Source organism: Gossypium hirsutum, chromosome A04 (assembly GCF_007990345.1).
Source record: "Gossypium hirsutum isolate 1008001.06 chromosome A04, Gossypium_hirsutum_v2.1, whole genome shotgun sequence".
In the NCBI taxonomy this organism is placed as follows: Eukaryota; Viridiplantae; Streptophyta; class Magnoliopsida; order Malvales; family Malvaceae; genus Gossypium; species Gossypium hirsutum.
The window spans coordinates 1,714,738-1,786,826 of record NC_053427.1 but is presented as its reverse complement, the minus strand read 5'-3'; the positions used below and the strand labels follow the sequence as shown (position 1 = coordinate 1,786,826).

General features: G+C 30.1%; 6 protein-coding genes and 1 non-coding gene across 8 annotated transcripts; 4 read left to right on the top strand and 3 right to left on the bottom strand.

Annotated features, from left to right (window-relative positions):
* The first annotated feature begins 3,130 nt into the window (after window positions 1-3,130).
* LOC107932772 (probable beta-1,3-galactosyltransferase 4) lies at window positions 3,131-7,901 on the top strand. Of its 2 annotated transcripts, XM_016864867.2 has the most exons (11): window positions 3,146-3,306; window positions 3,426-3,571; window positions 4,259-4,361; window positions 4,445-4,509; window positions 4,598-4,873; window positions 5,001-5,073; window positions 5,174-5,294; window positions 6,140-6,227; window positions 6,316-6,441; window positions 6,536-6,642; window positions 7,496-7,901. In XM_016864867.2, the coding sequence occupies exons 2-11, from the start codon at window positions 3,459-3,461 to the stop codon at window positions 7,639-7,641; spliced, it is 1,218 nt and encodes a 405-aa protein (XP_016720356.2). In that variant the 5' UTR covers window positions 3,146-3,306; window positions 3,426-3,458; the 3' UTR covers window positions 7,642-7,901. The 2 variants fall into 2 exon arrangements, with proteins under 2 accessions (XP_016720355.2, XP_016720356.2); XM_016864866.2 differs by having other exon boundaries at window positions 3,131-3,571.
* A 2,753-nt stretch (window positions 7,902-10,654) lies between these two features.
* On the top strand, window positions 10,655-12,290 carry LOC107932715 (CASP-like protein 2D1). Its single transcript, XM_016864802.2, is given in 4 exon segments — window positions 10,655-10,982; window positions 11,361-11,472; window positions 11,846-11,920; window positions 11,922-12,290. Coding segments are annotated over 4 exon segments (555 nt in total). The 5' UTR covers window positions 10,655-10,800; the 3' UTR covers window positions 12,108-12,290.
* An 824-nt stretch (window positions 12,291-13,114) lies between these two features.
* Window positions 13,115-18,001, bottom strand: LOC121227846 (bromodomain-containing protein 9). The gene is made up of 9 exons (XM_041110710.1): window positions 17,292-18,001; window positions 16,743-16,788; window positions 16,520-16,598; window positions 16,382-16,427; window positions 16,175-16,273; window positions 14,992-15,060; window positions 14,559-14,892; window positions 14,292-14,437; window positions 13,115-14,215 (listed from the first exon to the last, which is right to left on the bottom strand). The coding sequence occupies exons 1-9, from the start codon at window positions 17,829-17,831 to the stop codon at window positions 13,238-13,240; spliced, it is 2,337 nt and encodes a 778-aa protein (XP_040966644.1). The 5' UTR covers window positions 17,832-18,001; the 3' UTR covers window positions 13,115-13,237.
* A 19,262-nt stretch (window positions 18,002-37,263) lies between these two features.
* LOC121227845 (GDSL esterase/lipase At5g55050) lies at window positions 37,264-42,084 on the top strand. The gene is made up of 5 exons (XM_041110709.1): window positions 37,264-37,770; window positions 39,207-39,337; window positions 40,113-40,343; window positions 40,637-40,886; window positions 41,769-42,084. Exons 1-5 carry the CDS (start codon window positions 37,518-37,520, stop codon window positions 41,987-41,989), a joined length of 1,086 nt encoding a protein of 361 aa, XP_040966643.1. The 5' UTR covers window positions 37,264-37,517; the 3' UTR covers window positions 41,990-42,084.
* TRNAF-GAA (transfer RNA phenylalanine (anticodon GAA)) lies at window positions 40,001-40,073 on the bottom strand. The gene has a single exon. It is a non-coding gene; the product is annotated as a tRNA-Phe (tRNA).
* On the bottom strand, window positions 41,804-55,195 carry LOC107932733 (DNA mismatch repair protein MSH5). The gene is made up of 35 exons (XM_016864819.2): window positions 55,157-55,195; window positions 54,498-54,529; window positions 54,187-54,281; window positions 53,922-54,002; window positions 53,771-53,843; window positions 53,107-53,170; window positions 52,387-52,541; window positions 52,140-52,241; window positions 52,014-52,041; window positions 51,904-51,935; window positions 51,750-51,807; window positions 51,478-51,564; window positions 51,219-51,275; window positions 50,636-50,737; window positions 50,511-50,555; window positions 50,106-50,183; window positions 49,943-49,993; window positions 49,769-49,850; window positions 49,568-49,641; window positions 49,308-49,407; window positions 48,834-48,930; window positions 48,625-48,720; window positions 48,434-48,498; window positions 48,235-48,293; window positions 47,739-47,815; window positions 47,551-47,637; window positions 46,983-47,044; window positions 46,821-46,882; window positions 45,740-45,793; window positions 45,532-45,617; window positions 44,844-44,875; window positions 44,719-44,742; window positions 43,147-43,262; window positions 42,937-43,033; window positions 41,804-41,991 (listed from the first exon to the last, which is right to left on the bottom strand). The coding sequence occupies exons 1-34, from the start codon at window positions 55,193-55,195 to the stop codon at window positions 42,962-42,964; spliced, it is 2,424 nt and encodes an 807-aa protein (XP_016720308.1). The 3' UTR covers window positions 41,804-41,991; window positions 42,937-42,961.
* An 8,381-nt stretch (window positions 55,196-63,576) lies between these two features.
* LOC107932713 (uncharacterized) lies at window positions 63,577-69,344 on the top strand. Its single transcript, XM_016864800.2, has 14 exons — window positions 63,577-63,826; window positions 64,015-64,079; window positions 64,503-64,703; window positions 64,835-64,932; window positions 65,186-65,379; window positions 65,505-65,686; window positions 66,038-66,382; window positions 66,466-66,530; window positions 66,854-66,902; window positions 67,051-67,180; window positions 67,452-67,536; window positions 67,634-67,703; window positions 68,293-68,433; window positions 68,692-69,344. Exons 1-14 carry the CDS (start codon window positions 63,730-63,732, stop codon window positions 69,040-69,042), a joined length of 2,073 nt encoding a protein of 690 aa, XP_016720289.2. The 5' UTR covers window positions 63,577-63,729; the 3' UTR covers window positions 69,043-69,344.
* Window positions 69,345-72,089: the final 2,745 nt, after the last annotated feature.

Sequence of the window (72,089 nt, the reverse complement as noted above, 5' to 3'; positions counted from 1 at the left end):
AAACTATGTCATAGGTTTTACTTTTATTTTATTTTGACAGCCTAATATTCTCCTCTAAGGTACTTTGTTTCTTAGAACATGTCATTTTGTTACACATTCAGTTTTTGTCTTGTCTGATGCTTTCCTCATCTCCTCTCTTAATTTTTAACTTAATTTGGTATTATATTTAATTTAAAGATTAATTTATTTATATTTATATTAACTCATCGACAGAGTAGATGTCACGAGTCACAGAAGCATCGTCTTAATTGAAAAATTACTAAGAAACCCTTATATGTACAAAGTCAATAATATTATTTTAAGGGTGTTTACCTTTTTTTATATTTTATAAATAAATAGAAAAACTAAATCATAATAAGATTTGAACTTATGTCGCAATGAATTTTAAACATTTAACTTTACCATTTCAACCGCAATATTATTTAATTTTTGTATGAACTTTTATTAAATATATTGTTACACTTTTTTCTCTCACGTCGTGAGTGTATCATAATTTAATATACATTCATTTCAAATTTTAACTTTCAAAATTACCATGGTTAAATTTAGGCATAATGGCAGTTTTTCATTTAATTTTCCATCTTTTTTAATTTTTGAACTTGTATTTTTTGTCAAATCACCTTAAAATAGATGGAAAAGTTCACCTTTGTTAACTTTGTTGATGTGGAATATATGTGGAAAGCCCCGTGGATGACATGTCAACATTTAATTAATTTTTAAAAATTTTAAAAATATTTTTTAATGATTTTATTTTTTAAAAATTGCTTTTATATTTTTTTGAATTTTTAAATTTTTTAAAAATTAATTAGATGCTGACATATCATCCACGTGACAATTTATATATATACAACGTCAGCAAAGTTAAAAAACATTAACTTTTTTTTATTCATTTTGGGTTGATTTGACAAAGAAGCAAATTTAAAAGGAAAATACAAAAATTAAATAGATGACTAAAATGATTATTTTTTTACATAATTTCAAGTAAAAAAAATAAAGAGAGAGAGTTTATTTACAATTATTTAATGGTTAAAATATCCCTACATTATGTGTAAGTTGTTCATATATTGCTTGTACTCTAATTTTGTATTTTTATTTTTTATATTTTAAAATTTTAATCTTAATTAAATTATCGTTAAATTCATTAAATTAAAATTTTTATTTTCAAATGTTATATGATAAATATAGTATTATACGTGTAATGTTAATTCACAAAAAAGTCATATCATTTTAGTTAATGAATTTAACCGTTACTATTCTAGTCAAGAATGAAATTTCAAAATTCAAAAATATAGGGACTAATAACAAAATTAAACCTTACTGATTTAACCATTTTTAATTTAAGTGATTAATGTGGAAATATTACTTTATCATACGTGTAAACTTTCTTTGTTAATAAAGAACTTAAAAAATAGCCGATTGAGCCTTAGCTCGATTAGTATTAATATTGTTGCTAATCCAAGAGGACTTAGGTTCAAGTACGTTAAAATACATTATCTTCCAATTTTAGGGCTTAGGAAGGACTATAAATAGTTTTACACATTAAATAAAAAAGAGCAGATATAATAAAAACGATTAATAGTGAAATTAAAAAAAACAATTAATGTGCCCAAAAAAACTTAACAATTTCCTATAATAAATCAAATCAAACATGAAATCAACTTTGTTTCTTTGTCCAAAAATAGAAAAAAAATCATTTATATTTTAGAGTGCATTATTGAAGAATCAACTAGCACCAGCACCAGCACCAGCACCAGCACCAGCACCAGCACCAGCACCAGCACCAGCAGCACCAACACTAGGGGAATCGTTAAAATGTCAAATGAATTTACAACCAGGATTCAAATATTGTACTACCAACCCTTATTTAGACTCTGGACTGGACCAAATCAAACAAATAAAATACTTTAAAAGTGCTAATGCATTTTTTATCCGGATTAATCTCTAAACATGATAATTATTATCACGTTTGAGTACGATTTTATTTTCAATTTAGTCATTGAATTTGACAACTATACTCACGTTAAGATCTAAACTGTTTTTAATTCAACTTTTTTTCAAGACTGACTTGGACCAAAAAAAGTGGCTAAAATATGTCATAAGTCTTAGCGCTGTTCACAGATTTGGAGTTAGTTCGTGTACTTTTATTTCTAGGAATTTAGTTTATTTATTTTTAATTGTTTATACTATTAAATTGTCTTTATTTGATGTATTGGTGTGACATTTTGAAATAAAAAAAATACTCACCTGATAGAAATGTAATTAAAAATATGACACGTTGTAATGAATTTGAATTTAACAAACTGATTTGTAATGAATTTGAATTTAACAAACTGATTTTAACAGTGTTAACAGTTGGATTTGAAGTTTGAAATTTGAAATTTGAAAAGTAAACGAAATAAATTCCTAGAAATAAAAGTACAAAGACTAAATCCAAATTTATGAAGAGTGTAGGGACTTATGGCATTTTTTAACCAAAAAAATTCATACCCAAGTAGGAACAATTGCCGAGTTTAAGGATTAACTTATACCAACAAAAATTTAAGCCTCGAACAATTGCCGGATTCAAGGACTAATTTGAAAAAATGTTTCATTTAGGGATAAAATGTGGATTAATCCAATTTAAAATTCAAAACACTATTTTTCTTGGAATGTCAGCTATATTATTTTAAATATATGTAAGAAACTCAAAAAGGTTTAATACACTTTTCGAGACTTCAACTTAACAATTATTTCCATATTAGGACCTTAAATTGCTGGGTCATCTCCACATACTTCCCAAAAAGGTTTAATACACTTTTCGAGACTTCAACTTAACAATTATTTCCATATTAGGACCTTAAGTTAGCAATTTTTCTCATATTGAGGTTTAAATTTTTTTTTTCCAAATTTTTCAAAGTATAAAGAAAAAGGATCAAAACCTAATGTGGGAACAATTACCAAGTTCAAGGATTAATTTGGAATGGGAAAATTTAATAAGTTTAGGGACTAACTTGAAAAAAAACTCAGATTCTAATGTGCAAAAAGTTCAGGCCCCAAGAGTAAATTAACCCACCTTAAAATTCAAAACACTAAATTTCTTGGAATGTCGGCTATATTATATATATTATATTTTTTAATGTATATAATAATTATATGTAAGAAACTCAACAGTTGAAGTTGCTGGTTCATCTCCAAAAAAACTTCCCAAAACAGCATCATTTTTTTTCCTCTTCTCTGCAAATTTTTTCAGCTGAAACAAATCTAGAAAAACCCAATTTGAAGATTACAAATTCAAAGTATTGAGTCACACTTTCATTTTGTAAAAAGGTCTTTTCCTTTTATTCGTTTCATTTTTCTAGAAAGTTGAAAGCTTTGGATCTGAAATTTTGGGTCATTTTGACTTTTTTTCATTTGAGATAAGAATTGGGTTTTTGCTTTTGATTTAGATTTTTCAGTACTTTCAGAAGAAGAACAAAAAAATGAGTTGGAAAAGCAAAGGATTTGATCCAAATCCTAAATCTATGGTAACAAAAAAGTTGACTCTTTTGCTTTGCATTGGCTGTTTTTGTGCTGGAATGCTCTTTTCTGATAGGTAAATTTCTTTTTATTTTCATTTCTTGATTTGGTTCTAGCTTGTATTTGCAGTTTGATGAATTAGGTGATTGTAAATATTATATATATATAACACTTAGTGAAAGCAATAGCTGTTTTTCTTTGTTTTAATTAGTTCCATGGACCATATTTTAAATCACTTTTTTACTAGGTTTATTGCTATATATTTGTGTATATTATTTTAGTGGCAATGATTATGAAAACTTTTGATAAATAATCATTAATTTTTAGGGATTTTCTTTTTGTTTTTACATTTAGATTGATATGTGCTAGGTAATTAATGAACCCACTTTGTTTAATGGTGTGTAATGCTAAGATCTGCACTTCATATAGCCTTGTGAAGGTTTTCATGCTTCTTTCATGGTGGATTCAAAGTTTTAGCCAGCATCAAGATCTTTCCGTATTCACTTTCACGGCAAGGATTGGTTAATGTCCTCTGAAATGGTGTTTAGTTAATGATATTCATTTGACATTTCATTTTGTTTACTGTCCTTATATCGAAACTTGTTGTCGGGATCTTCCGTTATTATCGTTTTCTCGAATTTGTTCAAGAATCAATGGATGTTCTCTGTCCCGAATCGAGAAGCTACCTTTATATCTTCAGTCATAGTTTGTTATATTCTTACCAATGTGAATGCCTAACTAACTAGATCTTTGGGGGTATCAGAATGTGGACAGTGCCGGAGGCAGAGGATAAAACCATATCACGAGCAATGGGTGTTAAAGATGAAAGACTAAAGTTAATTTCAGAGGGTTGTGATCCGATACGAGTGAGTTTTCTATTCAAATACTCGATAATTTTGTCGCCTTTTTTAAGTTCTTGTTAGCTTACACGATGGATTTATATTAACAGAAGGATGCGAAGCATGAATCAAAGGATATACTCAGTGAAGTTTCGAGGACTCATAATGCTATACAGTAAGTTCATATCCGTGCTTTGCTTTTTTACTTACCCCTTCGATTTCGGTGTGGAAGGTGTTTTTTTTTATGGATTATAAAAATGCAGAACGTTGGACAAAACAATATCGAATTTGGAGATGGAGTTAGCCGCTACAAGGGCAGTGCAAGAATCAATAATTAACGGTTCTCCCATTTCCGACGACCTGAAAATCCCCGAAACAAATGGGAAACGGAAATACTTAATGGTTGTAGGCATCAATACCGCTTTTAGTAGCAGAAAACGAAGAGATTCAGTCCGTGCTACTTGGATGCCTCAAGGAGAAGAAAGAAAGAAGCTTGAAGAGGAGAAGGGAATCGTAATGCGATTCGTAATCGGCCATAGGTATGTACTTTATCGAGTTCAAAGCCAAGTTTCGTGGACAGAAGCTTTATGAATCCTTTTGTTGTATAGTCAACTATTTTGATTGAATTGGATTCTCTTTAAACTTTTTTATCTGTCCAATCGATAGTGCTACCTCCGGGGGTATCCTCGATAGAGCTATTGAAGCAGAAGACCGAAAGCATGGGGACTTTCTGCGGCTGGTACTACCCTCAATCTTGCTCGTTTTCAGTTTTATGTATATATCTCGGGAACAACTATGTAGCCTTATTTTTTATTGTAAAATTTTTTTGTTCCGAACAGGAGCACGTTGAGGGTTATCTCGAATTATCAGCCAAGACAAAGACATACTTCGCCACTGCTGCTGCTTTGTGGGATGCTGATTTCTATGTCAAAGTCGATGATGATGTGCATGTAAATATAGGTACATATACACCATTTTCTTCCCCATTCTCTTTTTTTTTTCTTTCATAAGAACAGTCTTTTAAACCGGTAAACATTAAACCTAAAATTCTTTAATATATTTTCCGTTTTCGTGTGGCTGCCAAAATGTATGTTGCACTTGAAACTGAGTATTTTGTGATGACAACGATTTGTAGATGTAACTCATTTATCTTGATATGTTTTTGTGTTTCTAGATTTGATATGATAGAAATTGGATACGGTAAAAAGACCTCTCCAATCTCTGTCAATTTTGAAAGTGAGCAACTAAGGATAACTAAGCACGGCGTTAATGTTTTCCGTCAATTGTACATATAGTAACAAATTTAGCATTTAATGTTTACATATTTTGTCATTTTGACCTTGATTCTAATATTCAACAAATTCAGCCTCGACATTTAAGCATTTACACAAACATTGTAGGATAAATTAGAACCAAATTGACAGAATGTGTAAACTTTGTAGGCTAAATTTATTATTCTACCAATTAAAATCATGTACAATTGATAGAAAACATTATCGTCGAGATCAATTGTCCTTAGTTGCTCACTTTCGAAATTGACATGATTAAATTGTTTTAATTTTTGGAGAGGTCTTTTTACCAATTGGATACTCATTTTTGTTTTTTTTTTCTTGGATAATGAAAAACATTAAGAAAATGTGTTTGGTTAAAAATTTTAAAAATTGATTTTGAAAAATTAAAATAGGTGAAAATTAGAAAACAATAAAAAGTTGTTTTCACTAAAAATGTTTGGTAAAACTAAAAAAATTAACTTGAAATGAATTGACTTTGGTTCAAACATATATAAACAAAATTTGCTTTTGCAGCAACACTTGGAGCAACCTTGGCTCGACATCGAACCAAGCCCCGGGTTTATATCGGTTGTATGAAATCCGGTCCCGTTCTTGCCCAAAAGTAAGTCCTAGGTCATGTTTCTAACAAAGAAGTTCGGAGTTATAACCTAAATTTATGTTTTCTCACTTCTATTCTTGTCCATGGATAGGGGAGTAAGATATCACGAACCCGAATATTGGAAATTCGGTGAGGAAGGAAACAAGTATTTCCGGCACGCAACGGGGCAACTATATGCCATCTCTAAAGATTTAGCTTCCTATATATCAATTAACCAGTAAGCTTTGCATCTTCTAAACAAAATGTTGTATCTTTGTGTTTGAAGTTCATTTGTGCTTATTACTCGTCTTTCTTTAACGATAATTTTCCAGGCATGTGCTGCATAAGTATGCCAATGAAGATGTTACGTTGGGATCGTGGTTTATAGGGTTGGATGTCGAGCATATAGATGACCGAAGCCTATGCTGTGGCACCACAGGTAACATCCTAAACTAAATGCAGTACTTGTTTCCATCTGGTATTTGGAATCATCTTATCAAGGAACTTGTTATCGATTAGTGGTTCTCACCAGTCATATGGAGGCCCTTGTGTTAAGAGTTGAATTACATTTATCCCCTCTACTCAAAATTTGTGCAAATTGGTCCTTTCACGGTACATCAAAGAGCAAACAAATTCTTCTGTTAAAAAATTCATTTATTTCTACTATTAAAAGCTGGTCTTTATGCATCAGCATAAGATACATGTGGCTATCTGGTTATTTTATAAGCTACGCCATTTTTTAACAGTAGAAATGAATGAAGTTTTTAACAGATCGACCAGTTTTTGCTTATGTTTTGAGTAAATAGGGCAAAATGCATATGTTTCGAGTAGATAGGGCAAAATGCAATCTAACTTCTAATACAGAGGTTTCCATGGTACTTTTACTTGATATTTTCCATCACCGACAATATTTTTAAACCTATGTTGCTCAGACGTTAATTTTTTCCCTTGAAATACTCGTGTTCAGCACATGGATATAAGGATATGACCTGAAAGGATCATCCATAAACAAGGAAAAACTTAGAAACATTCAACCATACCTCTGTAAAATCTCTCACTCCCAAATCTGAGCAGCATAGCTTTAAAAAGGCACCTAACATTAAAGCAATGCTTGGAGGTTCTATGATCCCAATTGTTCGGTAACATCCCCGGACTTCCTCCGGGGACTGTATGTGTATATGTGTGTGTGTGAAAAGACAAGAATAGATAATAAATACCATATGTTCAAGGAGTATGTTACAAAACCAGGATTTGGAAACAAAAAGATTGATGATGAAAAACATTTGCTGCAGATTGCGAGTGGAAGGCTCAAGCGGGCAACGTTTGTGTTGCTTCGTTCGATTGGACCTGCAGTGGGATATGCAAGTCTGTTGAGAGGATGAAAGACGTTCACCGACGGTGTGGAGAAGGCAAGAATGCTTTGTGGAGTGAAGCTTAGTCAGTTTTCCTCCGAACTCCGGAGGAAGCAAAGTAAACAAAATAGCCATAGGAGCTTGTTTTTTTGGCCTTCATGAGAATACATTGTAGAAAACAGTGAGGTGTGTAATTAAAAAATTCAATTCTTTAGGGGGGGGGGTGGGGCGTTTTGTAAGTGTGAAAGGCAAACTCCACAATAAGTGCCATTAGTTAAGCCATAAAGCTTTTGCTTCTTTTATATATATATATATATATATTCACAAAATTAGTGGCTTTTTTTCATTACACTTTTTGACTGATATTTCTCCCTTTTTCATGATTGTGGGTGAAATTGATGATGAAATGCTTCCATTTTGATGTCTTCATTTCTTCATCTTTAAGCATCACCATCTAAGAATATATATAAAGGGTTAGGTTAAATTATGAAAGTTAAATTCTACTCATAGCTCGGATTTATTCTTATATTTTAATTTGATCAATTTTAGTCCTTGTAGTTTTCGAATTTTAAAGTTTTAGTGGTTTGTTTGGTTAAATTCAATTACTATTCTTGTGTACTATACATACATTTGTAAATTTAATCCATATTATTCAATTGGATAATCCTAAGTTTTTATATGTCATTACACGTATGGTAATATATTTGTCACATTAAATTTTGGGAATAGCATAACTTAATATATTTAACAACTATTATTTGGTGAAGGTTGGAATCTTAAATTTTGAAAAAGTGCGTGAATTAAAATTGATCGAATTAAAATACAGAGACTAAATTCATAACTTTTACAATATACAGTTAGGGGTGTTCATAGTTCGATTAAAACTGGATTAACCGACCGAACCAATCTAATTCAGTTAATCGGTCAACGGCCGAATTTAGTTCGGTTGGAGGTCAGTTAATGATTTTTTAAAATTGCAGTTATTGATTAATTTGAATTGAAATCGGGTAATTAATTGAAATAAATAATATAATATATATAATATATTTTTTACATTAGCAATGTATTTTTTGAACTATTATTTTTTTTATATAAATCGAAATAAATAATATATTATATATAATAAATTTTTTTGAACTATTAAAAAAAGAAATGAGCATTAACAATATATTTTTTTATATGTTTTATACTCTTTTTTGTATTTCTTAAGGTATCTACTGAAGTAAGCTCAGTAACTTGTTTTATACTTATTTTAATCAAAAGACAAACTAAATATCGGTTTATTCAATTAACCAAACGAATTAACCGAAATATTTCAGTTTGGTTAATGTATTTGAAAAAATTTCAACTTGGTTAATAATTAAAATTTTTTACATTTCTAATAATTCGATTAATAGTAATTCGATCAATTAATAATTAAAGTTTTATATATATATACACTGTGACTAATAGCAAAATTTAACCTTATTTTCAATATACTTTATTTAATGCTTCAATTGTCAACTAAACATTTTAAAGTTGATAAATCAATTTAAAATTTAGGTACTAAGAAGAAGACCCACAAAAACCCTAAAGCCAAGTTTGCTGTATTGTTTTGATTCCCATTTGAAGTGTAGACAAAAAATTGGTTCAAAATTGAGCTCTATCAATCACTACAAATTATTTTATTATTGGTATAATGTTAAATTTAGTCTTTAACATTTATATTTTCATCAATTTGGTCCTTTTTTAGTCAAATTTAACCCTTAACCTTTTAAAACAGTCAAATTTGACAATTATCTTTTTTTATAAAAAAAAAAGGTCAAAATGGTTTTCCTTTAATGAGATTACTAACTAAAATGTTAAAATTTTAAACATAGCAACATGCATGACAATTCACTTGTACTCCGTGTTAATTATTTTTTGAATTTTATGAACTTTTTATATATTTTTAATTTTATTTTTATAATTTTTGAAAGATTTGTTTATGTAAAATATAAGACAAATTATGTTATATTAGCATGACGTGCACATAAGTTATCATATAAGTTATCAAGCCAACAACGTTAAAAATTAATATTTTAATCATCATTTATGTTAAAAAGAAGAAATATAACTCTTTTTTCAAAAAAATTAAGTTTAAATTTAACTTTTAAAAAATAATGACCAAATCGATAAAAAATATAAAGATTGAAAATTAAAATTGTTATTATACCTATAATATTTAATAAATACAGTTGTACAAACCAGAATCAAGTTCACTCTACCTTATCTCATTCAAAGAGTTAAAAAAAAAAAAAACAGTAGTGGAATCAAACAAGGTCATTTTGCATCATCCATTAAAGTGAAAACAAACACCTACCAAACAATCATTACTTCCAAAAAGAAAGCACAGCCCCACTGGTTCTCACTCATCCCACTAACATATCAAACCTAACATCATTCATCCCACTATTTCATACTTCATTTTATCTTTCGGAATTCGATTTATGAATTTCAATGTCTATTATTAATAATAAAAAATATATAAGTAAATTTGAGTGCGTTAAAATGCATTATCCTCTTATTTACGAGTTGAGGAAGAGTTATTAATAGTTTTAGATATTGTGTCAAAAAAAATAAATACGACCAAAACCTATAATAAAATTGCTCAAAAAAAATGAGTTCAAATGTCTTTAAGCGCATATTATACTCCGATTTATGAATTTCGAAAGTTATAAGTAGTAGTAAGAAATGTATAGAAAAAGAAAATTGTTTAAAGCCTATAAAAACGATTTTTACATTACACTTTAGGAAGAAAGGATATCAACACCAATACTCGAATCTTAAACTTGAAGTTACCAAGACAAAATTTTAACCACTCCTTTGTCTTAATTATTTTTTCGATATTATTGAATCACCCTATAAATTGAACCGAAAATAATAAAAAATTCAATCGATCTGCTTCTGATTAGATTATTTTAACCATAACTACTTACCACTCAATTCAACAAGCATTAATACAGATCTTGAACCTTGAAGTGCTGACATAAAATTTTAACCCTTGAATTTAACCAATTATATAAACTAACCTAAAAATCAAAATATTCAATCCTCCTACTTTTTTTTTCCTACTTGATTCAACAAACAATCCAAAAGCTCCCCTTTCACACCATAATACAGTCTATAAACCCCATATCTATCCCCCACCACTTGTTCACTTTACCATTCAACAAAACCATTCCATTTTCTTCTCTATCTTAAACCTTGTTGTTTTGTTGCAAAAGATGAGTAACAACAACATTGCAGAAAGCTCAAACACCCAAAACCCAATCCTCAAATTGCTAGATTGTTCCCTTAGGGTTTCAGTGATTCCACTAAGTGTTGCAACCATTTGGTTAACTGTAACTAACAAGCAAGACAACAGCATCTACGGAGATGTCAAATTCAACAATCTTTTGGGTCTCAAGTAAGTCATCTTACCAACTTCTTTATAGTGTCGATTGAGTCTTGACTCGGTATTAACTTCTTTACAATATTGATAAAAATCAACTTCTTTACTAAGTTGACACAGTAACGAAGATGACGTGAGTTTAAACACGTTTTTTCTCTTATTTAAATATTGAAAAAGAGTTATGAGTCGAGAAATAGACAAAAATCAACTTCTATACAATGTTGATTGAGCCTTAGCTCATTTGACACCCTTGCTATTAAATGAATTTTTCCTCTGATTTAAAGATTAGAAAGGGATTATAAATAAGATTATAAATAATGAAGTGTTAAGATTTTTATATATTTATTTATTTATATTTTAGATAAATAAAAAGTACTGAAATTTGATTCGCAGATACATGGTTTGCACCAGCGCCATATGTGCTGCTTATGCTTTATTTGCTGCCATTGCCTCTTGGATCAGATATTTTGTCACTAAAGCTTGGCTCTTCTTTGTCTCTGATCAGGTATTTCAATCCTTAAAAACATCAAACTTTACCTTAATTTTCATGTATGATTCTTTCGATATTACTTTTTTTGATTTAAAAATTCTAACCCAATCATTAACTTTGTTAGTATTTTCTGTCAAAATATGTCAATTTGTCATATTTATTAAACTACTTTCGTATGCCGATACGAATGAATTAAGTTGATAAATTCTGACAGAAATTATAAACAACGATAATGATTGGGCTAGAATTTTTAAATCGAAAAAAGTAAGAGGATTGAATTACTAAACTATTAGTAAGTTTAAGTTTTAGTCACTTACTTTCAAAAAAATTCATTTAAGAACCGAGACTGATAACATATTTTAACCTCTTTCTTGTTTTGGTACTACAGATTGTAGCATATTTAATGGTGACATCAGGGGCAGCAGTGATGGAAATATTGTACTTAGCATATAATGGGGACATAAAAAGTCACGTGGAGTGAAGCCGGCGATAGTTATGGCAAATTCTGCAATAAAATGAAAGTAGCTTTGATCCTCCATGCCTTGGCTGTTTGCTGCTTCATGGTTTTGGCTCTCATCTCTGCTTATAGGGTTTTTAGCAAATTTGACCCTCCTTTTTTTTCTAAACAAGATAATGAAGAAAGGACTTAATTGCAAAATGGCACAAACATTTGGCTTTGTTTTGCATTAATATATATACTCTTTATAGATGCTTTGGGGTTTAAACTAATAAGTGGATTATATTCCATAGAGAGGTATGTATTATATGGGAAATTACCTGATCTGGGCGTTGAATACGAATGTTTTTATATGAATATTGTCAATTATTTTAAATTTTTTATTTATTTATTTATATGTTTGAACGATAATATCTCATTTGTGTTTATATACGGGTTAAAAGAAGATAGTTTAGCAAAATGAATAGAAGAAACTAAACTTTGCTAATGAGATTTTGGCTCAATGGGGTAAAAGTATCACGGAGGACCTTGTATTAGGAGTTAGATTACAATTTGTCCATCTTCGTTCAAAAAATGTGCAAATTAATTCTTGTACATTGGATCAAGGAGTAAACCAATCCTTTCGATTAAAAATTTCATTCGTTTTTACAATTAAAAAATGGTTTAACTGGCGAAATAACCAAATAGTTACATGTTGCATGCTATGTGTACCTCATGCTGACATAGAGGGGCTAGTTTTTAACTGTAAAAACAAATGGAATTTTTAACAAAAGGACCGAATTGCTCTTTGATCTAATGTACAAGAACTAATTTCCCCATTTTTTGAGTACAAGTGGCAAAATACAATCTAACTTCTAGTACAAAAGCCTCATGGTACTTTCACTGGCTCAATGGTAAGTTTTTAGAACCGAATCAGTGTTTAAATTGGTCAGGTCACCGGTTCAATTGGTCCATACTGATTCTCGAGTCAATGGGTCTAATTATCTTTCTTCAAACTGATACCTCAATCGATTTCAAGTCTTTATCAATTGATTGAAAAAAAACTATTAGTAATTTTAAACATTGTGTCAAAAAAATAGATATGATCAGAATTTATAAAAGACGGTTAAAATTTTCTTTTAAAATCAAAGGGATGTGGTATTATTCTTGTCTGGAATATGCTAATTGAACTCTAATCTGTTAAAATAAAATGGCAGCAGCTTAAAATTAAAGCAACAGCTAATCAATTTCAAATTTCAATTGAAAACAAAATTAAAACTTTCTTAAACTTGTAATAAATACATAGCTACAAAAAAGAAAAAATAGATAAATCCGTCACAGCACTCAAAGCTGCAAAGCCAGATCTGGCTGCTGGGAATCAACCAAAACACCTGACGATTGTTTCACCGGTGACCCTGGAGATTGGAACCCGATATTAAGATCGGGAGGAAGTGAATCCTGCTTCTGCCTCGGCTGTGCTCGAGGGCTAAGACCTTGCCAATGAGGCTGAACTTGGAACCGAGACAAGTCGGTCGCCACGAATTGAGGGAAAACCATGGGTCGGTTTTGGAACTGAGCTTCATTCATCATGCGAACATGTTGCGGTGGGAAACCATGGAGGGGAAAATTATTCTTCTCTGGCTGAGGTTGAAAATGCATCCCCGCAGAAAGAGGGAATTGCCCTCGAACTTGTGGAGCTTGTGGATGAAGTTCCCTAGCCGGGTTGTATAACGAATCTGCGGATATTTTTCCTTTCGAAGTGCCAAAGTTTTCATTTGCTTCCTTAAAGGCTCCAGCTCCTATAGACATCCATGCACGAGCAGCGACAGCGGCAGCATTGCTGGACTCATCTCTTCTAATAGGTGGAACAGATGGCATAGCTGGTGGAGTAAACAAAGATGGCCTCCCTTCTGATGTTGACCCATTTGCGGAACAAAATGAAGAGGATTTCGATTCAGAAACGGGGACATCAAGAGGATGTGGCTTAGCAGGAACTGGGGTCCTATAAGTTCCAACATCCTTTCGAACATCAGTTGCAGGAACCGGGGTCGTCCTATGAGTAGCATCATCCTTTCGAGGATGAACATCAGCAGCATGCTGCAACTTTGTGAAAAGGGCTGATTCCTTAGGAGCACGAGTCTCGAAGGTTAATACCGGTGTTGGAAGTGGTTCATACTCTCCGACCCACCCACAACCAAACTTACAGCCAACAGGCAGTGCTTGCTCAATCCTGCGGGATGCAACTTTCCATGCAACAGGTCCAAGCGTTGCAGCAAAGCGAGCAAGACTCCTAGCATACGAAAGTTCTGCTTGAAGCCCAACCTGAATCAGAAAAGAAAAATAACTAAGAAGGCTAATAATAATTGAAGATGATAAAATCAGTTTGCTTGTTACATACAGCAACCAGCTGCTTGATTTCAGCCTCAAAGGTCGTAAATATCGAATCCGATCTAACCACCGGTTGATTAGATATGTTATATGTTGCACGACGATTATCATCAAGTGCAGTTGTCCTCCTCCCAAATTTAGAAAGAAGACCCTTCCCTAAGACACGAAAGAATAATTTAAGAGCTAAAACAACACTGCCACATGTATAAGGCCCTTATCAACAATTAAAAAGCCACTATTGAAAGTGGAAATATGGGTCCGAAAGGGAACTCAATACCTGACGATAGTTCTTCAGTTTTCTCTCGATTATAATCAGGCACAGATGAGTTACCATCTACGAGTACATCAGTATGGCTAGGCCTCCCACAAGCATTAGCTTGGATAGCGATGGAAGTGTTCAGGATATCTCCAGAAGTGGCAAGAATGGCCCCTGAAGAGAAATCAGAACCAACAGGTTCCTGTGTTGTAAGGTATAAAGGTTTTCTGGTTTGCTTCTTTGCTAAGAAGTTTGATTTTGTTTTCTGTTCAATCTTGCTATCTTTCTCAGACCGGTCTACATCAATCCTTAACTTCTCAAACTTTTTCATGGCCAGCTCTTGAATGGACCTTGCCTTCGCATAATAACTTATAGTCAGAACTCAGAAAACCAAAAGATAATCAAAAGTAAACTATAATTCGGAAGGAACGAAGAGGCGAAAAAAACATTATACCTGTTTATGGTATACTGTATCTGGCGCATTGTATTGCATTGCGTTTGAGCATATTAAGAAGACATCACTCTGCATCCAAGAAAAAACAAGCATAAAAATCCAAGAGAAGGCAAATGTGAAAGCGGGGATCACTGTGGACCAAAATGCTACATTTTAGTTCATTCGGTGATATTGTTCACACTACTCAATGTAAACACAAAGCAGAGGCATCTCCATTTACAAGCACCAAAAACCGAAATCTATTTACCTAACCAAAAAATTCAGCTAATTGCAAAATGCTAAAAAAATAAAAGCCTATGACAACAAGATGATGAAGTAGAAACCCAGCCAAGAACTAGGAAACATATTGTCCAAAGACTGAACATATCCCTCAGTTCCACAATGTCGAAAACCAATTAACCAAACAAGATCAAATGAAAGATGAAGCTCTGAATCAGAGGCAATCTATCTCAATTAACATGGTGGGGTACTTCTTGGTTTTTGCAAGCTCATTTAGAAAGTTTCACCTTCACCAAAGTGTTCTAATCTGAAAATTTGCAACCTCAGCAGCCATCAAAAGGAGTTACTTTTATGCTTTCAAGATACCTTAAACAAATCTGTTATCTTAGTGAGGAAAGAAAATGCAATAGGACCACCATAAAAACTCTAGCCACCACTATTTGCCAATTGAAAACAATGTTGGTAAAATTATGATGAATATTAGCAACTCTCCAATAGAATAGACCAAAAATGCAACATTCAACACTTGAGCCATGCCAACCAAACCTTTTATCTTTATCACAAAGATTTTCAAGTTCCATATGTCAGATCTTGTATTGCATTACAGCAATCCACAACACTCTTGCCCAAAACCCATAAAACATACCCGATGCCAAAACAGTTACAGGATAATGCACAAGCATCTATGAAGATTGAAAAAATTCCACACCAGTTCTATGCAATTTCCACTTTCTCAAATTTGATGAACACCATGTGGCATCTTTAGAACAAGAATACACTTTGGGGGCTGCAATGCAGATCGATTTCTCCAATAAATACTAGAGCTGAACTTAAGGAGGCCTCTTCTTTTCCCAAATCAATTAATTTCATACCATGTTCAAAGGGGTAGAAAATTAGGAGAACTTCAACTAAGAAGAGAACTTCAGCTACATAAACCAAGCCTAAGAACACCATGAACACATACCTCAAATTGTTCCAGTGTCGAATAAGATCCATTTGCCAACTTCTTCCTCACCGTGGCAAAGTCCATCGGATGCTCAATCACATCATGGTAATCAGGAAGCTGCAAAATCAATAAAAACTTACTAAGACGAAAGAAATTAAACTCAAAACAAACCAGAATTCCAAATAGGAACGTGCTGCCAACACTTTCGAAGTAAATTCTGCTTACCTCCTCAGGATCAACGGGTTCCGCATATACACCATACGTGTCTTTCCTGCCATGATTCACAGCCAATCCGGCATAAGCAACACCAAGTAGAGAGAAGAAAGAAGAAAAAGAACAGAAAAAAAGGAGTCCAATACTCACTTCTGAAGTTTATCAAGAATCAATTCCAATATCTTCTTATCAGGTAATGGAACCGCTGATGGAGGATCGGATGGCGTCCCTAATAAAAACCAACCAAAATCCATATCAAAATTCCACATTCTTAAACCGAGACACTGAATTCTCAAAACCCAGCACTCACATTACAACAAAGCTCCATAAACAGAGCAAAAATCGAAGACCTAACAATAAATCAAAAACAAACCTGGAACCGAGTTCTGCCCTTTGGATTCCCCTTTTCTCCCTCTCATCTGTCAAACCAAAAAAAAACTCCTAAACTTCAGAACACCCAAAACCTTAAAAGAACACAAATCATCAAAATATAAAAGCTTACACTCAAACCAGAACCCATCTACAAAGTCTCCCACAAGCTACATATAATATATAGATGAAGAGAGAAATGAGAATGAGACAGAGACAGTGACAGTGACAGGAGACAGTGACAGCTAAAGGGGACAATATAGGTACACTCGAACATTACAGACAGAGAGTAGAACACAAAGATTTAGAGAGAGAAACAGATGGTTTAGAGGGAGAGAGAGATAGATAAATAGAGAGAGAAAGGTGGGAGCGTGATCAGATTCCGTTAGAAGATTTTTTTGGGGGGGGGGTTTGACAGTTGACCCTTAAAACCGTTAATTTTCTCCTAAATTCTCTCGTTCCCTCCAAAGTCCCAAACAATAAATAGTTGCTTGCTTTCAGCTTGTACTTCTCCTTTGATAGATCAGTAGAGTACAAATGATTTGATACAAACCTCGGCATCCACATCAACACGGCCATCGTCATCATCATCTTCATCATCATCAACTTGTCGGTCTTCTTCTTCTTCTTCGTCTTCATCATCAACTCCATCACTGACGTTGATTCTTCTCTTTTTAATCTTTCTCTTCCTTCTCTCACTTTCCTCTTCTTCCTCTTCCTCATCTTCATCTTCTTCTTCCTCCTCCACTTCCTCCTTCGCCGTTCGCCTCCCACGCGCGGCTGACGACGAAACAACACCTCGGCCACGGCTCGGCGGTAAAGAAACAGGAGGAGAAGGCGGTTCAGCTTCTAGACCTTGATTAAGTTTAAGAATAAGCTTAAGCTTCTTCTCTCTCCTCCTCTCTTCTTCCTCGTCTTCTTCCTCGAAGTCTTCGTCCAGGTAATCATCATAATCGATGTTATACCTCACATTTCTCCGCCGGTGACTCCGCCGCAGCTCCAATTCCGTCGCTGCTGCCGGCGAGCTTCCCCTTTTAGCCAGATCCGCCTTCGATGGCCTCCCTTTCTTCTTCCTCTTCACGATCTGCCCCATCTCTTTACACCTTTTCTCTCTCAAAAAAAAAACCCTCACACACCCTCCCCTCTCTCTCTTCTGTTGTTTTTATTTTTTATTTTTATTTTTATTTCCACTTTCTCTCTCTTAAATTTTTTTTTATTCCATTTATTTTTTTTCCAGATAGTGTCTTGGCCTTTTTCCCGAGATTTCCGACCCTATATCCGAGGCTGTAGGTTCGTATATAAATAAAAAATGAGTGTGATGTTTGTTTTTTCTTTTTCAACTTTCTGGCTGTCTAAATGACATATCGGGAGTGTATAAAACGACACCCAAATACGCCGTTTTGGAAACTCCCTGATTAGGGTTCGGCGTGTCCCGTTCTGTGCGGCTCATTTTCTTTGATCCTAAGACTTTTTTTTTCTTTAGCGCGTGTGTAACACGCTCGTTATATGTAATGACATTTTTACTCGTTCTGATAAAAATTACTATGAAATTCTAAAATTTTCCTTTTATGGTAAAAAATGTAACATCAATAGTTCCGGGTCAGTTCATCGATTTAATCGATTTATCGTCAAATTTTTTATCTAATCATAATTTTTATAATCGTGTTTTTCGAATTATATTCTAATTTTTTTTATACTTTATATTAATTTAATTATAATTTTTAATTTCTCGAGTTATAATTGATTTTAGTTCAATTATTAACAATGATAAAAGCATAATTGTTAATATTAAATATATAATTAACTAATGGGAAAAGTTAATAACAAATTATTAGAATTTAAAATCAAAGAAAATTAACAATATCCTTATAAAAATAATTTAAAAATATCATCAAAGCATTAATTAAAAATATAAAAAAAGTTTAAATAATATAAAATAAAAAATACATTAATGTGCTTATAATAAGAATGCAACCTCAGACTCGATGATGTAATTGCAATTATCTAATCATCTAACGAAATGAGCTAATATGTTAAAAATATTAATTAAAAAAAAACTTGAAGCAACATGGAAATAAAAAATTATAAACATGAGTAAAAGAAGAATCGAACTCGAGACTCAAGAATATAATTACAACTACCTAACAATCTATTGAAAAAACTAATATACTAAAAACCATTAATTAAAAATTTAAAAAGCTTGAAGCAACATGAAATGAAAAATACAAATGTGAGTTAGAGAGGAATCGAACCGAGATTCAAAGATAAAAGCACTAACATTTAGCCATTTGGCCAAAGCTAAAAACATATCTAAGTTGGAAGCATTTTCCTGCCGTATCTACTGAAAATGCGTCCAACTTCCACTGTAAAGGCGTCCAACTGGACGCATTTTCCCTTTCTCTATCCAAAATCAACCTAATCTGATGAATTTCAAAAAATTGGCCTAATCCGATAATTATAGTTAAAAAAAGAATTTTTGGGTAATTTACCCTATTTATTATTTGACATTTAAAAAAAATTACTAGATTAGACCAATTTTTTTTTAAAATGATTTGTTTTTTTAGGTTTTTATTTTTTAAAAATAGTGCTAGGGTTTTGTAAGGTTTTGAGTTTTTTATTATAAATATTTTAATTTTATTATATATTCTTTAGTTTTTAATAAATTTTTGAGATGTAAAATTAATAATTATTTAATTCGATATTTACTAGCATCGTATTGACACTAATTGTATATTCGAATTGTAAAATTCAATTCGATTCATAATTGAAACTCCAACTACTCAATTTGATTAAATCTTAATTTATAATTTTTTTCAAATTTTTTTAATGCAATTGAGTTTTGATCAATTTTTTTTACAGGAGATTGAAGTCGATCAGATTTTTTAGTGCATTATTTTCAAACTTTTAGTGCATATTGCTTTAGAAAATATATCTCAGGAATCTTGGGATATCTGATGAGTGAGTGGGAAAAAGTGGGGAGTTAAAAGTGCTAGAATGAAAACGCTCTACGTAAGTCGCATTAAGAGGGAATTGAGAGAAATGATATTTGATTGAGAAATTAAGAGGAAATCGAGAGAAATTTGAGAATGTGAGAGAGACTTAAGATTAAATTAAAAAAATGAAATAGGGAGGGTGATACGGGGTTGCGCGCGGACCAAGATCGAGTTGCCAAGTCATGAGAAACTCCTACGAAAACCCTAAACAATTAGATCTGAAACGAAACAGAAATTTAAAAGATTAGATTTTTGAATTTTCAGATCTGAAATAAAATCCCCAAATCAGCAAAGAATCAAATTGAGAATAGAAATAAGTGTTAGGGTTCTTGAAACCCTCAAGGAGATTGTGATTCTGCCCAATTGAACACCAAGATAGTTTTCCCCAAATTTCGACAATCTAATTTCACCCAAAAAGAGTATGGAAAAACCCTAGAAATTGGGGATTTTTGGGCTGATTCCTTAAGATAGAAAAAGGCTGAAAACACAATAAGAACAGAAAAATAGATTAGATAATGATTCAGCACAAGTAGAAATAAAGAAAGAATTGACAGTAAGAAATTAAAAGATAAGTCCTAAGAAGCCTTGAAATCTCGAAAGATCTCACAACTCCCTTCAAACGGCTCTAATCTCCCCTCCAAAGAATATCAATGGCAAGAAGAAGGTTGAAGATGGCTCCCACAATCAAAAAGATTGTTAAAACAACTTCTAAAGAAAACTCAAGAGAAAATCCTTGAAGAACTCAAAGAGAATTTTCACTCAAATCAAATCTGAAATTTTCAATGTAATTGTAATGTAATGTAGGGTGGCTGGCCAAGCCATATAAATAGGCCTTTCAAATGTTTTCCTAATTTAATTAGAGCACTAAAACTAAAACTAAAAAAAACTCCTAATTATTTTAATATGGAAATTCGGCCAAGGGTCTTTTATTTGGGACTCTTGGACTGAATATAAAAATTTAAACTAAATAAAATAAATAAATAAATAAATAAAAATAAAACTTTACAACTTGGGCCACTTTGACAATTTGGCCTGATTTTCAACTAAGTATGGGTGGATTTCTTGATTGGGCTTGGAATCTTCTTATTGGGCCTTGCCCTCAAGAATTTGGGCTTGTGATCCATCTCCTACCGAAATTGAATCGTTGATGCTCGTAATGGAGATCCAATGCGCTTTGGCTGCAAGATTTGGTGTCTTGGACCAAGATTCCCAATATTTGAAATCTTGATTTTCCCTTTCTTTTGTGTACGCATCTAAGGCCTTACTAACAAACTCCTGGATGGTCCCATTTAGTTTGGAACGCATTTGTCGGGCCTTTGATCTCGTATCAGAGGGTTATATAGACATTAAAAAGTGACAGTTAAGGGAGTCGTTAGTTCGAACGATTAGAGAAGAGTCGTTGTTCTCTAATGACTAATTAAATAATCGTTAGAAAAAATAGTCGTTAGAAATAAGCATTGAGAGAAAACGCTTCCAGCCGAAAACATTTTCGTTATTTCAACCTAATTCAATAAATATTTTAAGAAACGGCATTTTTACGTAATTCAATCCCTATTAAATAGCAACCTTACTTATAGTTTCCAAAAGTAGAAGGATTTATTTGACGCGCCACCAAGTGCGAGTGATATTCATAAATCAAATTTGAAAATGTCCGCCAACACTTTGACTATTAGACCCAGTCTCCCACTAAAAAACTGCTCGGCTTCATCCTCAAAGGACTGAGTTGTCAATTCACAAAAACAGAGCTTTTCTTTTTCTTTTTCGGTGCAGCGTTCACATTGAATCATGACCGTCCAAATGAGCAACGACGTCAATGAAACCAACGGTGGTGATGAGCAGCATCCGCAAAGGTGGAAAACTCCTGAAATGCAGCTCCTTCGTACGATTCAATTTCTAGGTGGAGGCTTCATTATTTGAGGTATCTATACTACATTCAATGTCTTTAAATAATTTTTTTTTAAATTTTAATTTTTTAATTTAATTATTTCTTAAATAAATATTTTTCATTTATTGAGTCGTAATCATAAGTCATACAGTATGCATACTCACGAGCATGGTAGTTGGTATGGGCTAATATCGGTTGATATGTATTGTCTCAATTTTAAATCAGCATAAACTGTTTAAGTTTCATTTCGGTCAAAATATTTTAATTGTTTTAGTTCGTGTGCCAGGAGTCAGATTACATTTTACTCTCTCTACTTAAAGAAATGGGTAAATTAGTTTACGTATGTTAATCAAAGAACAAATCGGTCATTTTTTATTAAAATTTTCATCTATTTGTATTGTTAAAAACTAACGTAGCTAAAGAAATAACTAGACCTTATCTTGATGTATGAGTAGAATTGGATGAAAATTTTAACAGACGGACCAGTTTGTTCTTTAATCTAATATACAGGGACTAATTTGTTTATTTTTTTAGTAGAAAGAGCAAAATATAATCTAATTTTTAATACAAAGACATCTATGATACTTTTACCATAAATCCATTAAATCGTGATTTAATCCATAAACATATTAAATTTAATTTTTTTATTTAAAAATTAAATAAAATATGGGTCATCAAAATAAAAATAGTAATCATTTAACATAAGGGCATAGGCGAAAAAAAGGACAATTTTTAAGAGGCAAATAAAATTTTAATTTTTTATATTCTATATATTTATAATTTTTAAAGAATTAAATCGAATTTTTATAATTTTAAGGGGGTAAAGTGTAATTTTATCTTTAATAATTTAAAATTTAAAAAAATTTAAAGGACTTAAATAATAATTTTTCATTTTTGAGGGTCGGGGACCCCTGCCAGCCCCTAAATTCGGCTCTACATAAGGGTATATTAATTATTTTCTAGTTGAAACTTTGTTAATATGTGATACTGATTCAATTAAGAATTTTATTAATAATATAAATTTAAAAATAATATAAAATTTTAAATTTTAGGGTTTAAAGATTTAAGGAAAAATGGGCTAAGTTGGCCTATAGCTGATGACAGAAAATCATTATCTTCTTTTTCTCGCTTCAGCATAAAAAAAAGTTTTGTATTACTGTATATATACTGCTTGTACGCTGTCGTTTTTCTGACTGACTCTCTGACAAAGTCAGCTAATCTGAACCGTTGGATCGCTCTGATTTGATGGTAAGCCTGTGCTGGAATCAATCACGACCGTTCTTTTTCAATTCCTTTTACGTTTGGTTCAAATGGTGGGCCCAATGCATAACTATTCTGAAAATATTGGTAAATGGAATTATTATACCCTGGGTCCCACATGCTGACGTGGTGTATGTGTAAATGGTCAACTTATTAATGGTTTTTAAAATTTAAATTAGGTTGAGAATAATATACACTTATTTTTTTAGTATTATTAATAAATAAAAATAATCAATTAAAATTAAATATTGAATTAAAATAGTCGATTAAGTCTTAGCTCGATCATCATAGGCATAATTATCAGTGTAGGAGGATGTAGGTTTGTGTGCGTGTATTATCTTCTATTTATGGATTGAAGAAAGACTACGAATAGTTCTATATGATCAGAACTTATGATGAGATTGTTCAAAAAATATTGAATAAAAATATGTTATTGTAATAAATAATATGTATAATGATAATTTTTTTAGTTATTAGTATTTGTATTTTTGTCAATATTTTAAAGAGAATCGAGTTTTACCATCAACTTCTTAAAAATAGTTGAATTGTTGTTTTTTTCTAATAGAAATGCAAACTAAAACGTTAAAATTTTAAACATGACAACTCACGTGCACTTTATGATATTTTTATTTTTATAATTTTTATATTTTTTAATTTTAAATTATTTACTGACTTGACATATAAAATAAATAGTACCATGTCAGGCAGAGGCAAATCTAAAGAGGTTGGCAGGGCCTCGACCCCTCTAAAATGAAAAATTATTGTTTTGGCCTTTTAGAAAATTTTAAATTAGTAAAGGTAAAATTACACTTTGACCCTCCTAAAATTATGAAAATTTAATTCAATCCTTTAAAAAATATAAAGATATAGACTATTAAAAATTAAAATTTTATTTTAGCCCCCTAAAATAAATTTTGCTTCGCTCCTAATGTCAATATAAAGTATATATAGATTACTATGAAAGTTGCGAGGCAAATATCATTAAAAAAAATTAACATTTTAATCATTATTCCATTCTCGTTAAAACAATTTTACTTTTTTTTAATATTATTCAAATTTAACTCAAAAAAGATTACAGTAAAATTGATAAAAATGTAAAGGTGAAATCAATTATGCCTAAAAAATATGCTATCTAATCTTAAAAAGTTGTTGATGGCCAAAAGAAATCTAAAAAGTTATTCTAAGGATATATGTGAGTAATATTCAATTTGAAAAAGCAAAAGAAAAAGAAAATAAAAGCTTAAATTATCCAAATATTTTATTTTATTTTATTTTATTTTTAATAAAAGTCTTGCTTTCCACATATGTGTAAGTCTCACATATAATATATGATTTTTTTTCCTTTTGAAGATATGATAATGAAATATTTCAACTATAAAAAATAATATTAATATATAGCTTATGAGAATAAATTATATTAGGATAATTCTAAAAATTATATTTTTTAGACACTAATAAAATAGCGACATATCATAAAATTTTAAAGATAACGAAGATTTATTATACACTAATATATATCTATTATCTAATATCTTCTCCAACTTAATTTAACTTTAATTAAATTACTTAAAAATAATTAATTTTTTAAATTATAAATAAACATTTTTTTTATCTTTTGTAAAATTTAATCATTTTGTTTTTTTTTCTTACCCTGAACCCCGAATCTAAAATCTTGAATCTTGAACTTGAACCCTAGACCTCGAGGTTTAGGGTTTGGCTTTAGGTTCAAAGTATAAGGGTTTAGGGTTATGAATTATGAGCTTGTGGTTTAGGGTTCGAGCTTATGGTTTACAGATGCATGGTTATGGGTTCGAATTTAGGGTTTAGTGTTTATGGTTCAAAGTTTGAGATTTTAAAATTATGGTTAAATGTTTAAAGTTAATGGTCAATGTTATGGGTTTGAGTTTAGGGTTTCAACTTCTAAGTTTTAGGTTTAAGGTAAAAATAATTAGCAAATTTATGATAAATAATTTCAATACATAAATGTTTACATTTCAACAAAATTTTCCACGTCATTGATACATAATTTTGAAAAATTTTTACCCTACACCTAAACTCATAACCCTAAACCATAAATTCTATATCTAAAATCTAGAAGGTCCTAAACCATGCGCGATAGGAGTTCTGGGTGGAACGATGGAATTGATCTAGTTGGCTGGGTTATTAGTCTGGTTGGTTGGGTCAGTAAGGGTGCCACTTTGGGATTGTGAAGCCATGACGTACACACTCGCCATACCAATTGTTGATACAGTGGTACAACAAGGAGGAGATGTGGAGGAAAGATTGGTGGTCACTACGGAGGTCGATTCACCTGGACAGAGTAAAGAGTCGGAGGTAGAAAAGACTAGAGAAGAGGAGGGTGTCAAAGCTAAGGGCTAAAGGTATATTGACAGAGTGTTGGCTTGGTATCTTAGAAGAGACCATCTTTTCTTCATCGTTCGTGGAGGTATTTATAAGTGAGGGTCTCGTGCAAGGTGATGTTAACTTATTGAACTCACAATCTAGCTATTATTGCGAAATAGGGGCAAATATTTTCGATGGGACAAATCTTACCATTCACTTTGACTTGATGGTATAAAACAGTTGAACCCACATGAAGTTTAGTAACGAACAACTTTATGTTCCCAATGAAAGCTTGGAGACCCAGGCGAAAGATAGCTTACACTTGTTCAGATTGTCGTCCCAGAAAGGAGGGCTTGTGGGAGACTTCCTGGTTTGTTGGCAACTAACTTATTCATAGGGTGCCTTTCTGGCTTGCCACGTGGCCTCACACGAATGGGTGTATAAAAAGTGCATAAAAATTATAAAAGTAAAAATTATCCTTAAAAATTCAAATTTTATACATTAAAAATTTCACTTAAAAAAAAGTTTCAAAATTTTAAAAATGTTATTCTAGTAATAAGGGTTTGATATAATTTTTGAATGAAATTTTAATTTAATCTTTGAATTAAATTAAAAATATATACGAATTTAAATTCAATGTTAATACATATAGAACGAATAGCTCAAAATTTAGAAAAAGTATTATTTCGGTTTAAGGACTAAATAATAATTTTTTTTATATTTTAATTTTCTTTTATTAAAACCCTTACCTAAACAGTGGGCATAGTGGAATACCATAAATTCAAATCCGAATTACTTCTTTTATTATATCTTAACGTACTGAGGTTGAAGCGTCAACCTCTTAAGACCTTTGCTACTCTATATAATATTAATGACTTAGATATTAATTAATTATATTGGTGAATATATCTAAGAAGTTCCTCTATTATAGAGATTTTATTAAATTAGTCCCTTTACTATTAAATAGTTCGATTTAGTCCATGTACTACGTTCAAATTTTTATAGTTCTGAAATTTTTTTGGTTTGAAATTGAAATGCAATTAAATAATAACAATTTTCAATATATTTTTATATAGTAAATGTTAATTCTGTTATAATTTGGACTTATTTGAATTTTTTTAATAGTGTAAAAGCTACATTGATCATTTAATGATAGAGGAACTAATTTGATCTGGTTCATATAATACAAGGATCTCACATTTGCTAACAAATCGAGTTTACAAACCTTTTTTCTTTTCCTAAGATTACTCTTCGATGGTTTCACTAAGTCAGATTTACTTTCCGGTGAATTAAACTGGTTCAGATATATTGCAATAATTAATACATATGTACCAACACATATAGCACATAATTCAACGATACAAGTTGCGTAGCATGCCTTAAGTTCCTTTGTAAAGCATTACTAATAATTTTTTTGTTGAAATTAGGGTATTCATCGTCAACAGTAATGATTAATTCCTTTGCCATTGGCGTTCTTTGCTAAGACAAGCAACTAGCCACAAAATGTGCTCCATCTCATGAGTGAGGATCAAACCCTCAATCATATGATTAAGGATGAGGTGAGCAATCATCACGCCATACCTCGTGGGTTATAAAAGCTTTCATATTTAGAATTTAGTCTCTCTTTAAGCATATATGAACACATATAAGCCTTTCTTCATTAGGCATGCTCCAAGTCCTTAAATTCTTCGTATATTTCTAATTTAATCCCTCTATTTTTATTTTAAAAATTAGTCACTCTACTAAATTCGTAGAAATAAAAATAAAAGGACTAAATTTTAATATAAAAAAATACAAAAAACTTAAAAGTATATTTTGACCAATACTGTAATTTCAATCCACTGAGGAATGAAATGAGTTTGGTGTTCATAGAAACTAAACTGAGCCAACAATTTCAGGAAACTAAGATGGGCTTAAACTCAAAACACAAGGCCCATTTTCCCACCAAGTGTTAAAATAACTATGGGCTTGATTTGGATCTGCTAGCCCAGACAATGATGCATCTACATGGTCTAATTCTGGTTTTAGTCCTTATACTAATTTGGTGTTTTTTTTAATATTATTAGTAGGTCCAAATTGATAACACTATTAACTTTATTTTTTGTTGATAACTTTCTTATAGTAAGGATAGCCCGAATAACTTTTATATGTAAAAAATATTGTCACCATTTTAACAACAGCTAGTAGTGTTATCAATTTACAAACGAACTTTGACCTATTTTGCTATGGGAAATATAAATTTTGATTTGGTTCAATCGTACACATAAAACTTTGATTTTGATCTAACTGTACACGTTTAAAAATAATACACCCATTTATTTTCATGTTAGATAAATATATTTTTTTTCTTATATATAATATGATATGATCCTACATCGATAATGATGTCATTATCAGCGAGTTTTTAAAAATTGAGCAAAATTAAATTTTCATGTACACAATTGCACTTATCAAAGTTCATATATCACATTACACATTCGACCAAATTGTATATGTAATTTTGAGATTTATACTAAAAAAATTTAAAATAAGGCATAAATGAGCCAATACTAATTTGTCAAAATTTATACATTTTTACTTGTCACGGAATAAAATTTAAATATTATGACACAAAATTAACATTAGGTAACTAATTAAAAACTTTTAAAAAAATTAACTCTATATCGATTTGATCATGATTCTCATTATAAGAATTCTCACTATATATTATTATAAAATTTTGAATAAATTTATTATCATGAATCAACTCTATATCGATTTGATCATGGTTCGTAAAAAAATTTACTTTACAAAAATTGAAAAATTAATCCATTTACTCTAATTTGTCAAATTTTCTTACTCATACTTCTTAAATATTGAGAAGTTAGTTCAATTGTTGGTAAACATACGAATTTGAACTACTGGTTGATTTCATGCATATAAATTGTTGAACTGTTGATTCCAAATCAACGATTTAGCGATAAAGTTTAACCATATTAAATAATTAGACTATTTTTCTCAATTTTCATAAAGTAAAAATTACAAATTTTGAAGAAAAAAAACTATTTATTAGCATTTGTAAAGTAATAATTTTGAATACTATCTACAGTGGCAGAGTCAAGAGCGTTGGCAGGGGCTTGGCCCCCTAAAATGGAAAAAATTAGTAATGATAAAACTGTATGTTGGTCCCCATAAATAATAAAAATTTAATTGAATCCTTTAAAAACTATAAAAATATAGACAATTAAAATGGTGATATTGCATTTTTACTATTATAAAAATATACAATTTAATTCCGCCCTCCAAAATTTTTTGACTCTGCCATTTATATACTAGACGATATATTTAATATGAGTATTATAATTACTTTTATAATTTTAATATATGTATCGTGTTTATCTAAACTATGTTTAACTCTTCAATTGAGTTTGTGTTTCAAGTCAATCAAACATCGACTCAATTAGAAAATGATTAAAAACTCATTCTTTTACAAAATAATAAATATTATTATTATGACATTTTTTCTTTTTATATTTTTATATAAAATTTATAAAAATAAATTTAAACCCAAAAAATACTTACATAAAATGGGATTTGAACTTAAAACACTATAATTTCATTTTTTTTATTTTTTACAAAATATAATCTTTAAAATTTAAAATTTAATATTTCAACCAAAATCCCATTTATTTATTTTTATAAATATATTTCTACATATATAAATGATGAAATGTGGACAAATCTGGTCCATGTTGGAATCAGTATGGTATATGATTTTCTGAAATCTTTTGAACCTGAAATTCTTTTCATGGTTGTAAATGTTGAATTCCTTTTTTTATGCTTAAAAAATTCCACAAAAACAGGCAATAAGACAATGATGATAGAAAGCATAATTGGAATTTGTGTGATATGTGACCAAATCTGATTTCATACTTTCACACACACTGATTTGAAAAAAAAAATTAATATACTATTTAATACTTAAATTTAATTTCGAGATTTAATTTAATATTTAAGTTCTTTTTATCTAAATTCGGTATATGATTTTAACTTTCAGTAAATAAATATAGGTACTTAATTTGAATATTAAAATCAAACTCAAGCACCAAATAATTTATTAACTCAAAAAATTATTTTTTCTTTCATTTCATTGTGCGATAGGGTTTTTGATCATGAATATTACATGATAGGTGCTCATAGGTCGGGTCAGATTTGGGCTCAGCTTAAGCATGATATTAACGTATTTTATGTTTGTCTAAGTCTGGTCTGATCCGAAATATGAGTCTAAAATTTTATCCAAACCCGGTCATATTTACATGATATTATTTTATTCTAATATTTAATAATTTTATATATTTATTTTTTTGTATAGTCATCTTAACATTATTTTAATGTTTACATTAGAGTAGTTTTATATATTTAGTATATGTTTATAACATAATATGAAGTATTATAAACTTAAAAACAATCCAGGTCAAGCCAGGCTAGGGCTTTGAATGTTGAAGCCCGAGTTCGATCTATATTTTAAATAGGCTTAATTTTTTTGTCTAAACCCATTTTTTAGGCTTAATATTTTTACTCAAATCATTCTAAATTTCAAACGGATATAACTCGACCCATAAACAAACCTAATAATACAAACTAATAATAATAATAATAAATAATTGATGATTAATCAACCAATGCCTCTACCAAGTTCTGGTATGAAAACACAATGAATAACGCGTTAATAATTCTGCACTTGTTTGAACATATATAAATACACAATCATAATCATTCAACACTTTGAATTTATAGACATTCCCCAATTTCGTTGAAGTTTTCATGCTAGACACAATCTCCCTTCTTCACATTTAGGGAAGGTAAGATTTTAATTATTTGATGATGAATATCGAATCGATCTGTTTTGAATGAATACAAAATGAATGTGATGTAAAATGATGTCAATTTTTTTTTGAACAATAAGTATTGAGCGGTTATAGTAATTGTTTGATTCACTGTTTAAATATTTGCTTGTTTTTAAAAAGCTTGAAATAATAGAAATAACTGACAAAATCAAATCAAATTGAAGCGGAGCAGTGCGGAGTGTGGATGAATGCATTCAATATTTATGAAGATGATAATGGTTTTCAAGATCACACATTCACAGTGGAGTAGGACAGGTGATAAAGTAGAGTATGCCAACTGTGGAGTCATAATGAATTTGGCAATATTCACTCCCGTCTCGTTTTATTTTTAGCAATTTGTGTATTTATATAATCTTTATGATTTTTTATATTATATATTTACAAATATTTTGGCATGTTAGTAGTTAAATTTATAAATTAAAAAAAAAGATTAGGATTCAAATCTTCTTGTTCGAAGCAAATTTGATATAAATTTAAAATTTCTAACTATTTGTTTAATGTATAAAACTTTCTTTCGTTCAATAAATATTAATATATATAATATTTTAGATCGATATGATAAATATATCGAATCGATTCAATAATTTACATGCATAACAAGTACAATTATATCGATAAATTTTATGATTAAATCATTAAAATATTAATCATACCACGAGCGAAGCCATAATATTTTTTTTAGGGAGAGCCGAATGAAATTTTAATTTTTTATAGTCTATATCTTTATAAATTTTAAAAGATTAAATCAAATTTTTATAATTTTAGGGAGACCAAAATACAATTTTATCTTTATTAAATTAAATTTAAAAAAAAAATTAAAGAACATTAATATTAATTTTTCATTTTAAGGAATTAGAACTCCTACCAACCCCTAAATTCGTGTTTAATTTATAAAAAAAAACTTTAATTTTACACCTATATAAAAAATTTCCTTTTATTTGAACTTCAATCATTAATTAATTAAATATTTTGTGTGCGGTCCAATGCATTATGGGATAGATAAGGTGATGGTCCCACCAATTGTGGACATGGCTGCACCATGATGTCTCCACCGGCTTAGCCATCTTTTTCGGGTCAATGGGTATGGAATTAGTGTAGTGAGTCGTGCCAGCCTTGCAAAATCATTTTACCTTTAACACTCCCAACAATGGCTCCATATTTTTGGTCTAACTTGTTGCTTTGACAAAAATGTTTTACTTAAGGTCCCTCCAAAATTTAGCCTATCATATGTCTTTTTTATTATTATCACGATTTATGAAAATTATTTTTTTAAGGTTCATGATTAATCTTGATAAATTCTCTTTTTAAGAGTGTAATATATCTTACTATTAGAGGCACTCATGGACCGAGCTTAATCCAGGCCGAATCCATATAAGATATTTAGACCAATTCTTCAAGCTCGGGCTTGGCTCGGTCCGAGAAATAGGTTTATTTTTTTTCCCACGTCTGATTCAATTTAAGAAAGGTAAACCTAAGCTCGACCCGACCAACCCATATTTAATTTTTTAATATTGATTTTTATTTTAATATATATATACACTAAATATACTAAAAAGACACTAAAATAAAAGTTTTCTGACACATTAAAAATACATCCAAAAGTATTTACATATCATAAATATAATAATGCTTTGTTATATTAAAAAACACAAATAAATATAATAAATATTTTATTGTATTAAATATAATTTTTAAAATTTAATATTTTGGGTTGGGTTATTTAGTTGAGTATTTTTTTTTTTAGGTTTTAGGTAATGAATTTAATTATTATTGGGTTAGTGATTTAATATAAATATATATAATAATTATTAAACATATATAATTAATATAATATTTTTTGTAACATAATATATTTGGGTCGGACTAAACCCGATACGGCCTATATAGAAAAATGAGCTTTAAATTTTACCCAAGCCCATTTTTCAGGCCTCATTTCTTTTTTCCAAACCCATTCATTTTTTGAGCAGGCCTTTAGGCCTAGACAGGTATTCCGACCTATGAGTATATATGATTATTGTATATATATTATAAATAATATAGAACTTTAATAGCATATATTTTATTTAAAAATACTTGAAATTTAATTAGTTTTGGTCCTTATACCGTGCTGGAACTTAAAATTTAATCTATATACTTTTCTTTTATCATAATTTAGTTTATTTACTTTTGTAATGTCATTAGTTAGTCTAAAGAGTTAATATTGTAAAATATTTCAATTAAAATGTTGGCGTCAATTTTCCTTAAAAACCATATTAAAAAAAATTATTTTATCATAACAAGTTCGAACGTGTGTCTTAAGAAAAAAAACCCACACCAATATTTTCAATGTTATTTTTATTGTTACACGACTTAATATTTATTTAATTTTAAAATGTCATAACAGTGGATTTAATAGAAAGATTTTAATTGTCACAACAATTGAATTTGAATTTTTAAATCCGAAAATTAGAGGTACTAAATTTCTAAAAATAAAAATAGAGAACTAAATTCCAATGTACCAATTGCATAAAGAAAATTTGAGATTTAAATTCCTATACTTTAATTTCTAACATAATTTGGTCTCTATATTTTATAATGTTATTAATTAGTCGCCAATCAAATTAAGACTCAATCGAAAAAAAATAATTAATAACACGAAATGTAGGAAGACTAATTTTTATTAAAAAAACAGACATTTTTTTTCTTTTAATATCATTATATATGAAAGCATAAAGATTTCATGTCGACAGTCTGAAAACAAAATCAGTTTTTCACCTATATATATATATTGTATTTATTTTTTGCCTATATAAAAATTCAATAATATTGTATCTATAGCTTAAAAATCAACACAAAATCCCAACATACCAATTATTGCCTTTTATATATCTATAGCTAATATTTTTTAGTGTTTATGTGAATCTGTGTAAAATATTTATTGTTTTTTGGAAGATTTCTTGAAAATATTCTTAAAAGTTATTTTCGATGAAACTAATATACATTTGAGATTTATGATAACGAGTTTAAATGTACTAAATTGATTACAAAATGATGTTAAGGTGAAATTATAGTAAATAATGAATCTTAATGATGTTAAGGATTAAATTGTAAACTTTATGAAATTTATAATTGAAACAAGAGAAGTAATATGCATGAAAATTTCTTATGTGAAATAATGTATTATAATGAATTATTTCATTAAACTTCTTATATGGTGAAAAATAAATTAGATGGCAATAGGAACTAAATTGAAAAATATATAAAATTTTAAGTGTGAAACAATTTAAAATATGAACAAGGAAATTATGATAAAAGTTTAATGAATGTGTTTATGAGATGATGAAATATGCATATAAAGTATTGTAAAAGTGAAATTGTGAAAAAAAATATGAAAATTTTATGATGACAAGGACTAAATTGTTAAAATTGAGAAAATATGTGATTGAAATAATAGAAGTGAAATGCATAGAAATTTGATATGTGAAACAATGTATTGAGATAAATTATGTGATTAAAGTGTAACGAGAAATAAAATTGATTTAATATGTTTGAGGATATCCTATGAGGATAACACATTTATGAAAAGGTCATTAGACAAGCACTGATCGAGTTGCTTTCGTAATGATATGCCATCAGATAGAGCTCAGTCATGATACTATAGTAGATTGACTTCGTTACTAAATGAGTTTATAATTAATAGATGAAAAACTGGAACTTAATTATAAATCATTTGAGCCCTTTAATCAGTCCCTCCACTAGTTCGTTCAAACCAGAAATGAATTACCGTCCTCCCCTAATTAATTGTGCCAAATTAATTATGAAAAATTAGTTGAATAAATTTTTATATATGTTAGTGACATGTCTTTAAAAACACACTTTATCCCATACTACCAAAAGTGGCATACCAACAAGCAAAATAAATAAAAATATTCTTAATGTGTGTAGAATAACCTACTAGCAGAATTGGTTGAAACCTAACCCAAAAAAAATAGGAAAAAATATATTAAAGAGTAATTCTAAGAAACTACTGAAAATTGATGGCACAAAATATAAAATATTGGAAATAAATTGTGAAGCATGTTCAACCACACGTATACGTATGGAAATCACGAATTTAGAATACAGACGAAGACAATTAATTGTATATATTAAAATAAAAATGTACGAAGTATGCTAAAATTTAATTTTGGTTTTGTGGTAAATTTAAACTTTTACCAATCTAATTAGTATAGTTACAAAACCCACCATACACGTATTTTAAAGACTTTAACTCGTGATACCAATTCAGTTAAAGACTTTACTAATGATATAAATAAAAATTCGAGCCTCAAATTCAAAACTAGAACTTGGTTTGTTGTTTTACCCCTAAAATTTTCTATGGAATTCAACCAAATCTCCATGGATACCTAAATTCACATAAATTTACTGCTTTATATCTGTCACCTAACCTTTTCCTTTTACTTTTAATCTGCATTAACCCAAACTAAATTTAAGTATAAACATATTGAAAATTAGAACAATTCATAGGGGCTAATTTAGGGAAAAAAATAAAAGTTAAAATATAATTTTATCATGTATTAATTTATGAAGATTAAATAAAATTTTTTATTTTTATTTTTAAGAGATCAAAGTACAATTTTACCATTTATAGATTTATAATTTAATAATTATCAAGGGGGCTGAATTGAAATTTTTCATTTTCCTTTTGGTTTGAGGATGGGGATTAGGCCCTACCTACCCTTTTACATTCGCTCCTGGCAATCGAGACTATAATCAAACTAAAACCTATATATGATATTTACATAAGTTAAAAATCCGTATATATAATTGCATGTGATAGGTCTTAAATTTGAATACTTCAAATTCAAAACCCCGTTTTTAACAACAGTACTAAAATTTAGTTGACAAATTTTGAAGAAATATATGTAATTGATATGTTGGGGATTTTGATGTTAAAATCATAAAATTTGTATCAAGTAAATGCATGTAAAACAGGCAAAAAAGACTAGTGATACAATTGGTATGTTTAGTTTTCAAATATTTAATAATAAATTTTTTAAAAATATTAGAATCGAAAAACGGGTTCGAATAAAAATATAAATTTATTTAAGATATGAGTCAGATTCGAGTTTTAATATTTAAAACTTAAGTTAATATGATTTGTTCTATTTTTAAGTTTATAATATGTTAGTTTTTTTTAGAAAATATGATATGTACATCTTTCAACGGATTTGAATTAGTTACTTACAAATTATATGGACGAATTTGGATAAAATTTAATGCTCATATCCTGGGTCGGGTAAGTTTGAGCAACTATATATAATATTGATAGGAAAGTAGTTAGTCCCATATTAGTGAACATATTATTTTCCTATTGGTACTGATGCATTTATTTGTTTTTTCATTTTTTAAGCATTATTTTAAATTTAAATTTATTTGTTTTTGTATTGACCGGTACAACATATTTCAAACGTCATGAGTGAAATTTATCGAAAGTCCGAAACATATTGGTACAAGTAATACAAATTAAAATTTACACCAAAATCAGAAGTAAAGTGTTTTGATTTAACATCAAAGCGAATAATACCGATACAAAATTAGCTTCCTAAAATAATATCTTTTTTATCCGAATCCAAATCCGACCCGACCAGAAACTAATTTTATTTATTGTTATCTTAAAGTAGCCACAAAGAACATGGACATGAAATCAGATTAAAATATAGAGTTGAGATGAGAATGAGCCATTGAGATAAGTAAAGCATACCAAAACTTATTTAATAACAATAATGAATACATTTAAGTCATCATCAGTTATATTAATAAAATGTATATAATTATATTATATTATATTAATTTTTTATACACAGATACGTTAATTGTATGTATTAATTAAATTAAATTATTTTTTATAAATTATATATAAAAAAACGAAGGAATTTATATTATTGCAATTTTTTCTTTCATAAATGTGTACTTTCTTTTTGTGTCATGTGTATAATTCTAAAAACTTTATAATATATATATATATATATATAAAAGATTTTAAAATTTAATTTTTTTCTCATTTTTAAGTCAAATATTTTAGTATAAATAAAATGAAGAATACCAATACAGAATTGACTTCCTTGATTAATAATTCTAAATTAAATATGATTCAACATAACAATTTTTAGTTAACTGCTATCCGCCTAAATCATTTACATGTGTTAACATACCAAGACTTATTTAATATGTAATAATTTTTTTATAGGTTCTGATTATACATATATATTACATAATGCTTAGAACTACTTATAATCTTACTCTAACTCATAAATAGGAGGATAATGTGTTTCAGCAAGGTCGAACCCACATCTTCCTGTATTAATAATAATATTAATGTCAATCGAGCTAAGACTCAATCTGCTCGAAAAACAATCTCTTATATTATTTTGTATTATATGAAATTTTGATTACATTGGGTGTGGGGTTTCCATTTAGTCGCTTAAGCCACGCCGTTGAATATCTTTTGTCACCCTCCCCTAATTTCACACCACAAGAAACTACTAGAATCATATAAACAAATTATAAACTTTCCCATCATTCTTCAAACACAAATTGCTAATAATTTTTTTATTACCCTAAAAAATCATAATTAAAATAATATAAAAATAAATTTAATCATCTTATCAGATTTTAATTTATATAAACACATAATTTCTGGGTACAACATAAAATATATTGTATTTTTAAGGAGAGAATCTGGATTCAAATTATGAAAATGATATTGTTAAGAAGACCAATCACGACTGCCGAAAGATTTAGTTTTGAATGGTGATTTAAGTCGTGAAAATAATTTTATTGGGAGGAATAACCATGACCACAGAAAGATCGATTTAATCTTCATGAATGGTAAAACAAATGTGAAATTGAATTCACCGTTAACACCCAAACATTTGAATCGATTATTGATGCGTTATAGTAAGTTGATAAGATTTAAACCCATGTCATCAGAATCAGGGGCGAAGTCAAAAAATTGGTTTAAGGGAACTTTGAAGATCAAAGTGCAATTTTATTATTATACTAACTTATAATTTTGTAAACTTCAAAGGAACTAAATGAGATATTTACCATTTTTAAGGGTCAAAGACATAACCTTTTAACTTGTTCACAATAAGGTTCCCACCTTTTCAGTCATGAAAGACAATCTAAAATCCAAGAAATTAAGACAAAATCCACTTTTGAACTAAAAAAAAGTAATCTATCACCCATGAAACCTTCTATAAAAGCACAAAATCATTCATTTCAGTCCTCACCTAAGAAATCTCTCACCCTTGAAACCTTCTATTAAAACACAACCATTCATTTCACTCCTCACCCATCAAACCTTAAAACATTTTTTTTCAAACAAAGAGAGAGTTCTCTTTCCTTTCTTTGTTTGAAAAACCCTAGTAATGGTGAAAATGGATGGGAATAACTTCATCTTCTTCCTCACTATATGTGTATTGAGTTGGAGAATGGAGTTATTGAAAGCTCAAATGGTGCCGGCGGTGTATGTGTTCGGAGATTCGTTGGTTGATGTCGGGAACAACAATTTTTTACCTGTTTCATTCGCTAAGGCAAATTTTCCACACAACGGTGTCGATTTTCCGACCCGAAAACCAACCGGAAGGTTTTGTAATGGCAAAAATGCTGCTGATTTTCTTGGTAAGTAGCTTCTTCTTATTACTTTACTCATTAAACTTCATCTTTTAGATTATATATATATATATAACTGATAAATGAATGGTAGAAATAGTCGTATGGTATCATGCATTGCAGATTAATGGCTTCTTTATTGGGTTAATTTCACCAAACGTCCTCAAACTATTACATGAAACTTAGTTTGATATTTGAACTTCAAAACTTGAGTGAAACTAGAATATTATTTAAGGAGACTAAAATTGAATACTTTTTTTGGGGGGGGGTAAGGTATATTTTTACCATTATGTTTATTTGTAATTTCATAAAATTTTAAAAGGGTTAAAGGGAGAATTTTACCATGTTAATGGGGTAAACAATCTTGCTTTGCCCCTAAATTGAATCTTCAAAATATTAATATTGTATCAATTAAGTCCTTTTCATTCGACTTGGTCATTAGTTTAGACGTTAAATGCTGGTCCAGATTCGACATGGCGCATATTTAACATATGTTGGTCAAACTATAAACTAAAGTGTTTTTAGAATGCTCCATAGTGGTCATTTAACACTCCAACTAATGACTAAACTAATGAAAAGATCTGATTAATACAAAATTAATACTTTAAGGGATTAAATTAAAATATTTTAAAATTTAAAAACCGATTTAATTATACCCATAATTTAAAAATGTTGGATGCAATTAACCCTTCATGTCCAACTTCTGTTGCTAAATTCATGGCATTCACGTTTCTGTCTCTACATTTCCTTTTATTTTTATAAGATAGAAAAATATAGAAATTTCAAATAAATTAATGCTGACGTTTTGTTTGGGACACATGATAATGATATTAAACACAACGTGACAGAAATAAATTAAAACACGACATTAAAATGATATAAACAACATAAAGACATAAATGTCTTAAAATATTTATTATTATAATGCATAAATATAAAACACATTTGACATAATTGTAGTTATAAAAATATATATAAGTAGTCGAGTGAGTCTTAACTCGATTAGAATGAGCATTGTTGTCAATGTAGGAAGACATGGGTTTGAGTGTGCTGAAATGCATTATCCTCCTATTTATTATGAATTAGGGAAGGGTTATGAATAATTCATAGACATTGTTTAAAAAAGTCACTCCCACCTTCTTCGTGCGTATAAATTATTAATATGTTTACAGAATACAAAAAATTAGTTATTGAACTTATTTCGAGAGATACCATAAAAAATAAATATATATATAATTGTAATTTATTTGACCAAAGAATTAACATCAAATACGTTTAATTATAACTATTTTCAGTCAAACAAATAAAATTGTGGAACGTTCTTAAAATAAATAAATGAAGTTGTGGAGAATGAAATCTCAAATTTGACATGTACTAGAATTTTGTGTTTACTGTACTGCACATGTATGTGTTTTAACATTTGATTTGTATGTAATTTTGGGCAGCTGAAAAATTAGGGTTACCAAGTTCACCACCCTATCTTTCTTTGTCAACCAACAATATTACTTCCCACTTAACCGGTGTTAGCTTCGCCTCGGGCGGTGCCGGAATCTTCAATAGCACCGATCGTGTCTTTGTAAGTTGGAAAATTACATATTAATGTATTATTTTTTTTATATATATACTTGTTGATGGATTGAGTTATTCACCCAAACTTAATTATCCATTGAAATTTGTAAGAATTTGTACAAAAATATTAGGCTTATTAAAAATATGGGCCAAACTCATGCTCAAATCTTAAAGACCTAAACTCGTCCTAATCCGTTTTTAATTTTATAATAGATTATATTATATTATGTTATTTTTATATATTATATAATTTGTAACTTAAATTAAATATATAGAATATATAATGCTATATTGTCACATTAAAAAAAAATTAAGTTATCTATATATAAAATTTTAGTAAAAATAAAAAATAAATGAAATGTTTTAATATTAAATAAAAAATATAAATATTTCTTTTAAAAAAATAGTGAAGCATAAAATAGGATTGAGTTAAAATTACAACAAACAAACTTAAATAAAATTTTAGATTCATATTTTTGAATAAATATAAATTTTATTAATATAAAAACTCTTACCTAAATCCAGCTTTTATTCATAAACACATCTACTTGTAAATAAGGATCTAATTGGGCCTTTTTATTTGTTGGGCCTAATTTCGTTGTGTTTGCTTACAAAATCGTTAAGAATAGCTTGAAGTCCACACTTGGCTGTTGAAAACAAAAACTAAAAATGCGGTAAGCGTGGATCGAACACGCGACCTTCAGATCTTCAGTCTGACGCTCTCCCAACTGAGCTATCCCCGCTGACTGATATTTGTATTTCTAAATTTTTTAATATTATAGGGTCAAGCAATACCACTGTCAGACCAAGTGGACGATTTCATGTCGGTGAATAAAATCCTGATGAAGCTGGGAAGTTCTGCAGCACAAAATCAGACGTCAAAATCTCTGTTCGCTTTTGTTATTGGGAGTAACGATCTCTTCGATTACTTTGGATCTTCAAATCTTAGAAAGCAGAAAACCCCACAACAATATGTAGATTTGATGGTTACCACTCTAAAACAACAACTAATGGTAACTTAACTGCTTTCTTAAACCATTTTAAATTTGGATAATTCAAGCTTACCAATTAAATTTTGATTTGAAGCTTAAGCTCAAATAGTTTTAAGTACTTGTTCTGAGTTTTGTTAAGTTGATTATTATTTAGAATTTTGATTGGGCGAATCTAAGTTTTGAGTTTATACAATTAACTCGAATTTAGCTAAATTCAAATTTAAGTTAATATATCTAATTTTCGGGTTCAAGTCAGAACTTTAATATCTACCTATATACTTGGATTATGTGTGTTAATTTTACTATTTTGGCAGAGACTCTACGCAGTGGGTGCTCGGAGATTCTTTTCGGCTGGTGTAGGAGCCATAGGATGCATCCCGTTAGAAAGAGTTATAAACAAAAACCATGGATGCAATGCAGAAAATAATTTTTGGGCTGTCAAGTACAATGATGGGCTAAAGGTAATGTTGAATGAACTAAAATCCGAGCTTCAAGGCTTCAACTACTCGTACTCTGATACTTATGCTATCATGCAAACCATCACCCAAAACGCATCTACTTACGGTACTAATTACCACCTTTATTTTATTATTATTATTTTTAAATTATCTAGTCTTGCTATAGATTAAGGAGCAAATTAGTATTTTTTTACTATAAAAATGAAGAATTTAATCACTGTCCATTTCATTTTGAAATAAATAGGTAAAATTGTAAATGATGATAAAGTTCAATATTAACAAATACTAAATAGTCGTGTTTTAGAATGGAGTTTAAATTATATTAGAATGATTTTTAAAAATTTACTTTTTACCCATCTAATAAAAATGTTTCAAAAGAATATCATACACTTTTAACATTAGAACAATTCTCCTAAATAATATTTTAATTTTAATTAGTATGGATTGATTAAATATAATTTTAACTAATAATAATAGTAATGTAAGGTTCATTATTTATGTTATGGTGGGTTAAAATTTAGAAGATTTATAATTTGAAGGAAAATGATTAGATTAAGATTTAGGGTTTAAAGAGGAGTTAGGGTTTTAAATTTTTATATAAAAATAGATTAAACTTTTTTATTTTTAGAGTTAAAAACATATATTATATTATTTATGCACTCTAAAAAAAATATGATGTGCTATGTTATTATTGGTTGCTTAAAAAAGTGACTTTTAGGTGAATTATTTAGCCTAATTTTAAAACAAAACAAGTAATTTTTAACATTCAAAATTCACCATCCAAAATTCTACTTATTTGCTTCAAAATTAACTATAGACAAAGTAAATAGCTAGTTTTTATAATAAAGAGATTAATTTGCTCTTCAACCTACAGGACAAGGATCAATTAGGTATTTAACCTTTTTTTGTCTTAATTGTCTTTTTTTTTAAGGAAAAAAAATAATAGAATAGAGAAGAGTTTACCATTTTATTTGCCATTTTTGAGCAGGGTTCAATGAGATAGAAGCTGCTTGTTGTGGACTTGGTGAATTGAGAGCTAGAGTTCCTTGTTTACCGCTTGCAACACAATGTTCCAATAGGACAGACCATATGTTTTGGGATTTGTATCATCCAACCGAGGCAACCACTCGCATTGTTGTGGATACTCTTTTTGATGGTCCTCCTCCATATTCTGTCCCAATCAATGTTCGGCAGCTAGTTTCGGGTTAACTCTGCTCGTTATAAAAATAATATAACATGTGTAAGTGTGAAATAAGAGTATATGTTTAATACAAATATATAATTGATTATTTGTTCGATATAAATGTTGAGCACTGATATTTTTTTTCTTGAGAAAAAAAAATAAAAAGGTGTATCAACATAATAATAGGAAAAAAAAAAGGCATAGCAAATAAATTTTATCCATTGAAATTGTGTTGAACAGAATGCTGTGTTATTTGTAGTAAAAATAAAATTAAAAATACAATGTGATCAGAATGAAATAACCTATCAACTAAAATTGCTTAAGGTGTTTATTGTTTTCTTTATATGATGTATTGGTCTGAGAATACAGGTTGTTTTCAAAAAGAACTATGTATGCAATATTTATATTCGACAAATACTTAGATATCAGTAAAGTATATGATCCTTTATTATATAAAAAATTAACAAAATACATATATTTGTATATAAAAATTGACACATATTCATATTTAACATATATGAGACACAAATACTTGTATAAGGAGAGTGTCAAAGTGTCAGACACGGCTCTGATATGACAAAATAAGTGTATCCTTAAATATCTGTGTTCGACAAATACTCAAATATAGATAAAGTATTTGATCCTTAGATATATCAAAACCTAACAAAATACATATCCTCATGTATGAAAATTGACACATAAGAGCCCATCAAGAGATTTTTTTTTCCTTCTACTTCTAAATTCAGAATCAACAATGAGTAACTTTGTTCTAATGGATGTTCAATTGATAAGTATAAATAACTTTTTTATATTATATTATTATATAAGAAATTTAATATCCTAACTTTTTGGAAACTTCGATATTTCTGTTTTCATGTCGTGTTATATCTGTATTACGTATTCAGACTACCAAAGAGCCAAAATGTAAAATGTACCAAAACTGAAGAATATACAGGCCAGTGCAAGGACATACCTTTCATGATTTAGAATCAAAGTATTCATATATCTTGGAAGAAGGCATTGAGGTCACCCTTAAGTAAATCATAGGCCAACATCTTGTCAACTGCAGTCTGAATTTAGGCCCAATCAATGAGACAGAATGTATGAATAAAAGCATGAAATAAACAATAGGATAGTCTTATTCTTATTCTTTTTTTCTTTTTTTAAGTCGTGAAAGTAGAACCTTATATTGCTGGTCTTTGGCTGATATTTTCTCATTGCATAATCGCTCCACGTTCTTATTTTTTTCAATAGCATCCAAGATTAATGTTGCTCTGTTAATTACTTCATCTGGGACACCTACATGATGAATAGAGGAATCATGCAATTCCTTCATGATCAATAATTTTAGGTTTTTAGATTCATTTGGCTTTCAAAAATTTGTATGTGGTTAAAGTATCAAAGTATTGTTGGTCAGAATAGCAATTTAGTCTCGTACAAATCTGTTACATTCGGGTGTAGATGTCACGGATATGTATCCTACAAAAATATCATTAGATTTTTAAAATTTTTTTCATGTATTTAATTTTTTTTCTTAAAATCATATCCCTACATCAGTATACCTAATTTAAGTATCAGATATGAATACTTAAAAAAAATAAAAAGTCCAAATAATAAAGCTATACTACAGAGCATTTGATGTTGGTGCAAGCAAATAAAATTCATAATAGTGTATATGAAAAATCGTCTATTGACTTATAATTTATCAGAGTCTACGTCAGTATTTAGACGATCTTCAGTGAGCACTTTTAATAAATTTACTATGACATACTTTAAACTTGTCCTTTTTTTTAATTTAAATTTTAGTTTTTATATTTTTATTTCTAAAAATTTAATATCTCTATTTTTTAATTTTTAAAATTTAGGTTCAACTATTAATATTATTAAATTTTTATTAAATTCAGTTTGATTACATTATTTTTTTACTTACATGGCTATTAAGTGGGTATTTTTGTTTATTTCAAAATATCATAGCAACAAATTTAATAAAAAAAATTTAACAGTGTTAACAGTTGAACCTGAATTTCGAAATCTAAAAAATAGACGAATTAAATTCTTAAAAATAAAAGTAAATAGACTAAATTCTAAATTTTTAAAAAGTACAAAGGCTTATGACAATTTAACCATAATTATATTACTCAGTTCTATCCTAGGACTTGATTGCACATTCCGTAATTAAAATTATTTGGTCCTCCAACTTTACAAAAAGACTCATTTTAACCCTTATTTAATTTTTCCTTTCTAGCCATTAAATAAGCATTATTTGTCAAATCACCCTAGAATGGATTGAAAATTTAATGCCTGTTAACTTTGTAGACGTGATATCCACATATATGCCACGTCAACAATTAATTAATTATTTAAAAATTAAATTTTTTTTATTTTTTTAATTTTTATACATTTTTAATAATGTTAACAACTAATTTAATAATTTTTATAATTTTTGAATTTTGAATTTTTAAATTAATTAATTAATAATGTGGCACTCACGTTGCAATCCACATGTATGACACATCAGCAAAGTTAATAGTCGTTAACTTTTCAATCCATTAGGGGGTGATTTCACAAATAACGTAACTTCAAGGGTTAAAAGAGGCAAAAAAATTACATAGAGAGCTAAAAATTTTTTTTTTATAAAGTTGAAAGGTCAAATAAGTCATTATGCCTAATTAGAAAACTTGCTAGATGCTTTAACTATCTCTATGCATATAGGGATGAAAGCAACAAACTCAGCTTTAGGAGATTCGAAACTTACCTGCTAGTAATGCACAATGTAGCCCTGCAGGAAATATGAAGTAATTCATACGATTTTCAGTTAAGATTTCTATCATGAATCCCCAAGTTATATAAACTAAAAATAATAGAGAAAGAAAAAATCACCATAGCTCAGAGCTGCGTGTCCGGGAACTAACCTGCAAGAATGCATATGCAATTGTTGTCTTGATTATTAAATTAAACTATATGTAAAGTATAAAGACAATGGAATTCATAGGTCTGACCCAAAAACTGCAAATATGAAATTATATATGATACATCTAGGTGGTTCAATAAAATGTATATTAACACACCAAATCAGCTTGGTTGGTCTTTGGTAACAATTAAAACCAGACAAAGGGTTATTATACCATTTGGTACATGAGTTTGGCCTCAATGTTTAATTTGATATCTAGACTAAACGATATCATGTGGCTCAATGGATATTTGACAAATGTTTTCTAGTGAAAAAAAAATATAGAAGTATCAAGTTGAAAAAACTCAGGTATCAAACTGAACATTAAAGCTAAACTCAAGTGCTAAATTGAGACAAAAAATAAACCTGTAGGTATCAATTGAACATTGAAACCAAACTCAGAGACCAAATAGAATATTAACCCTTAGACAAACACTAGCAAGAAATCTGTAAGGGTCCTAGGTTGTCATCTCCTCCTTTCTGAGCTATTAGATGGTATAGTCATCAATGGCAGATTTTAACATGTTACTGTGATTCCGGTAACGTGATATAAATGCAACGGAACTGTACCGATACAGAAAGATGATGTAACGTGATATAAATGCAACAGAATTGTACCGGTACAGAAAGATGATGTCTTCAACATTTGTAGCATTCTCGTCAGGCCGTAGCACACTCATAGTGTAAAAGTTGATTTTCTCAGACTGAAAATGATTGTAGAATGGAAAAGTTTAAGTAAAAGTAAAGGTAAAAGGCCAATGTTCTTTTTTTTTTCTCTAGCTGAATATGCCATTTAATTGTGCAGCAAGTATGCAATAATGTGTACCTTTGGTAAGCAACTTTCATTAAATAACTCAGTCAAGTGAGTGCACACCAGAACCTGCAAATACAATATTACCTCATAATCCCAATAATTTACTGATAACTATTATAGTAAATACACAGCCAATCATTCACTATGCAGTCTGTTTTTTGCTTAAATCCTTTCATAACTTCGTTAACCACCGTAAATGTCATGTTTCATTAAATCTACAGCCAAGTAATGTGTATGCCTCCCTGAGCTTGGAAAAGTGTAGTACACCTATGTTACCCAAACTCAAGGGTGAATGTTGATATAAATATGCTTAACTTTTTCTTCAAGTTTTTCTATATGTTTTAAAGATATTACTTTTATAACTGTTGAGGGGAGATCAGACTCGCTCCAGGAGAAAACTTCGAAGTGTAATCCATTGGAAGCTGACGGACCACTTAACAGTGGAGGTATTGTGCTTGGGATGTCTGTGTTTGTTTTGATGCCCAGGTTTTATCTCCGGATTCTGCAGAGAGACCTTGATGGTGGGTTCATGAAATAGAAGCGCCTTGCCCGCCAAGGAAATGCGAGCATTTGGCCTTGGTGGGGTTTGAACCCATCCCTTGTATGGCATTAGTGGGTCAGAATGGTACCACTTGAGCTAGCCAACCAAGGCCAAATGCTCACATTTCCTTGGTAGGTGAGGTGCTCTCATTTTGTGAACTTGTTAAGGGCTCTCCACGGAGTTGGGAGAAAAAAAGGGGATAAAATCGAGCACAAATACTCTAGGCACAATACCTCCATCGTTGAGGGGGCCGACGGCTCTCAATGTACGACACTTAGAAGACTTCTCTTAGAGAAAGTCTGACTTCACCTCAACAATAACCATGCTCAATTACATACTAGAGATGGATACTTTAGGAGTGATGAAGAGTCAGGGTAACATAGGGCTAGTCCACATCACAGAAAAACAAGTATAGACTGAAAATGGTGACATTAACATCCAGAAACTAGTAGATAGTAATAATTCTGACTATAGTAAGTTAGAGCTAATGTGCACCCATCAGATTATAATAATAGGCGGTAATTTGGTGGGAGGAAGAGTAGATCAGAAAACCTTCGGTGGAACATCTAAGTTGGCGAAGTGCTTTATGGTCCCACCAAGAAGACCAATGCCATCTAAATTACAAATTGATAGGATAACTCAGTGAATATATTTGTAATACTGCAAAACCAGACATTAACTATCTTGTGATAAGGTTAAAGGGAAGATACCAACCTTCTGTCAGGGTTCCTTTACCAAATTCATCCAGCAAACATAAAGACCTTGAAGTTGCCTGCCTGTAAAATTTTTCAACGTCATGCACAAAGCAATTTCTATAATATCTGAATTCGTATTTACAAATAAGCTTTAAAATCCAAGTCGATTTATTATCAGCATTAAATCTGAATTCGAATTAAATAAATTATATGCAGCATATCCAAATATGCTAAACAACTGAATTTAGTAAGTCAAAATTTAAAGTACAAATTTTAGAAGTAAAGCGAATAATCAATTAGGATATTTGAATTTGAATCCCTTACCCACAAAAGTAAAGTGGATTCAAATAATGAATATCCGAACTCATTATTTGAAAAAGTAAAACGGATTTGAATAATGAATATCCATGGTTAATATTTGCATTCATTCTGAATCTACTGCAAATAGAAACTAAAATATCCAAATCTGAATCTGCAAAATGCAAATCAAATATCCAAAATCCGCACTATCTATTACCATCCCTAATCACGACATGCCATTCCATGAGAAACTACGGAGCCATCATTATCATTCTAATCTGATATACCTTAGCATCATTCCCACTTGATGTAGATCTATCATAAATGTGGACTGTTCTGCAGTCATAAGCTTGCCTCCCATTGCACAGAATATCCTATGAAAATGGGAAACATGGTTGACTGTGACCCACTGGATAAGTACTAACAGAGATTTGCAATTTTAATTTTAAGAATTAGCAACAAGCGCATCACGTACCTGTCAGTCAATCCAACTGTTGCTGCATCAGCAGGTACAAAACTTCCAATATGAGAAAGGAAAACAATTAAAGCCACCTAGGAAAACCATAATTTAGTAAGTGCAATTTATTTGAAACCTTTTTAAATGGATGATTATGTAGGCTATTAAAGTAGTTATTTTCTAAGAATCATGGATTTAACATTTCAAATTAATATTCCGATAAAGAAATAAATGCTGTACGGACAGCCAACAAAGAGGAGAAGTAAGTTCTGTTAGTACTGTCATGTTATACAGGAGGAAAACAAAAACATAATCAATCTATTTTTCACCAATCACCTATTTAAGGACAAACAAATTTGATCACGTTTTCTAACACAATCATATTGGAGATCAGAAGGAATCTCATAGAAACAAGTAAAAACATAGAAAAATCCATCAAAACTTAGCAAATATGCGCAGACAAGCACGTGCTTAATACAAATATGCTTCTACTAGAAAAGTACACCAGACTGACCTGCTTTATGTAGATGCTTTTCCCTGAATAATTAGGACCAGTGATGATACGAATCCTTCCTGAAAATAACAGAACTTTGTAGATTTGGACAAAACCACTTCATAATGAAATATTTGGAACAGGCTTTTTGTGATTAATTGATTAAATGTTTTATCCTGATATTTTTACATGTTACAGTTGAACTTTTAACTTAATTTACCTTCATCAAGAATCTTTGTGTCATTGGGGATAAATGTATCCACTGTCATTTCCTGCAAAACATGCCTGTAGCACAAGTCTAAAGTTGTTAGTTCTTGTTGGAAAAAGAAAGAAAAACATCATTAATTCTAATAATAAGATCTCTTAAGAGGTTTTCTAAATGAAAAAAGTGTGAAATTTTAAGTAGATGGCTCGTTCCTTCCATTTTGTATATCAAGAATGGTCTCCATGGTTAAAGTAGGCCTCACATAATTGTTCTGGCGAGCAACCATTGCCAACGACAAAAAGCTAAGATCAACATGAAAGATATTATGGTTAATATAGTTACCTCAGACACATTCATGTTTACAGAGAGAAGAAAATGTGAAATAGAAATAAAGTGAACTTTTTATAATTCTTACCAGTCAAGTTCAGACACAAAGTTCACAGCCTTATGCAGTTGTGTTGAGAATGTTAGTACACGTAAGACCAAGTCTCTGATAATCGCCCTCTCCATATCTTCATTAATGAATTTAAGAAGTAATTTGTTAGACGTCAAATAATTATAATATAATTATATCTCTCTCTCAACGAGTCTAAGGTCTGGAATTCCCTTTGACAAGTTCCACTTGTTCACTATAGGTCATTTGCGTGGAAGAAGCACGTGGAAAAGCCCCGCTAAGTCAAACAATTTCCCTACAGATCGGCCAGTGACTCGATCCACAACTAGGGACCGTAACATAATTTTACAAAGAAATTCGCTACTAAGTAATTGCGCTATCTTTCACTGGCTAACAGCAGCATGGTTGGGATATAGCTTGTTGAGATGGGTTGCAAGATGAAACTTGTAAAACACACCAGGCATTAACTACTTAAAAGTAAATTATAAAGCGTACCTAGAACTTTATGATAAATGTCTCCAAGAAGGCTATCCAATTCTCGTGTCTTTGCCGTACGATAAAAGAATCTCTTTGTTTCCCCATCAGCATCAGAGAACTGAGTTTTCGCAGAATATTCTCTGATTAGATGCGATATACACGGGAATAACATTCGCATTCATTTAAATCTAATTCATATATCAACTCAGTTTGCCTTGAAAATTTAATGTTAGAAAATTACGAATTTAGGAAGCCATATGATGCATGCATCAACTTACTGAAAATTCAAGATCTTGAATTTTTGATTGTGTGATTTCATCGGGTTGTTCCTCAAAAAAACACATCAAGTATCCTAGACAGACAAACAAAGATTATCATGCTAAATGTTAATTAAAATGTACTTCAAGTAGATTAAGATTGTGTTTAATATCACAGGAAATACGTTGACACATGGATATGCTGAAGAGACACAGAACAACCTATTTGATGTATATACACAATACAAGGAGAAAACTTCTCTTTGCATAAATGAGGAAGTTGCTTGAGCTCTAATGATGAAACCTGTGAAGATGCTAAATAATGTAAATAACTCTGTAGAAAACCTCAAATGGTACTTTGAATTCATCATAAATGCTTTATACTCTAATAAGCACCTCTTTTAGAAATTCGGGCAGTTCCTCGTATATTTGTCTCAGCTCATCCAACTGCGCACAAATGGAAATAAACACTAAGGTTGGAAGTTTTATGTAAGGACACAAACTTTCCTAGAAAAAACATTTTGTCCTCATCACAGAAAAATCAGAATTTATGTCCAACCTCATCACAGAAACCCTCTTTCACTAGTGTCTCATAACCCTTCTCTTTCCTTCTGTTTACATCAATAACACCGATGACCTATAACACAGAATGTGTCAGTTTAAAGAAGAAAGTTATAAGGAAGGCAACAGGAAAACTCAGCATTTTTCTACTGACTATATTCTTCCTATTTAAAGGTCACTGAAATGAGAAATAGAACCAAATCTACATGAAGCAAAATAAGAGACACGAGGGGAAAAAGAAAGTAGCATAATCGGTTACTAGTTCCTATTTCCACACTATATTCTCAGTTTTAAAGCATCTCCTTGTCAAACCTCATAAAGAATTTAATTGGGATATGTCTAAACCAAGCAGCAATTTTTAGCATCAGCCTGTCAATGAATATTAAAAGTGAAAATGACTAACCAATTCATAGACATATGCCAGCTCTGCGGTGAGGCATGAACGAGCCTGGAGAAAAGATCAGATAGATAAATATTTCACATCCAACCTAATGGAAAGAGGATATTCATGAATAACAAGTTTGATACCTTAGTAACAACGTCTACGTTCAAGCACTCTATATGCTCTCTAAGGTTTTCAGAAATACCTACTTCAAATATCTTGCTCACATGCAAGAGCGAACAGACACTCTACAAGAAAACAAAGAAGGTTTGGAAAATTAAGTTAAACTGTGCTGCATAAATCTAAAAGAACTCCATGCTTTTTGTGAGATAATTCTTTCAGGACAAAATTAAACCACTAACTGAAATGACTCCTGAAACCGAGAACAATTTGCTCCATGTTTTTCCATACAGTTCATGTTTCTCAAACTCAAATGCTGTATGCAGCCACATTTCTCTAATTCAAATTGAATCACTAACTGAAATGACTCCTGAAATTGAGATCCATTTGCTCCACATATCTTCATACAGTTATGTTTCTCAAACTCAAAAGTTGTATGTAGCTAAGGAAACAATAAATTCTAATTAAACTGAAATCATTAAAATAGTCCTCAAGTATTGATGTTATATCTAGATGATCATCTTACCAAGAACGGATCTATAACTTGATATATATCAATTGACAGACAAGAGAATCAAATGACAGCATGGCAATGTTAATATGCAATACCTTTAGAAAAGCAATCCAGTCACTACTTGTACACAGAGAGCTTGGTGAGTTGAATTTCTTCCACACGAAAAGAAAATAAAAATCCATCAGAAAAATAAATTGGCTTAGTTAGCATCTAAAAGTATTTCATTTCAGAAAAGCAAAAATATGAAAAACTTTGAGGAAAAAAGTTGTACTTAATGCAACATAATCACTTCATTTTTCCACGTGTAGGAATTGTAAGTGAACCACAAAAAACATTAAACTGTCGTGGTCATACCTTTAGTAGGTGAGGGACATCCTTCATGGATTTCAGAGTTTCACATAGAGAAACCATCAGTTCTTCGGAAGAAAGAAAGAATGATATCTTAATCTTGTTAAAGGCTATGAGTTTTGATAATAACAGATTAAGATTATAGCTGGAAGACCAAATATAGGATTCCTCAAGATAGTGGAGGTTCTGATATTATGTGTTTGAAATGCCACCATAATGAATTTTTTATTCAGGAAATGCAAGCACTTTCTAGATATGATTGAAGAATAAAGGGATACGACATTGAGACGATTGTTCAAGTTTTCCAGGTCGAGTATTGGCCTGAGGAACCAGTTTCTATAGCAAAGAAAACCATTGCCCAAGTGTTTGGATTAGATTAGATATAATATAAGCAGCAATAATTTAACAGATTTCTCAAGTTCGATCGAGTACCTCAAAAGACGTCTCCCCATTGGTGTCACACACTGAGTTTAAAGAGAAAGTGAATTATTCCACTGTGAGAAAAGATACAATAATATGAAAATTAAAGTAACTTTACAAACCTTGTTCATGATTCCAAACACCGAGAACCTAAAAAGAAAGGAAACTGTTAGAGATATGGTCAGGTTAAAACATCTGAAAGTATACCCAGAAAGAACTTATACTTGCAGTATAATGGATGTAATTACCCTTCTTTTGCTCTACCAATTCCCATATGACTCGGATGTTTGTCTACTTGAAAGATCTGCAATGCCTCATGTGCTGCAGCATCAAGCTTAAGAAACTTGTCCCTATTTTTTAGTTGTCAAGGAATGCAATATCGAGTTCTGGTTTCTAAATCTATTGTTATTTTTCCAAATAGAACGTAAATTTTGACTTGAAAAATCAGAAGAACAGATGCTGTGAGCATTATGATCAATTCATATAAAATGATACAATGAAATTTCAGCAACAGAATCGATTGTAATTGAAGCAGTCCTAGACTCCATTTGCTCAAGGGTATCTACAATCCTTTCATTCTCTAATATAGCAAGAAGGCCCCCACTTACACGAACTTGGATATCACTTCCCATGTCCATCATAGAACTTAGCTGCAATAGTTTAAAAGGCAATAAGAGCATGCATATATCAACAGAACTGATATTATGCTCACTAGAGTATCCTTACTGCAATGAGAAAAGAGTACTGGGATTGACAACCCCAAAAGAGGAGGATCAAACACGCCAGTAGAGGTTATATACTAAAAAACCATTTTTCTTTAGTTTCTTAGTGTCAGGATGCTGTTAAGAACACATCTCATTTCTTCAAAGATTGAAACAGAGAAGCTATACTGAGCAGAACATTGCCTTGTTTTCTCATCGTGTTTAATTCTAAACTATTTACATTAATATACTAATTATGAATGAAGTAGTATTTTCATAATATTCCACAGCAACCTCGAAACTTCCACATCATTATGTTATAAAATTATTTACAAATTACATAAAAATCTTTAACCATGACTAAACGCTGAAATTATGTAAACTTTGTGCAAATGAAATTATTATTAGATATTACAGCTAATGGAGTATCCTGGTTAAGAGATTATGTTATCAAAGACAGGTGGCGTTAATAATCATATGTGAAAGGGGGGGGGGTCATATTTTGATGACTTACATAGCAAATTCTCTCCTTGATGTTTAATCCATCATCCATTCCTGTTACTCGAAGGTATATCAACCTATAAAAGGCAAATAAGAAACCAGAAAAAAAAAAAAGGTGAGAAGAAATATCAATGACTAAAGCTGGAATCGAAGAATATCATTTTAGGTATGAATGATAAGAAAGAAAGTTCATTCAGGAAAGCAAAATAAAATGAATCAAGCTACTGTATAAAATGAGTAAGTAGGGTACTACAGTTAGTCCTATGTGAAAAAGTTCACAATAAGAATTAATGTCCTGACTGAATATAAATTCTTCCAATCAATCCATAACAGCAGCAGATATGAAGCATGTACGTGCATATTACAATATTAGTTGACTTCTTCCAAATACTGGAACGAACCATTTACAACATCTCCCGTAAGTTTGTTCCTATGCTTCATATGAAAGAATGATGAAGGAGCTTTCCAGTCAAGCATCCAATGAATGTTAACCATATGGTCAAGTATCTTTAGGGAGATTGATTAAAAGAATCTTGGGCTTCTGTTGCTGCTGTAGAGGGCTGGGATTGGGTGTAGTATTTTGAGATTACCAATGACAGAAAAATGAACCCCAAGTTAAGTGCTTTAGTTTATAAATTTAGTTATCCTAGCAGTTCATTTATGCCATCCATTTGTACCTGTGCCATGCTTGTTCGTAAGTGAATATCGAACTTTTAACAAGCTTCACTGTGGGAGTCTCTGTCATCCCATCTGCATCATTTTAGAGAGTAAATAAAGTTCACAAGCTAATAAGAAAGTTTATATAACAACCAAACCAAGAGAAGTTACCACTTCGTTGTAAAGCTGACAGAAAGGTTTCCTCAGTTTTTGTACTCGTATATATAATCACCGGCTTGGCTTGATATTTCACTGAAATGAGCAAAACAAAGAAAAACAGATATGATCAATTAGAAGTTAAAAACAGACTAAACGAAAACAACAAATCTGAAGCCATAGCAAATGGGAGAAAAGATTATGGGGCAAGCAATGATAGTTCTAATTAATTTGAACTTTTCCTCAAAAGCCAGTTCCTTTCATAGACATGAACTCATACCAAGTTCAATCAGTGGGAAGTCTGAGCTACCATCATCCCAAACTTCAAGTACATTAAGCTGACGAATGCTGGAATCGTAGTAAGAAATTCCAATTCTGCACAACAGAGTTTGAAAAACGAAAAAAAAAAATCTCCCAGTTGATACCTTACACCATAATCAACAGCTTTAACGAAATCTACCTCCGCTACTTTCTTAATTTCCTGTTTGCGCTTACTTGTCGGTACTTGTTAAAACTTTCCTTTTCCTTTTCTACATTTTAAAGGCACAATAAGGAAATGGAAAATAACTCGAAATCAAAGATAAAGCTCACCGATGTCCCTGGTGAATGCAAGCCATGTAGACCTGCAAAATATAGATCCATCCAAACAGGTGCATTAGCAAGAAAATAATCGTAACAGCTTTACGCGGAACAAAACTTTCCTAGGATCAAAACAAACTTAAAAGGTAACATTATCTATGATAAAACAATGTCAATAATTAGTATGAATAGAATTTTACATTAAAATAAACGCGGTTGCATGATTTGAATGTCTAGGAATTTTTTGAATTAAGCAAATGGATTAATGAATAATCGAAGATTGAGGTGTTAAAAAGTCGTTTGGAATATACATCTGATTCAACTCTGTTTGGATCACTGGAAAATGCAATGAAAATTATAAAATCAAAACAATGAAAGCCAAAATCAAACAAACTTCAAAAATATACTGCAACAAAAGAAAAATCAAGGTCTCCTGTCCTTAGATAGCCAAATAGAGAACTTTTAAAACTTGAACGTTGAGCGTTTCGGTTTTTTTTTCTTTGAAAAGCGAATCAAACAAGCGAGAAAATCATTTCAAGTTCTTTTTGCATTGTTTTTTTTCTTTCTTTCTTATCCTCAGATTTTCGCAGCAACCAAACAGATCTTACAGAAAAAAGAACAAAAAAAAAAGAAAAAATCGCAGGCATTTTAAGCTTGGAAATCAAATGGACCTGAGGGAGGGCTTCGGTTTCATCCATGTCTTCATCCATTGTTTGGGCGCTTAAATTTGATCACTAATAAAAAGAGAGGGAATTTTTGTTCTTTTATAGTACAGCCTCGAATATGCTTTGAGATTGAGCGGGATATATAACGGTCTAGTTCTTTAATTGAAGTAACAAAAAAATGGTTAAAATATGCTATTAGTCCCTGTACTTATCTAAAATTTAATATTTAGTTCATGTACTTTAAAAGTTAAAATTTCAATCCTTTTACTTTTTCAATTTAAAAATTCTAGCCCAATCATTATTTTTGTTTGTAATTTTTTTCAAAATTTATCAACTTAACATATTTATTTCTTGTCAATCATATGCAACGTCATATCAGAGTACTCTAATTAACATATCAAGTTGACAAATTTTGACGAAAAATACTAACAATATAAATGATTAGATTGATATTTTTAAATTAGAAAAATTAAGAAGACTTAATTTTAAAATTTTAAAGTATATGGACTAAATTTTAAACTTTGTCCAGAGAATAACCGCATATTTTAAACCAATATATATATATACTTAACACTTATTTTGTAAAACAAAGTATAAAATGCAAAATATACATTTAAAAATTTCAAATTATTGATGATTTTATTTTTTATTCACACTTATTTTGTAAAAAGAATATAAAATGCAAATATACATATAAATTTTTATATTATTTGTGGTTTTATTTATTTATTTATGAGTTAAATAAAATGTTAAAAAGAAATTGATTGAGTCTTAATTAGGTTGGCATTAGTATTACTGTCAGTATAAGAGGATGTAAGTTCGAGCATGCTCAAGCGTGTTTATCTTCCTCGATGAAAATTTTATGATGTTTAAAGATAATAGATGAGAGGTGATATCATCGTTAATGAAAGAAGAACTATTATTAATAGAAAAAAGAGACGAGAAATGATGAACAAAAACATCCTTAATCCTATCAAAGTCTCTTATAAATTCCATATTATTGTTTTGAATGAACCAGATTCGATTATTAGTTCTTCTCCTCTTCACTATTTATGCCGGTGAATGTGTTCAAGGTCCAATGCTTCTTCAAGGGTCAAGCTTTATTTTCCTCAAAAGGTTTTTATTGATACTAATTTGTCTAAAAAAATATTATTAGACGTGTTTTAGTTGCTAGTCTTGTTTTCCAAGTTGTTGCCCCATTCAACAATCTTAAAGGAGAGTCACGTCTTTAAGTTCAATTCTTGAATGACATTTTAAGTGTAAAACTTTGCCAAATGAATTTTATCAAATAAAAGTCTACAATGATTTTACTTAGGGTCGTTTTAGATGAGCGAACGTTTACTTATTGTTAGTATAAAAATAGCAATAATGATAAAATTAGATATTATAACAATACTGTAATGTGAGACAAAAAGAAACTAAACACACTATATAGGAGAGAAACATTCATCCAAAAAGGCCTTTAAATTAAACAAAAGCCTCATTTCGTTATTTTTGTTATCATTTCGTTATTTTTGTTGTTATTATTTAAATTTTAAGAAAATATTGGCTTAATATTTGATAACATTGATTAATACATCTTCTCTTATTAAGTTTAAGAAATTTAAAATAATACTAATATAATTAGATAAATATTTATTATACTATTAATGAAATTTTTAGACTCTACAATGGAGTTGACAAATATTCTGTAGGTGTAAAATAAAATATTAAAAATAATAGATATTAAAAAAAATATTTATCAATTTCTAAAGCTGATTGTGGAATAAAAAAATACATTATCAATGCACTAAATATTTACCCAATTAATTATTCTTAACTAGTTTTTTTTTATTATATAAAGGGTAAATTACACTGCAAGTCCCAAAATCATCTTTTTTAAGTATGTTTTCATTGAGTTTTGTTAAGTGTTTTACGGAAGGGTTAGTGACTTCACATATGAAAGCACCTCCTTTGTTCCTAACAACCAGTCCATAGCTGGCTTGCTGCATGTTTTCGCTAAAAGCAGTGTCGATGTTACACTTGATGCAGCCAACTTGTGGCCGAGACCAGCTAACAACGGAGCAGCGACTGCTTGAGCAGTAGCAGGCCGCACTTGTTGGTAGGTCGATCGTGCAACAGGCCAATCTTGCCCGAAAGAAGCAGCAAAAGCCGAAGCCACTGTAGATGTGTCTGCATACCCTAGGAACTGATTATGGAAATACCAGAGAGACCAAGCAACCACTCTACCAAACAAAGCAGTATCGACACCAAGCAGAAGCGAGAATAACCGTTCAGAAAAAGACGAAGATGGAACAACAATAGTAGATAACGAACATACTTGAACCGCAAAAGTACAACCCAAAATTACATGGTCGATATCCTCAACCTGTCCGCAACGAGGGCAGTTAATCAGCACCGCACAACCTCTGTCAATAAGCCTACAACGCCATAAAAAATCTTTTACCTTTGGTGGAATATCAGCATTCCAAAGAGGCAACCAAGGCCCCTCCACTCTATTAACAAGTGAATCAGCGAACTTGTCAAAAGCAAGGCAATAGGCGGACTTAACCGAATATTCACCAATTTTCTTATCAAAGTGTCAGATAAGCCTATCGGGAAGGCGTAACTAGCTAAGTGGAACAACCATAATCCGTCGCACGTCACAAGGGGCAAAGACACCCTCGACCAAACCTCGATCCCAACCCCACTGATCATCACGAAACAAGTCACATACCAATATACCATCGGTAACGTATACTCAAGTAGTGCAGTTGTCAATTAGAGGATCTAAATTTATACAAGGGAGATGTGTTATATGTATATCGTGAATGCAATTATTGAAAATGTAAAATAGAGAAAGTTCAAGCCATCCGTTGACAATGTAAAATGTAAGAGACGCGATCCATTCATTGGTAATATGAAACGTAAGAAATACATACTATTCTTTAGAATTAAGGAATGCATACTGTTCGTTAAAATGTAAGCAAGAGGATTATTCATTATTATAAATATAGCTTTTGGTTTATGTTTTTTTACGAGAATATTGAATAAGTGCTTACAGAAGGTGGTATTATAGTGTTGATTGGGAGAAATAAAGTGCGAATGTTCGTAGTTATGAAATTTATTTGTTAACCCTAATTTTGATTTTTATGAAGAAGATATGTCTCACTTCTATCGAAAGCTCAAAAAGTTCATGGAGGGACCCGAATGTAGAAGATATGCCTCACCTCCATTGAGAGCTCAAAGGGTTCACGAAGGGGCCCAAATGTAGAAGTTATGCCTCACCTTCGTCGAGAGCCCAAAGGATTCACAAAGGGACTAAGATGAAAAGATATTTATATATATAACTTCTTGTGACTTGAAAATTTTGCACCGTCTAATAAACATAAAAGTTATAATTAAATAACATTTTTTTAGTTCAATGATGATCAAACCCAAGCTATTACTCGGAAAGTGAATACTCGACCAATAAATTATAACTTGTGTTCAAATAATTGCATGCTTAATACACATATTATCTATAACCTACTATTAAAGTTATCCCTCACTTAATGAAAAGCCATAATTTGAGTTTGGAAGGCCAAAATAATTTCATGACAACTAAGCAATGTATTTTTTCATCATGGTGAGAGTAATTAAGTCATTTTATTATAATAATATTAAGTTATTATAAAATGTAATTTTTTAAAATTAAATGATTATTATTGAAGTGTTTAAAGTTATTGCAATGTGTCAATGGAAGTGTCTACTTTCACCATCACTGTTACAGAGTGTAACTTGTCATATTTCAATGATTTATAAATTATTAAAACAAAATTTTGGATTATATGCTGATATCATGAGATTATTAAAGCCCACAAATGAAGATCAATTCACTTGGTGAAACTTATCTTGAGGATTAGATCGTACTGATTGCACCAAATCCCTTGGATCAAAGATGTTAAATCAATTCTCTAATCATTATTATTGTATTGTATTTAGCTATTTTAGTTGTTGTTTAAAAGGGATTCTGATTGATCTTTAATATTTCAGCAAGTCGCGAAATTTCTTGTATATTTGAGAGACTTGTACAGGTTTATACACAAAGTATTAAGAATACTTACTAGTTCATTGAGGAACATTTCTTTTATGCATTTGAGATTGTAAAATATTTTGTTATTGGTTTAACCAACTAGGTTCTCAGGGGGAGAATTTAATGGTGAGAGGTTTAGTTCTTGAAGTACAAAAGTGAGGATTCTTCATTGGGTGTGTGCTAGAACTAGGATCACTGGTTGTATTGAGTTCAAAGGTAGCAGATTTATCTCATTGAGCTAGACTTTACAGATGTAGAAAAATCAAACAGCGTAAATAATTTCTTATCCCCTATTTTATTAAGGTTGTCGTAATCATGGCAGAAGTTCCCATTTCTACTATCACTTCTACTCATATTTTATTTCATACATTTACCAATCGGCCCAAGTCAACAATTATAATAAATTACATAAAATATGAAATAAACTAAAATTATATAAAACAACATGAAAATGATACAAATACAAAAATGTGTTAAATTTGCATTCAACAAATTATTCACATGTAAAATTTTATAATAAAAAATTCATAACATGAGAAACACAATCACAATATGATTATCTTTTTCTTTAAATTGAATTAATATTAAAAATTATGTAAATTATGACATAAATTTAAATCCAACATGAACGCACAAATTATTTTCTAAATTGAGTCGCTATGATACCATACGCAAAATACATTATGATACAAAAATAACATAAATACGACATGCGTTACAAAAATCGTTAAAATCTATATAAAAACATGTAACAATATATTTTTCGTATTTAATTTTTTTTTCAATAGTAAAGTCATATTTAATATATAATTTTTATGTTTTATAAAGAATTTGACACATTAAAAATATTTAATGTCAATTTTAATAAATATATTTATTTATATTAATTTTTTTATCGTTTCATGTTTTGATTATTTTTCATATTGATTTTGTGTTGTTCAATTAATTATATACAAATAGCTATAAATTATTTCATTTTTTGTATTTTTTTAAGTTTATTTTAAATTATCATATCAAATATGATAGTATGCTGGCAGCAGAGTGGAGGCATGTATTTTATATTACATTTAAAATTTTCATACATCTAATAATTTATATTGCATTTATATTTAAGTAATTAATACATAAAAATAAGTCACGAAGTTAGGGGTTGAGATGGGGTCGGCTCCCTTAAAATGGTAAATTTTTTATTTAGACTTTTTTATAATTTATAAAATTTTAAATTAAAAATGATAAAATTACATTTTAGTCTCGAAAATGATAAAAATTTAATTTAATCTTTAAAAAAATATAAAAATATAAGATATTAAAACAATAAAATTATATTTTTATTATCATAATCTAACTCGAAAAAATTTTCTAACTTCACCTCGATAATAAAAGTATACCACATTCAACATTCTTAAAGAGACTCAAGACTTTAAGTTGAATTCTTGAATGACATTTTTAAGTCTAAAACTTGGTCAAATTTTTTTATGGGTTCTTTTAAATCAAAGTCCACATTCTATAATTGCTTTTACCTAGGCAAACAAAGTCTCATTTCAATATCTTTTATATTTATTATTATTATTATTAAAAATTTAGGAAAATATTCACGTAATATTTAAAAATAATATTTAATACATTTTCCCTTATTAAGTAGAAGCAATTTTAAATAATAATAATAATAATATAATTATTCTTAATTAATTTTTTAGGCATAATAAAAAATTCAGCTCTTAATGTTTAAATTTATTTTCATTTTAGCCCTTATTCTTTATTTGAATTAAATTTGACCCTCAACCTCTTAAAAAGAATCGAATATTTTTTTAACGAAAATGCTGACTAGAGTGTTAAATTTTTAAACATGATAACCCGTATGATAATCCATGTGTACTTCATATTAATTTTTTAAATATTTTTATATTTTTTTACTTATTTATTGACGTGATATATAAGATAAATAATGTCATATTAGTATGCTATCGGGCCAACATCATTAAAAAATAATGTTTTAGTTAGCGTTACCATTAAAGAAAAAATTTTAATCTTTTTTGAAAGGCTAATAGTAAATTTTAGTAAAAGAAAGGACTAAATTAATAAAAGATGTAAATATTAAGGACTGAATTTATCATTTACTATTTTTTATTATATAAAAAGTGTTTAGCATGTTAGTTGTTACGTGACATCTAAAACGTGTTGACCAAAAAAAAATTCTTATGATATATTTAAGGTTAATAATTATTAAAAAAAAGTTAAAAATCTTTTTTGATTTAAATCCAGTGGGGATAATGCTTCTAAGTTACGGTGATTAAAATAATTAGGTTAAATTATTTCATAATAAATCCTTATATTTTTCATAATTTTAGAATTTAGTTTATTTATTTTTATTTTTTGGAATTTAATCTTTCAAAATCCAGTTCCAATTGTTAACATTGTTAAATTTAAGTTTATTATAATGTAACAAAAAAATTTTAACAATGCTTATAATTAGACCTGAAATTTGAAATCTGAAAAGTAAAGGAACTAAATTCTTAAAAATAAAAATATAAGACTAAAATTCTAAATTTTTGAAAGGTATAGGGACCTATGACATAGTTTAACCAAATAATTAATAATATGCTTTTTGAAACTAATGATTGCTGCAATTGACGACAATGAATTTGTGCTTTTGTCCTTTAAGCTTATTTATGCATAATTACATATAAAAAATTATTTATAGATCCGATCTTGTTTTTTCATTTTTTTAATTTAATTTTAAAAACTAAATTATGAAACTCTTAATTTTTTTAATATTAAAATTATAAAGGTTTAGGCCGATTGAGTCTTAACTCGATTGACATGGGCATTGTTACTAATATAAGAGGACGACATAGATTCGAATGTTCTAAAACGTATTATTCTCCTATTTATAGTTTATTAAAGGAAATAGTTAACATGATCTTCATTAATTTGTGTGTTGATCCACTTTAAAGTAGTGCTTCTGTAGGCCTTCCGTCCTAAATGTCTCTAGGAAGCATCACTTGTTCTCCTTAAAGGAAGCCATCCGCCCACTTTTATGTATGACCAGTTTTTCAGTGTGAATGCACTTCATAAACAATAATTAGTAGATTTAAGCATAATAACCTCATATAGATAGAGGCCCGTGATTATCCTTTACGCATTTAGCGGGACTTACTACCACGTCATACTAATGGATAAGGGGACTTCTCCTATACATACATTGAGAAAAGATGAAGAAATGATCAATTTTTTAGCATCCTAGGGTAACTCTAAGCAATTGTCTTCTTGATCAGCCTGTTCTCTTATCCTTATTTCGGTTCTCAACCTCTTTAGGTGAATTGGCCTCTATTGCACCACCTTGTCCTCCACTCTTGTTGTACTTTGTATCAACAACTTTCAAAATATATTCGTATAGGTCTAACATAGTAAGATTTAAACTCATAATAAATTTAAGAGAGAACAAGTGCATAATACAAATCATAAATAATACATGTAAGATCAACTAGAACTAAAATGGTAAAAGTACCATGGAAGCCCTTGTACTAGAAGTTAGTTTGCATTTTCCCTCATCTACTAAAAAAATGAGCAAGTTAGTCCATGTGCATTAGATCAAAGAGCAATTTGATCATTCTATTAAAAAATTAATCCATTTCTACTATTAAAATTTGGTCCTTACATGCTAAAATGAGATATATATGGCACGCCATGTATAATTATCTAGTTATTCTGTCAGTCACATTAGTTTTTAACAGTAAAAATGAATGAAATTTTTAACAGAAATGATCAATTTGCTCATTGATTTAATGTATAATGACTGATTTGCCTATTTTTAGTAAAAGGGGTAATATGCAATCTAACTCTTAGAACAGGGATTTCGCGATACTTTTATTGATATAGAATCAACTTAATATGAAAGCACAATCCCAAAAATAGAAAAGGTAAATTTGCATTATAGCCCCTTCAAAAAATTAAATAAATTGCAAGTTAATATTGATAATTTACACATTAATCCCTCTAAAAATTTATAATTAATCTCTAACCTCCCAAAGTAATTTTTTAATTTTGCCATTGAGTACAGTGGACTGAAAATCGTAATATATTTGACCTAAATTAGAATAAATTTACGAATGAACTCCACTTTAATTTTATTTTATTTTTTAAAATTTAAGCTAATTCAATAATACTCCAAATCTTATCCATAAATTAATGCAAATTTTTTTAATAAAGTCAAAATTAAATTTTTTTTATACAATCTTATCCAAGTTTACGTCAATGTTACATAAAATATCATCAACTTACCTTAATTATAAAAAATAAATCAAAATTTAAAATATATTTACATAAATATATTATTTATTATTTAATGTATATTTTTTTAAAATTTAAAATCCTTCCATTTTCCACTCTAACTTTCTTTTCCATCCAAACAGATCTCCCGCTTTCCCTGCAAATGCCGTCCTTTTGGTCCTTCCAATATTAGCTACACCTCTCATTTTCCCTCTTAACGCTCCAAATCTTAACGTGCGCACCCTCAGCGCACCACATGGCAGCTCCTTCATTTGTCTCCAAAGCAAGAACCGCTTTCAACTCTGCAGCTGCCAAAGCCGAGCGAGTTTTCACTGATTTTAAATCCGATTTTGGTAAATAAAAGAAAATGTTTTTTGATCCTCTATATTTTTGCCTCTTAATATCCATCGCTAATTTTATTTTTGCGCTTTGCTAATTTTAGATTAAAAAAAATTGTCCGGCTTTTAGGTGATCGATGTAAATGTTTATAACGGGAGTTTGATTCTTTTTTCTTTGTTTTTTCTTATCCATTTCGTTGAAGATTCTGATAAGTTATTGCCGAAGGAATTCAAAAACGAATCTCTTACGAACGAAGGCGAGTCTAAGGTAAATTTTAATTGATTTTTGATTTTTTTTAATTTAGAAGGTCGTCGGAATTAAGGCACAATGCGCTTCTTTGTTTGGCTGCTGAGAAAATGAAGTAGATTGTAAAATTCGTTTCTTTGAAGTTTTGTTGAGAAAAATGAAGTAAATCGAGTTCGAAGAGTTTAGCTTTGTTCGTTTCTAATGGAACCAGAGGCTTTCTGATTTGTATAATTTTTTTTTTTAGTTTCCTGCACTTTCTTTGCAACCAAACAAGCTTTAAATGCTTAAAAGTTATGCTGAGTACTTAATCATTATTATGCAATTTTTTAAAAAAAGAATTATTTATTTATTTTTTCCCTGAAAATTCACGTGAAATAATAAAAAAAGTATTTTTCAATCCATATTTACTTATTTTAGTTTTAAATTTGGTGTGGTTTGACGCAGAGTTTTGACGAGGTAAAGAATTCTAGGTGGAGACCCTCAAATTTAGGGACAAAGCAAGAATGGCAGGAAAGGTTTAGGAATTTACGGATAGGGAGAAAAGGCGTTGAAGACACCGAGAAAGTTGAAATTTCTATAATGGCTGTTCCATTCTATGATGAAAACATATATTTGCTCAACATGAAGAATGACACGGAAGCAAAGGTACATTTGTGATTTTGTATATTTTTTTCTTTCCCCACAGTTCAGGGTTACTGTTATGGAAATTAAAATGTTTATTTTCCTGTTATTATTTAAAATTAAATGGATTTATTGATGAAATTGTTTCCCTACAGCTTTTAGAAGCAATACCTTCTGTAGATGTTTTAAATACCACCAACACGAATAGCATTCCTCCAACATCTGTACTCAAACAATTGGCTGTAGCTATTGAGTAAGTTTTAGTCATTAATTTGCTCCCAATACTTGAATTTGGTTTTTTCTTTATCTGCCCTTGTTGGTATTTAAAATTATAGGATGCCTCATGGCTGATTTGTGAATTGCTTTGTTGTAATGATGGATTCGGTTTAATCTTTTGGAGCAAAATGAGTTCAATGCTTATTGGTCAAATGTGTAATCTGTTGATTAATCATATTTCAGCTTGTACATGGTGTTCTTATATTTCTGTACTTTCCTTCTGGTCCCAGGGCTGGAAAAAATTTTAAGACGGTGAAAGATCTTTTGGCATCTTTTGGAAATTCTTCACCAAGTAAGGAAAAGGCAGGCTTGAGCTTCTCTACAGTCAAGTCGTTAGTTATTCGTGAGAAAGAGGATAAAGTTGCATCTGGCTTTGGTGATGACAAGAAAGTCCTTGCTTTGATTAATTCACTGTTTGATGCAGGTAGATTCATATATGTCGCCGATAAGACATGTGCTTTTGTTCGGAGATATGTTTCTTCTTTGAGCTTTCAAATTTTCTTGTGACGGTCTTCCACTTTCATTGTAATATCTGCAAGATATTTGCAGATGGAAAATTCCTCCAACGGAAGCTTGTATCTGATTCAAACACATGTACACCAAAGATACCTTTTATTAAAGACATTCATGGTGCTCCTCCACATGGCTTTGTTGTTAAGCTTTCTGAAGTCATTGGAAGCTTTAGATCCCTTCACAAGATGGCACTCTTTTGGTGCAGAGTTGTTATCGAAGTAAGTGGATTATATGTAACTTCTATCCAAAATTACACAAATGGTCAATGTCAAAAGCAAACTTCACTGAGTTTACACTTTGGATCTTTTTGTCCCAATAAAAACTAGTGTCAGAAACTTATCTAATGAAGTTCAAGGTAGCATGATATTATAATAACCACTTCTAGCATAACAACATGCTGACACTTGGGTGCATCTTAGTAGTTGCAATTTTTCATACCACAAGTTATCTTCAAGTAAACTAAAGTCCTTCACATTCACATGCTAATGCATTTAGAGGTTTTTTTTTTTCTTCACATTGTTGTTAATCTTCATCTGATGAGAAGTGTTTGGAATCCTTTACACATGCAGCTCAGAAGATTTTGGTCTGAAGAAAAACATCTGCCAGGCATTCCTGTGAATGAGATTCCAGATCTAAATTCATGTCTTCTATATCAACAATTACAGGTTATTAACTGTTGTCTATCAAGAAAAAGACAACATTATATTGCCACTGAATCATTTGATTCAGAAATGATGGAAGCTGGTTCAAATGTTAAAGAATCAGATGTTTCTAAGGGCACAGTGTCTGCTGGCTCTCCGTTGTATGCTCGACTTAAGACTGGAGAACTTGTTCTTCGGCAGGGAGCTAATCAACTGATTGAAAACTTGGCAATGTTGGAAACTGGTGAACCTATATACTCACCTATTACCCAGGTCTGGTTGCAAATTCTGCCAATAGATTACCTACCTTCCAAGCCTAATCCCATGATTGAGTGTATTTATGTATATGTCTGCAGGAAGGACCTTTGCTTACAGAAGATCTTATCAGGGAAACGGAGGAATTAGTGCTTCGTACTGGGAGGTCAGTATTTCGGCTCCTTAACCTTATAGCTCACCATTTAACATGTACTAATATGATTTTCTTTTGATTTGTTTACTGCATAAAATTTGTTCATAAATTTTATCATATATTAAGATTCTCCTGTATGCTTTAAAACAATGAACTTAACTTGCAGAACTTGCAGGATCTTTTCCATCTTTCTGTTGTATGCATCATAAGAATTTGAGTGAAACATAGGAAAATTATTCAGAATCTACGAAGTCTTTTGTCTGTTACCATAATACTTTGTATAGTTACATTATTCTTGTTGTTTTTTACTCATTGCCTTGCCTATTGTGGGTCAGTGTTGGCGCTGGGTGCTCTCGGCTACTCTCTGACATGCAGGCTTTCAAGGTGATATTTTAGCACAAAGAAAAATCCTCTATCTTTACTACTGTTGTAGATATATATGGATGCAACAGAAAACTCTTCCTAGTTTCAATTCATAATCTGTTTAAGTTTCAATTCATAATCTGTTTTTTCTCTTTAACACTCGTGTTAGGCTGCAAATCCTGGCTGTGCTTTAGAAGATTTTGTTAGATGGCACTCTCCTCCTGATTGGATTGAAGCTGAGCCAAGCGATAAGGTTCCGGGTGCAAGAGGTCAACTAAGTAGTAGAATGCAGAAAGGAGGTTTTTTTTTTCATCATCCCAGTTTCCTAAAGTTTACTTTTAGTTCTTCTCAGTCAGGTCTTGCTATTAAGGAGAGAACATCAGTTCATTGATTGTGTAGTGGAGTATGTTTGTATGAACTTGCACTATGTCCTTGTGTGATTCGTATTAGAAGCGTGTCTCATGTAGAAGATACTCTTCTAGTTGTTAAAATTCTTAGCCTGCAGAGAGTGTCATTTCTCGGACTTATGCTATAGTTGGCTCTAATATGTGAATTATACATATTTGTTAGGTAATTTGTGGCGTGAACTATGGGAGACATCCAAACCCGTACCGGCTATTAAACAAACACCTCTCTATGATGAGGATTTGGCTGTGTAAGTTGGATTCATAAATTTTGATGCTACGAATCTTAAATTTTCTATTACGGGAGCATTGATCTTACGAGATTAGCTTGTTTTATGGTTCCTTTAGGGATGGAATTCTGAATTTCTTCGAGAACATTCCCATTTCTGAGCTTTTTCAACAATTGTTTCTTGCGCTTGTGAGTGTTTTAATCTAATTTGAGATTATCCTTTCTCTATTTAATGTCTCTTATTACCAATCTGCCGTTCGGTTTATGTATCCAAACTGGGGGAAAAGGGAGTTTTCTGTTTTTCTACTTTGTTTCTAGAACATGATTTGACAACTATGTCCAACACAGGTATATTTAATTTTTCTAAAGTCCTCATATGTATTTGGTGGGTTCTAGGAGGATCATATCTTTATACCCATGTCCGGATACGCATCGAACATGAGTGTTGAACACATGCATTTTAAGAATGAAGATACGAAACAACATAGTTTGATACAAACTATGTTGCTTTGAAAAATACCTGTGTCCAATGCATACATAAACTTGTTTTTAGGAATATGACCCTCCAAGTATTCTATAAATGCATGGAAAAACTTAGAAAAAAAACTAAATGTACTTGTTCAGATGCATATCCACATTTGACATCCATGCTTGAGTCTGAGTAACATAGAATGTGAATATCAATAATTGGCTGTTATTTTCTTATTTTTAGGTTGCATATTATTACTTTTACCACTCATTCTTTATAATGCTAATTTCTCATTTGCGTAATGTTCAGCTCAGTTTGGGATTTGTATTAGCAGAGGACAAACTCTCTGCTAACGAAAACTTGTCAAAGCTGTTTCATGAGTGCAAAGACTATGTTGTTGCAACTTGCCAGAGAAATACCTGGAACGATAAAGTGGACGATCTTTGCCAGGTAGGTTTCTATTGTACACACATGCCTCGTGCTAGATTGTTTCATTTAGTTCATGTCATTGTTTACAAAGGAAACCTTGGTTTCTTCGCATGCAAGAAAACCGAGCTGGGCTCCTTGTCATGTTTTCTATTCCGTTGTCACTTAAAGGAGATTGCTATTTCCCTTGATAAATTGTCTTTTGGCTCATCAATCAGATGAATATTTTGCTTCTTCGAATGTATACATTTGATGATGTTCGAAAGTGAATTCTATTTATAGGTATACGAAACTGTGGAAACAATGTTAGTGTCTCCCGAAGAAGTCTTAAAGGCAATAAAGCAGGCGGATGAGACACCAACACAAGAAAATGAAAGCCCCACCCGGGGTGAGCTAAAACTTCGATTTCTGAGGCTCGGACTCAATTTTGGTAACAAGGATAAACAGCAGAAAAAAACACCGACGACGACAAAAGAACCTAAGAAGAATTCAGACGAGAATCCTTCTCGTCCATTCGCTAGCTTTTTCGATACCAAGTCATCTTTATTTGCAAAGATGTCACCTAAAGCTAAGAATCTCCCACATGTTGACAAACCTCCAGCCATAGATGAAAGTAAATTGACGGTGGCTTGATTGTATTGATCAAACAAATATCTTTTCTTTTCGGCCTAACTTTTGTAATGAGTTCGGTCAAACTTAAAACGGCGTAGTTTTGCAGGTAATTGTAAATTATTGTGAAATGAGATGATGGCTTTCCATCCGAAGAAGTAATTTTTTTAAGAAGAAATTAATATTTTTCTTTATCTCGAGCATGTTCGGGATTCTCATAGTAATAATGGTGTATTTCGTAATTAATAAGTTTAAGAGTTAGAATGACGTCATTTGTGCTTAAAGTGTAATCAAATAATATAAATAATATTTGATAGTATTATAAATCTCTTTGTGAGTCTTTTTTTTAAATTAAAAAAATTATATAACACAAAGGTAAAATATTAATTAAAAATTTAAATAATAATAAAAAATAGTATAAATATGACTTAAATAAAAAAAATTTACCTCAAAACTATGATAATTTTCTTATTTAACCTAAACTTTGATTCTATTATTACTAATAAAATAAAATAAATACATTTCCTTCTCTCTCGTCTCCCACGTTTCATCTTCTTCCCCCTCTCGTAAGCACCAATAACCGACCAGCCCATTGCACCTTCCGGTCCAGGCAAATGAGCAGGCCACAGATGAATCTACTAATTCCATGCTCATCATGTAAGTCTCCAATGAAATCATTGCCTTTGAAAGTGAGATTATGGACTGTGGAAGGCCCCTGCAAGAGCTTGAAGATTGTTGTTGTGGTGAACAGTTTGAGAGGGGATGGGAGATGGGAGCTGCTGTGAAAGTAGGCTGTAATGGGCTCTTATGAGAGAGAAGAAGGAGAAGAAGAAACGTGGAAGGGGGAGAGAGAAAGAAAATAATATTTAAATTAATTTATCTTTATTAAAAATGTTCATATTCTGATTCACTTTAAAATTTTCGAAGGTAGTTTTTGGAGATCATTTTCGTTTTTTTTTTAATGGAAAAATTTAAAAAATCTTGTTAGAAAATAAAAATATATAAAAAATAAAAAATAATACAAGTTTTTTTTATTCTTTTCACTAAAATTGTTAAAAAAAGTGAAAATTATGAAAACAAATGTGCTCAACTTTAAATAAATTCACCTTAATGTAAATCTATATAAAAACAGAAAAATTATATAAATTTTAAATATTAAATATGGTACTCTATTCGAATAAATTTTTATTTATTAAACGTGTTTTTCAGTTTTTAAAAAATAAAAATTATTTTAAAAAATAAAAAAAATATATTTTAAAAAAGCAAAGGAAACCTATATAATACCTAACAAAATATCTCCCTAAATAACAATATTCTATAATAGCTACTAAAACTATCAACTATTTACTCAAATTCCAAACGAAAACACATTTTTTAATTTTTTTTAACAAAATTAGGTTTTTAATAGGGCTTTGAGTATTTAGTAAGAGATATTTTTGTTTTTCATTAGGAATTTAAGTAAATAGTTAATGGTTTTAGTAGTTATAAAATATTGTTTTTTAAGGAGATATTTTATTATGTATTATATAATAAATTTTACTGATGTGGAGACAAACGCTTCCATTGAAACGTGCTTTCGGAAATCACTTTACATAAAAAGTGATTTCCGTTGACATGTTATAATCCTATGCTTGGTAGTTAGATGTTGGTGTTCTCACCCATGCGATGTTCAACGGCGAAATCAAAAAAATTTTTAGCGGACCAAAATTACATTGCTTATTTTTGCGATAGTAAAAATACAATTTTACCATTTTAATAGTTTATATCTTTATAATTTTTAAAAGATTAAATCAAATTGTTATCATTTTTTAGGGGGCTAAAGTGTAATTTTACCATTATAAAATTAAAATTTTAAAGAGCTTAAATGATAAATTTTCATTTTAGGGAGAGTCGGGGCCCTTGCCAACCCCCTGGATTCGCCACTAACTATTTTGGTTTGATTTCGATTTTAACCATGTTATGTTTTTACTTTTTTCATGTTGTTTCAAACTTTTTCTTCTTTTTTTAATTAATAAACATGTTATTTATATAAACAAAATAATACAAAATGTAATTATATAATTAAAATATATACTTTTTATATCTATCATTATCATTATGTTAAAAATATTTTATTTTTAAAAAAATATAAACTAATTTTTATATATTTTTTCTTTTATATAATTTTTATATGTTAAAACTATTTACTTTTTCCACCTACATTATAAGTATGATAAATTCTAATGTTATAAAATTAAATAATTATTTCAAATATCATTATTATTTTTATATGTAAAATATTTTTAATAATTTTTAATTAATATTTTTTTTACAAATTTTTAGGAATTTTTACAAAGTTGAATTTCTAATAGGACTTTGAGAATTTAATTACTAAATTGTGTTTTTCACTGAGAATTTGCTTAAGCATTTGGCAAAAATAGACAAAAATATCATTTTTTAAATTGAAAATAAGGGATTTTCGTTTTTCTTCTTCTTCCAAATTTAGGGAAATAGGCTCCACGAAAGCTTATTTACATGGCACTGCGTCGCAAAGCAAATTTAAAAAATTAAAAAAGTTATTATATTTTATTTGATAAACATTACAGATTTTAAAAATATTATCGTCGTTGATCACATACGCATATTCAATGTCCAATTACAGATGGTAAGAAAATATTATTATATTTTTCATCTTTGTTAATATCATTATTAAGTTGTTGAATTTTGTTTAGGATTTTAATTGAGTTTTGTGTTTATATAATTAGGACGAAGATCGAATTATTGAAACATATATATATACACAATTTAAGTACGAAAGCATCACGTGTTATAGAATGGTACTTGAATGAGATGAGATTCTTATACGTGTACCGTATGCGTGGTGAGACTAAATTGGAGCCCACACTTATTAGTGCTTTGTTGGAGAGATGAAGACCCGAAACACATATATTCCATCTTCTGTGCGATGAGTGTATGATTACACTTGAAGATGAGACATTTCAACTCGGCCTACTCATTGATGGGGCAATTGTTATAGGAGTAGTGCGTGTTAAGGATTGGCAGCTAATTTGCCACTAGTTATTGAGAAAGGT

Bases quoted from the DNA above. Each gene is read 5' to 3' on its own strand.
- LOC107932772 (XM_016864866.2), top strand. From the start codon at position 3,459: ATGAGTTGGAAAAGCAAAGGATTTGATCCAAATCCTAAATCTATGGTA. The intron at 4,362-4,444 runs GTGAGTTTTCTA...TTATATTAACAG, and splicing joins AGGGTTGTGATCCGATACGA to AAGGATGCGAAGCATGAATC. The intron at 6,643-7,495 runs GTAACATCCTAA...CATTTGCTGCAG, and splicing joins CCTATGCTGTGGCACCACAG to ATTGCGAGTGGAAGGCTCAA.
- LOC121227846 (XM_041110710.1), bottom strand. From the start codon at position 17,831: ATGGGGCAGATCGTGAAGAGGAAGAAGAAAGGGAGGCCATCGAAGGCG. The intron at 14,438-14,558 runs GTATTGAGTTCC...TTCGTGTCTTAG, and splicing joins AACTGAAGAACTATCGTCAG to GGAAGGGTCTTCTTTCTAAA. The intron at 14,216-14,291 runs GTATGTAACAAG...TTTCTGATTCAG, and splicing joins AAATCAAGCAGCTGGTTGCT to GTTGGGCTTCAAGCAGAACT.
- LOC121227845 (XM_041110709.1), top strand. From the start codon at position 37,518: ATGGTGAAAATGGATGGGAATAACTTCATCTTCTTCCTCACTATATGT. The intron at 37,771-39,206 runs GTAAGTAGCTTC...AATTTTGGGCAG, and splicing joins AAATGCTGCTGATTTTCTTG to CTGAAAAATTAGGGTTACCA. The intron at 40,344-40,636 runs GTAACTTAACTG...CTATTTTGGCAG, and splicing joins CTCTAAAACAACAACTAATG to AGACTCTACGCAGTGGGTGC.
- LOC107932733 (XM_016864819.2), bottom strand. From the start codon at position 55,195: ATGGATGAAGACATGGATGAAACCGAAGCCCTCCCTCAG. The intron at 53,844-53,921 runs GTAACTTCTCTT...AAAATGATGCAG, and splicing joins GTCAGCTTTACAACGAAGTG to ATGGGATGACAGAGACTCCC. The intron at 47,816-48,234 runs GTCAGTCTGGTG...TGGTTTTCCTAG, and splicing joins AAAGCATCTACATAAAGCAG to GTGGCTTTAATTGTTTTCCT.
- LOC107932713 (XM_016864800.2), top strand. From the start codon at position 63,730: ATGGCAGCTCCTTCATTTGTCTCCAAAGCAAGAACCGCTTTCAACTCT. The intron at 64,933-65,185 runs GTAAGTTTTAGT...TTCTGGTCCCAG, and splicing joins CAATTGGCTGTAGCTATTGA to GGCTGGAAAAAATTTTAAGA. The intron at 66,531-66,853 runs GTCAGTATTTCG...ATTGTGGGTCAG, and splicing joins TTAGTGCTTCGTACTGGGAG to TGTTGGCGCTGGGTGCTCTC.